Source organism: Lactuca virosa, chromosome 7, assembly GCF_052849685.1.
Source record: "Lactuca virosa cultivar CGN04683 chromosome 7, Lactuca_virosa_CGN04683_v6, whole genome shotgun sequence".
NCBI lineage: Eukaryota > Viridiplantae > Streptophyta > Magnoliopsida > Asterales > Asteraceae > Lactuca > Lactuca virosa.
In genome coordinates this window covers 218333459-218405547 of record NC_136432.1, presented here as the reverse complement: position 1 = coordinate 218405547, position 72089 = coordinate 218333459, and the positions used below count along the sequence as shown (strand labels likewise).

The following is a 72089-nucleotide window of genomic DNA, read 5'->3' as shown; positions in this document are numbered from 1 at the left end:
TAGCTTAAATGATGTGTACCATTATGCCTGGTTGCTATTTTTTCGGTTACACATCGTAGCAGTTTCCCAATCATGACGTCAACTATCATCATTAGGGTTTTGAATTTTCCGCTCCGTGTCGCTCCCTATATCTTCTACTCGTTTATTCAATTTTTTCTCTTTCTTTGTTGTTTTCTCATTCTTCATTTTTTTTCTCTGGATTCTGTTGGATTAGGTGTCAAAGTCCATAACTATTTTGGTATGTACTTGACCCGATTATGAGCATGGTCCTTTTGGGTTGCCTTCAATCATGCAACTTGATAGGAGGACAAGAGGAGAGAGAGTAGTATTTATTATATGAATAATAAATTGGTACTCAAAATGGTTTTATTAATATATTATGAGATTAATATATTATTTGGAAATCATATTATTAATTAGTAATTAATCAGAAATTAATTTGATATTAATTTTGGGATTAAAGGGACTAGTTATGCAAATCATTGATAGTTGCCTAATGGGCTGATGGACTCCATAGAGTGGAGTGGACGGAATCTATGGGGAAGCCCAATAAGATTGCGTCTAAAGAGCTCTAAGGAAGGAGTCTATGGGATGCTTAAGGCTTAAGCAGTCATATTAGGGTTTCCACCTAAAACCCTAGCAACCACAAGTATAAATAGACCCCATGACTAAGGGATTTTCGGCCAATGCTTCTAAGAGACCCTAAGGGTCAAAAATCTTCCCTCTCCTAAAGTCATCATGTTGCTTGAGTGTCTGTGACTCCATTAGAGGTGCAACACTTGAGGCACTAAGCTTTCAGAAGTCCAGATCAAGAAGGATTGTGATTGTTATTGCTATATAACAATCAAGGTAAGATTCCAAACCTTAATTACATATGAATTTCAAAATTAGTATGCTAGTTTTTTAGGGTTTATTGCTTTGGAATTCAATGTTGTATGTTTACTTAGAAAAACTTAGATCAAAGCAATTAGGGTTGCATGTACACCATAGGATTGACGTTATGCTCATAACCCATCAGTGGTATCAGAGCCTAGGTCGTTTTCTAGTGAATAGATGCAAAAGTGAACCACCAAAGATCAAAAAAATTGAAATTTTTGGCTTCTGACTGGCTGACTCGTCGAGTCCATGTATGGACTCGACGAGTAGGTCCTACTCGATGAGTTCCATAGTGGACTCGACGAGTTCAGGGGTCTGGTGCTGGGATTTTCGATTTTCTGGCCAGATTTTGTTGAGGATTACTTCCAAAACTCATTTTTCTTGCCTAAAATCGATTTTTTTATGTTTGGAATGGTTATCCTCATAAAAATTGATGGATTTGGTTAAATATGGATAATATAGGATTATTATAATTCAAATATTTGACCTAGTAAGTTTGAAAAGTTTCAATTTACACCCTTTAAGTTTTGTAGTTTAAATTTGAACTTAATAGTTTGAGTTTTTGAAATTTAAATAGTTAAACCTTAATGTTTTGAAAGGTTTCAAAACTTGTCCTCATGTTTTCGAATTTAAATTTAGATAAAAAGATTTTATTTTGAAATATTAAATTCTAAAACCCTAGTATTTTGAAAAGATCAAATTACACCCTTATGGTTTTATTAAATTAACAAAGTGTTTAATTAAATGTGATAGGTCATATTTTAGTGGTTTGGGCTAGGCATCCATCTTGTATAAGTCTTTGTAGGGGTTTGGGATTTTGTGTGGTATATGTAACTTTTGTACTTGTGTACGGCCATGGTCGCATGTACGGCCGTGGTCGTATGTACGACCATACTCCTGTGTGCGGCCGTACACGGGTGTTCGGCTAGTAGTCCTATATATAGAGCTTGTCAGTGTCAGTGATTAGGGTGACGTATGTGTGTATCCAAGGTGTACCTGACGTTTTTGTGATATTAACGTGTGCATGCTTGGCTTAATCTTTCCTCTACTCCATTCTTATTCTGATTGATTGCTATCTGTTTGATCTCTGGGGGAAATGACCATGTTTCTGGGGCTTCAGGTCAAACAAGACTCAACTGGAATCCTGATACATCAAGCCAAGTATGTTGAAGATATGCTAGAGAAGTTCGGGTTTCGAGACGCAAAACCTGCACTGACGCCAATGGCCGAGAGACCCTTGTTGACTCCGGATATTGACGGCGAATCCGTAGATCAGACTGACTACAGATCAATGATCGGATCGTTGATGTATCTAACTGCAAGCAGACCTGATATTATGTGTGCGGTTTGTCAATGTGCACGTTATCAGGCTAATCCTAAACTTTCACATCCTATTGCTGTCAAAAGAATTTTTTGGTATCTCAAAGGCAGCCCAAAATTGGGTCTTTGGTATCCGAAAAATTATGAATTTGATTTATATGCTTTTGCTGACAGTAATTACGGAGGCTATGAGCTTGACAGGAAATCAACCTCTAGAGGGTGTCAATTTCTTGGTGACCGGCTGGTGTCATGGCATTGCAAGAAACAACACACCGTCTCAACCTCAACAGCAGAAGCGGAATATGTCGCTGCTTCTGCCTGTTGTTCTCAAGTTATCTGGATCCAACATCAGCTATTGGATTACGGTTTGAATTATCTAGAAACCCCTATCTTTCGTGACAATGAGGTTGTAATTCAAATTGCTAAAAATCCAGTCCAACACTCGAAAACCAAGCACATCGATATCAAAGTGCATTTCATCAGAGATTGTTATGAGCGTTCGCTCATTCGGTTAGAACAGGTTCCCACAGCTAATAATGTGGCGGATTTGTTCACAAAATCGTTTAACAAAGTTCGATTCGATGTGCTTGTCGGATTTTTGAAAATGATACACTTTGAGGACTAATTTTTGTTTTAGGATAGTTTAAAATTTGTGCATTTTATTTTCATTCTCACCCATGCACAAATTTAGGGGGAGAAATAAACAAAAATCCAAAAATAGTGTTATTTCTATTTTAGTTTTGTCAAGAAAAATATGAAAATTCCAAAAATATTTTTTTTAATGAAGTTTGTTTGCAAGTGATGTTTTGGGTAGTGATATCAACACGTGTGATAACAAGCAATTTGAATCCATGTAACGTACCAAAGTTGAATTGTCTAGGCTCTATGTTCGATGCGCTGGTAGGCACGAGAGATTTAAATAGACTTGACTAGGCACAGATGAACTTAAGAAATCTAATGACTTGACAAATTTTGACCTAGATAGATCCGTTTAGCCTGACAATACGACGCTCAGATAGGTTGAACAAGGAGATATATATGGGAATCTGCGGATACTGTAACATCCAGATTTCCAGGTAGCAGAATTTAAATATTTGTTTTGAGATGAGAAGAGGGACTCGACGAGTTGACGCCTAAACTCGTCGAGTGGGATCGCGACTGATGACTCGGACTAATGAATGGACTCAATGAGTCGGAGAGTCGACTCGACGAGTCCACGCTGTGGACAGAAACCCTAAATCTTTGGGCCTGTGCCCTATTTAAAGGACCTTATGGCCTTCATTTGCGGCCACACACCCACTTGAGAAACCCTAACGAACCAGAGAGCATAGAGAGTGAGGAAATGAGCTAATTACATCACCATTAGTGCATTCTTGCAAGAAGGAAGGAGGGGATTCTAGCTAGGCTGATTAAGGAGCTCAGATCTACTATCACTTCTTCAAAGGTTGCTATTTGAGGTATGAATCCATACCTATTTTTGTGTATGTAGTAGATCTCATGAATCTGGGTTTCTTTACCCCTTCTTTAGTTGGAATATGGAGCATGTGGAGTCCCATTGAGGAATAGACTTTAGATCTGGATCTTGAGAGGTCCAGAGAGTCCCAATCATCCAGCTTTATGCAGTCCCATAAGAGTTTTGAGTCTAGGTTTCCATTTTAAGAGTTATTTCATTCAAGTAGAGCCATATGTGCGATGCATGAACATAAAGATGGGACCTTTACGTGACTTTTGGGTGTTAGAAGGTCAGATCTATAAGTTAGAGCAACATATCTGACCTCAGAAGGTCGTTTGAGCAATGCCATGGAGGAAACTCGCCGAGTCCATGAGAGGAATCGACGAGTCAGATCGGGTTGCTCCGCCATTCGTGATCAGTGGTAACCCGTCGAGTGAAAGGTTAACTCGACGAGTCAAGTGAGGCCTTAGGAGGATTCAGAGGACACGCATGGACTCGCCGAGTCACCTAAGTGCACTCGACGAGTCTGGTCAGAGTTGGACCGTTGACTGGAGTTGACTTTCGTTGACTTTTAGGGTTTGGTCAACAAGTGGACATTTGGACCATTGGAGGGGTAAAATGGTCTTTTCCCCTTCTGTAAGATTATAGGAAGGGATTAGTCTAGCCTTTGAGAATCGTTGTTAATTAGAGGTAAATTACTTTATGTGATTAGGCGGAGGCTAGATCAGTATTTCGAGTTCGAGACTTTCCGAGATTACCCGAGGTGAGTCTTCTCACTATACATTACCTAGAGTGGTATCCATGTGCATACCGGAGGGTCTTATGTGTTATGTGTTTACTTGAGATTATGTGTATTGTGATTTATGTATGTTATGTGATATTTAGACCGGACCGAAGGGTGCAACGATTTAGACCGGACCAGAGGGTCCAATGAGCTAGACCGGACCGGAGGGTCCAACGAGCTACGGGACTGGAGGGTCCCGCTGAGATACATTGACCAGAGGGTCTTACCGATTTGTAGTCTCGAGTGGCTTATGTGCTGTATGTGGTATTTTGGGGAAGTCACTAAGCATTATGCTTACTGTGTTATGTGATATGTGTTTCAAGTACTAGCGAGGATCGCAGGAAGGTGCCGGCATGATTTGTACACACTGATAGAGGATTTTGTATTTGATATTCTGGGATATGTTTTACCGTGATAACATTTGATACACTTGAGTTTTGAGATGATTTATATGAGATATGTTGTGTTTGAAAATTTACGTCGTTACAAGTTGGTATCAGAGCCTTGGTTTGAGGGATTCTGATGCACTTTCGGGCGTATCTGAACTCAAACTGAGGATTTGAGAAAATCCTTCGTAAAAGAAACAATTTTTCTAAAAAGGGTAAGAGATTTTGAGAAAAGCAAAAAGGAGCAGTGTGTACAATCAGCCAACGCCCGAACGGTGATTTCCCAAAATACCCTTACATTATGTGTTATGAGATATTATGTGATGTGCTATGCATGCTAGTGTAGGCTAGGTAAATCATATCTTAGGACTAGGGTGGCCTGATATGTGATGCCTTAGCCTAGGAGTTTATGCTGCTGTGAGTTGCTTTGAGTGCATGTAGGTAGTAGAGAGTAGCTTGTGAGAAGTCTGCTTGAGAGTAGGCTGAATTCAGGGGGTATAGAGTACTTGCGAATTGGGATCCTAGGAGGAAGACTTGGGGGTAGATACGGATACGGTGTGGAAGGTAGTATTGGGCCCGTACTACTGAAAGCACCGGATCGGTAACATCCCAGGTAAGAATCCTTAGGGTACTAATGAACAAGTAGGAACGGTTGATCGAGTGTGAGTAATCTTGGTCGAGTCTCTGATTATTTTATGACATGTTTCAAAGGCATCATGGTGGGGACGCGCCACAACCCAGGAGGCAGTGGTACCAGTGGTACTAGTGATGAGGAGATCCGTAGGATGATTCACGAGGAGGTGGTCGTAGCCATTCAAGCTGAGATACCGGAGATGTTTGGGTCTATCAAGACCACGCTGATTGAGACATTCGATGAGTGATATGCTGCTCTGACTGAGGCGGCTGCCGCTGCAGCTACTATAGCTGTCGCTGCCGCGAGGCCACAGGGGGGTGACTCGTTGCTGTACCGAGAGTTCAGCAACACGAAGCCACCAGAGTTTGACGGGACTTAGGATCCGATAGCCGCGATGAGGTGGATCTCTGACATTGAGGGATGCTTCTACACATGTTCATGTCCTGAGCATCCGAGGGTATGGTTCGCGTTGAACCAGCTTCGCTTGGGAGCGAAAGATTGGTGGAAGTTTGTGACGGCTGACTTTACTCCTGTAGAGATTACAACGGTGACCTGGGAGAGGTTCACCACCATGTTCCGAGATGAGTATGTCCCCCCTGTGGAGAGGGAACGTCTAGCCGAAGAGTTCTTGTCTCTCAAGCAGGGGACGGAGTCCATGACTGTGATTACACGGATGTTTCACGAGAGGGCGTTGTTTTGCCCTGAACATGTGTTTTCTGAGCAGGCACGCATGAGTCGATATCTGAGCATACTGAGGAGAGACATTCGTGAGTTCGTGGCGAACTCGACATACCGGACATTTGCCGAGCTCCAGGAAAATTCCTGAAAGAGGGAGATCGAGCTAGAGACTCAGGCCAGGGAGGAGGCCGAGTCTCAGAGGAGGGATAGGCGGCCGGCACAGTCTCAGCCAGCAGCCAAGCGGGCAAAGCCCGCTGATTCGAGATCTGGAGGACCGAAGAGCCGCACTTGTGGGAAGTGCGGCAAAGAGCCATGAGGGAGTGTGCAGAGCAGGGGTGTGCTACAAGTGTGGCAAGGAGGGGCATTTCGCGAGGGATTGCCCCAAGGGGTTTGCAGTTTGCTTCCACTGCAACCAGACTGGCCATCGGAAGGTCGAGTGGCCATAACTACTTCAGGGATCAGCTCAGGGATCTGCACCTGCTGCCCGGCCAGTAAAGGCTGAGGCACCGAAGGCTCGCGGGAGAGCCTTTCAGTTGACAGCGGAGGAGGTCCGCGCAGCGCCCGATGTCGTGGTTGGTATGTATTCTTTTTATTTACTTATGCTGAGTTCAAAATATTGTGCTTATATTGTGGTATGTTGAGGTACTTTCCTTGTGAATTTTGTACCTGCTTTGGTGTTATTTGACTCGGTTGCGAGTTGATCTTTCGTGTCATTAGCGTTTATTCAGCACATTAGTATCCAACGAGAGGCGTTGAGTCGACCTCTGTGAGTTTCTATAGCCGACGAGCGAGCGGCATATGCTACTGATGTGATTCGAGGATGTGTACTCGAGATTTTCGGTGTTGAGTTCCCGATAGATTTGGTACTGATTGCGATGGGGGATGTCTGTGTCATCGTGGGCATGGACTGGATGAGCCGATTTGGAGCTGTTATCGACTGCGAGCGTCAGTTGGTGACCATACGAGACCCTAGTGGGAGAGTACTTACGGTATATGGTGAGGGTACCCGCTCCGGGTCAGCATTTTGCTCGGCTGCCAGAGCGAGACAGAGTCTACAGCAGGGCTGTAGAGGGTCTGTAGCCTATGTGATGGATACACGAGTGACCGTAGAGAGGCTGAGTTCTGTTAGTGAGGTTCCGATAGTGCGAGAGTTTCCGTATGTTTTCCCCGAGGAGTTGTCGGGTGTGCCTCCCAAGAGGCAGGTGAAGTTTCGCATCGATTTGGTTCCGGGGGCGGCGCCTATTGCCAAGGCACCCTATCGCCTTGCGCCACCGGAGATGCAGGAGTTATCCTCGCAACTTCAGGAGCTGTTGCGGAAGGGATTCATCCGACCGAGTAGCTCGCCGTGGGGAGCGCCGATCCTTTTTTTCAAGAAAAAGGATGGTTCACACCGGATGTGCATTGATTACCGGGAGTTGAACAAGTTGACGGTCAAGAACCGTTATCCACTACCGAGGATCGACGATTTGTTCGATCAGTTGCAGGGAGCTTCTTGGTTCTCCAAGATAGACTTGAGGTCTGGATATCACCAGATGAGGGTGGGGATGAGGATATCCAGAAGACGGCATTTAGGACTCGTTATGGGCATTATGAGTTCGTGGTGATGCCTTTTGGGCTCACCAATGCACCAACAGCGTTCATGGATCTCATGAACCGAGTATGCAGGCCGATGTTGGATCGATCGGTGATTGTGTTCATCGATGATATTCTAGTGTATTCGAGATCCAGAGAGCAGCATGAGGATCATCTGATGGAGATCCTTGGAGTGTTGAGATCGGAGAGGCTTTATGCTAAATTCTCCAAGTGTGATTTCTGGTTACGAGAGGTCCAGTTCTTGGGACATCTCGTTAATCAGAATGGGATATTGGTCGATCCGGCCAAGATTGAGGCTGTCATGAGTTGGGAGGTGCCGAGATCCCCCACCGAGATCAGGAGTTTTCTGGGGTTGGCCGGCTACTATCGGAGATTTATCAGGGATTTCTCAAAGATTGCCGTTCCCCTCACCAGATTGACCCGGAAGGGCGTTGCTTTTACTTGGGGTCCCGAGCAGCAGACATCGTTTGAGACTCTTCGCCAGAGATTATGCGAAGCCCCGGTGTTAGCCCTTCCAGAGGGAAATGGAGGATTTCGTGGTGTATTGTGATGCGTCTATATCGGGGTTGGGTGCGGTGCTTATGCAGAGAGGGCACGTGATAGCATACGCATCGAGGCAGCTGAAGCCTCAAGAGACGAGGTATCCCACCCACGATTTGGAGTTGGGGGCAGTGGTGTTCGCCCTCAAGATATGGCGTCATTATTTGTACGGGGTTCGGTGTACCATATACACGGACCACAAGAGTTTGAAGTATCTGATGGATTAGCCCAACCTGAATATGCGCCAGAGGAGATGGTTGGATGTGGTAAAGGATTACGACTGTGAGATCCTGTACCACCCGGGCAAGGCTAACGTGGTAGCCGATGCTCTGAGCCGTAGGGCGGAGAGTGCCCCGATTCGAGATATATGCATGAGGATGACAGTGATGACTCCGGTATTGGATACCATCCGAGAGGCCCAGGCAGAAGCTGTGAGACTAGAGAACCACAAGAGAGAGCAGGTGGTTGGACAGGTATTCGAGTTTGTGACGGATAGCCGAGGGCTTATGACCTTTCATGGTCGGATTTGGGTGCCGTATACGGGCGGGGCACGTATCACTCTGATGGAGGAGGCACATAGATCAAGATTCTCGATCCATCCCGGGGCCACTAAGATGTATTTGGACCTGAAGAGAGATTACTGGTGGCCCTGTATGAAAAGGGATGTTGCATGGGTAGTAGAGAGGTGCTTGACCTGTCACCGGGTTAAGGCCGAGCACCAGCGACCGCATGGGAAATTGCAGCCATTAGAGGTTCCCCAATAGAAGTGGGAACAGATCTCTATGGATTTTATCACCAAATTGCAGAGGACCGCGAGAGGTGTTGATGCAATTTGGGTGATTGTGGATCGGCTGACGAAGAGCGCTCACTTCCTTGCTATCAGTGAGAGCTCTTCTGCAGAGAGGCTAACAGAGATATATGTGAGGGAGGTGGTGTCGCGGTATGGAGTGCCGATCTCGATTGTGTCAGACCGAGATGTACGTTTCACTTCCAAGTTTTGGAGGAAGTTCCATGAGGACTTGGGTACGAGATTGCACTTCAGTACTGCTTACCACCCACAGACGGATGGACAGAGTGAACGGACGATACAGACACTCGAAGACATGCTTCGGGCATGTGTTATGGACTTCGGTGGAAGTTGGGACACATACCTACCTTTGGCCGAGTTTTCTTACAACAACAGCCACCATTCGAGTATAGGTATGCCTCCCTTTGAGCTTTTATATGGGAGGAGGTGTCGAACTCCCATCTGTTGGGGAGAGGTAGGGCAGCGAGTGATGGGTAGAACTGAGATAGTGCTTAAGACGACCGAGCAGATACAGCAGGTCAGGCAGAGGTTGCTGACAGCCCAGAGCCGCCAGAAGAGTTATGTGGATAGGCGGCGATCCGAGCTCGAGTTCCAGGTTGGAGATTTCGTACTCCTGAAGGTATTTCCTTGGAAAGGAGTGATCCCATTCAGGAAGAGGGGCAAGTTGGGGCCCCGATTCATTGGTCCGTTCAGGGTGACCGCGAGAGCGGGTAAGGTAGCATACCGTTTAGAGCTACCTACGGAGTTGAGCCAGATTCATGATACCTTCCACGTATCCCAGTTAAGGAAGTGTGTAGCCGATGAGACGGCAGTAGTGCCACTAGAGGATATTCAGGTGGATGCGAGCCTGAATTACATTGAGAGGCAGATCACGATCTTGGATCGGAAGATCAAGGTCCCGAGGAACAAGGAGGTGCCTCTGGTTCAGGTCTAATGGCAACATCGGAGAGGGTCCGAGCTGACTTGGGAGCCGGAGACGGAGATGCGGGAGCAGCATCCAGAGTTGTTTGCAGAGTAAGACTTCGAGGGCGAAGTCTGATTCTAGTGGGGGAAAATTGTAACATCCGGATTTCCAGGTAGCATAATTTAAATATTTGTTTTGAGATGAGAAGAGGGACTCGACGAGTTGATGCCTAAACTCGTCGAGTGGGATCACGACTGATGACTCGGATTAATGAATGGACTCGACGAGTCGGAGAGTCAACTCGACGAGTCCGCGCTGTGGACAGAAAACCTAAATCTTTGGGCCTGTGCCATATTTAAAGGACCTTATGGCCTTCATTTGCGGCCACACACCCACTTGAGAAACCCTAACGAACCAGAGAGTGAGGGAAGGAGCTAATTACATCACCATTAGTGCATTCTTGCAAGAAGGAAGGAGGGGATTCAAGATAGGCTGATTAAGGAGCTCAGATCTACTATCACTTCTTCAAAGGTTGCTGTTTGAGGTATGAATCCATACCTATTTTTGTGTATGTAGTAGATCTCATGAATCTAGGGTTTCTTTACCCCTTCTTTAGTTGGAATATGGAGCATGTGGAGTCCCATTGAGGAATAGACTATAGATCTGGATCTTGAGAGGTCCAGAGAGTGCCAATCATCCAGCTTTATGCAGTCCTATAAGAGTTTTGAGTCTAGGTTTCCATTTTAAGAGTTATTTCATTCAAATAGAGCCATATGTGCGATGCAGGAACATAAAGATGGCACCTTTACGTGACTTTTGGGTGTTAGAAGGTCAGATTTATAAGTTAGAGAAACAGATCTGACCTCAGAAGGTCGTTTGAGCATTGCCATGGAGGAAACTCGCCGAGTTCATAAGAGGACTCGACGAGTCGGATCGGGTTGCTCCGCGATTCGTGATCAGTGGTAACCCGTCGAGTGAAAGGTTAACTCGACGAGTCGAGTGAGGCCTTAGCAGGATTCAGAGGACACGCATAGACTCGCCGAGTCACCCGAGTGCACTCGACGAGTCTGGTCAGAGTTGGACCGTTGACTGGAGTTGACTTTCGTTGACTTTTAGGGTTTGGTCAACAAGTAGACATTTGGACCATTGGAGGGATTAAATGGTCTTTTCCCATTCTGTGAGATTATAGGAAGGGATTAGTCTAGCCTTTGAGAATCGTTGTTAATTAGAGGTAAATTACTTTATGTGATTAGGCGGAGGCTAGATCAGTATTTCGAGTTCGAGACTTTTCGAGATTACCCGAGGTGAGTCTTCTCACTATACATTACCTAGAGTGGTATCCATGTGCAGACCGGAGGGTCTTATGTGTTATGTGTTTACTTGAGATTATGTGTATTGTGATTTATGTATGCTATGTGATATTTAGACCGGACCGAAGGGTGCAACGATTTAGACCGGACCAGAGGGTCCAATGAGCTAGACCGGACCGGAGGGTCCAACGAGCTACGAGACTGGAGGGTCCCGCTGAGACACATTGACCAGGGGTCTTACCGAGTTATAGCCTTGAGTGGCTTATGTGCTATATGTGGTATTTTGGGGAACTCACTAAGCATTATGCTTACCGTGTTATGTGATATGTGTTTCAGGTACTAGCGAGGATCGCGGGAAGGCGCCGACATGATTTGTACACACTGATAGAGGATTTTGTATTTGAGATTCTGGGATATGTTTTACCGTGATAACATTTGATACACTTGAGTTTTGAGATGATTTATATGAGATATGTTGTGTTTGAAAAATGAAAATTGTTTGAAATTTTACGTCGTTACAGATACACTAAATGATATATATCTAGAACTGTGGATTAACTTCTCCTTGATGTGCGGACGTTGTCCTTAATTCCGGTATTGACGGGGTGACCGGGGAATTCCGATAAATTATGTTTGTAGAAGGTTATTTTCTTGCTTTCTTTCTGTCAGTCATATGTTGCCTCCTCTGTGTGATCGAAAGATCCGAACTGGACTGCAACATATGCAATTCTATCTTTCTGCATCTCCTTCTATGCAATTCTTTCTGTCTGTTAGCCATATGGTGTCTCCTTTGCGTGATCGAAAGATTCGACGTGGTACACAACATATGCACCATTCTACTTCTCAATCCCTCTAAACTCTAGTTAGTCATATGTTTCACCCTCTGCGTGATTGGAAGAAATCCGACCTGTGTGTACATCATATGCATTCTAAATCTGTCTTCTCCCTTAATAATTGTCTGCTCACCTAAAGTAAGGAGTATCTCGGAATTCCTTGATTATTGGGGCATGTCAGGAAAAGGGAAACATGTTCTAGTACATCTAAAACTGAACAATTAATAGGTTATCTGTAGATCTCGCCGCTCAACTTAGGTGGACAACAATATCCTTGGTCGTCGTCAGATGAATGGTCCTTAGGAATTTTATCTAGGAACATAAGGTCTAAATGTCTTGTCACTTGTAGCATGTCCTAAATTTTGTCAAAATCTTTCGTGTTTAAGTGGACCACAATACCAGCGATTGACCAGATCTATTCATGAAGAAAGAGGTACCGACAAATGGATAATGGCTGTCTAATAACTTTGATCCCAAACTCACAAAATTTTTATCTGTTGTGGTGGAAAAATAGAAATTAGAATTAACTCATCTTAATTCTTATTTTTTAATTTTAATTTTTAATTTTAATTTTAATTTTATTTTATTTTTAATTTTAAAATTTTTATTTTTATTTTATTTTATTTCTATTTTATTTTGAGTCCTTAAAAAGTGTTGTTTTTAAAAATTAATTGTGTCATTGGGCTTGGAGTTTAAGCTAGTTGGATAGCAGCCCATTATGGTTGGACCGGGTATGAGACAGACTATATAAGCCTAAGTGTCCGGCCGATCACTCTTTTTCTCACTAATTAGAGTACGACCGTACACAGCTCTTAAACTCTCTCTCTGTTCAGCCTCAAAATCATCGGCTATTCAAAAAATTGATTGTTCCACTGTGTAGGTATCTCCTAGACGATCTCAGTAAATCTAATCTTGATAAAAAAAATGACTGAAAATCAAGGGTTTATTGAAGCAAAATGGGGTTTCGGCACCGATGAAGCGTGTACGGCCGAACAAGGGTGTACGGCCGTAGACCCGTGTACGGCCGGACACTTGTGTACGGTCGGACTCGCATGTACAGCCGGACACCCGTGTACGGCCGTAGACTCCGTGTGTGGCCGTAGACCCCCAACTTTGCCCTAAAATAATTTTTTTCTCACAACTGAAAGCTTAAATTAATTGTTAAACAGGAAACACTTGATATTCATTGATTAAATTTTGTGTTTTTCTCACTTAGCTTGGTTTGTTCAGATCAATATGGCAGGACTTAAGTTTGCTAAAGTTCACAACTTGGCCATCTTCTTGGTTGATCCTCCAGAAGTTCACTCTGATTTCAAGTCCATGATCCATGGATTGAGAAATTGATGTTTGTCTACTGCTCTCACCACCAGTCCTGTCATCTATCAGCAGTTGATAAAAGAGTTCTGGAGCAATGCTGTTGTTCTTAAAGATGAGAAGGAAAAAAAGTCACTTGAATCAACTGCCAAAGGAAAGAAGATCTTGGTGAATGAGCAAATTCTTCGTGAAGCTTTGCAGATTAATGATGAACCAGAATTTCCAAAGGAGATTGAAATGGATCAGACTCAAGAGACATTGGATAAAATGGTATACGAAGGGGTGTTCCCTCCTACTCTTAAGAAATTGCTGCCTCCGTACTGGAGATATTTAGCTCATGTATTTGTGAGCTGTATCTCTGGTCGGAAATCAGGAGCTGATGAAATCTCACTAGTCAACACTGGTGCAATTGCAGCTCTAGCTTAAAGAGTGGATTTCAACTACTCAAAGTTTATTTTGAATGAGATGATTGGGAACATCGAAGGAAAGACAAGGGATAAGTTCCTTATGTATCCAAGATTTCTTCAGATAATCTTCAACTCCATGCACCCAGAGATTGAGAGAAGAGGAGAGACTTTGGAACTCAAGTCTGTTGGTCCCAGTGCTTTTGGCCTGTTGAGACAAAACCGTAAGGGAAAATTTACTTGAGGAAAGTATCCCTTGGTTAAGTTTGGGAACTTTGCTGAAGTAGGTGATGACTCTGATTCTGATGATCTTTCAAGCCCTACAGAGACTGAGGAAATTGTCATCTCGGCCTCGGAGCATGAGGACGACGAAAATCGTGTTCCTCCTATCGCAATTGTGGCAGAGGAACATGATCAACTGAAAAATGTGGAGGTTCGAAGTGATTATGATGTCTCTGTGAATGAAGACGAGGATGACTCTTTTGATGATATTGATCTCTCTGGTTTCAACAATGATGACATCCCTCTTAATTTTAATTTTGAGCATGACGACCTTGTTCCAAGTTCTGAGTTCCTCGACATGTTCTTTATCAATGTCAATGAAGTTGCTCAAACAACAAAAGAGACTAGGGTTACGGATGATGTTATTGAAACAATTCCTCCTACATCAAAACCGATGGATGATATTTCAAGTCAAATGGATGCAACTTCAGGGATTCCTCCCCTTGCTGGTGCCATTCCAACATCGATGCCATCGATGAGTGATCAGATACTAACACAAACCTCCCATCCTTCTGTGAAAAGAAGACTACTTGATCCGAGGCAGGGAGATTTTACCCAACAAGCACCTCCAGCTCAATCCACAATCACAACTACATCTGTTACCGCACCACCTGTACCAACCCAACAAGGACCAAGCTCTATACATGAAACCGGAGGATCTTCAGCTGTTCAAGGATATTCCCCTACAAGGCCTTCACTAGATGAAGCCTCTATCAGGCTAGCAAGGCACTTGGCACAACAACACAGTCCAGTACCTTCCTCACATGGAAAAGGAATATTTATTGAGGAAGGTCATTCAGGGGATGATGATCCTACTATGTCCAAGGTCAGAGAAGAAATCGGCATTCTAAATCAGAAAAACATTGAGAAGGATATTCTGATTAAACAACATGATATAAGAATTGTTGAACTTGAAGCTGACAATGCTCTTAAGTCGAAGCAAATCACTGACTTGCAGACTAATCTTGGATCCTTGACTGCATTCTACTTCAGCTTAAAAAACAAACTTTTTGAAGAGTTTGGTGATAGGTTTAATTCTTTATTTCAACAGCCTCCAAGCAATGTAGATGCCTCCAGTGCTGAAGCTCGGTCTCCCCCTCATGACAACCCTGCAGATCAATCCTCTCCCAGAACTACAAGGGTGGTTGATCGATTTGAAAAAGAACCTATTCAAGCTCCTAACATGGTTTCTTTAAAACGTGCCAAATTGGCAGCATCTGCTAAGAAACTACAATTGTTATTCAGAAAGAGTTCTGATCAGAATGATCCTGGAGATCAACCCAAAATCACTGTAACTGATCTTGAAGAAAAACGATTTGGACACAAGTACGGTGATAGATCAGGGGTTGCCTCCTGGACTTTTAATGACAGACTAAACATGTTGATCGTGAAGCGTAAAAGTTCAAGCGTGGAGTATTACAAAGACTTTCATGATTTCAGCTCATGGACAAGGGTTGACCTTTTTGAGCTTGCTAATGCTCCATTTACTAATCCATAAAATGATCCAAAAGCAACCCACTTCAAGCTCTTTCTTGAAAATCAAGTGAAGAAGGGATTTTCTGACATGAAGACTGCTGAATCCTTCATCAGAAGATTTCCTAATGTAATTGATCTGAAGACTAACAAGTCCTTCCAGACGGTAATGTGGCCACCTACCAATCAAGTGAGACAGATCCCCATTTTGCAAAATTTTTGCGATGGATCTCTGAGAAACATGCTATACTGGGTTTGTGATGAAACCACAGCTTCTGCTGTCATCAAATTCCCAGATGGTTGTTTCCGCTTATTTGACAAGAGAGATCTCCTACAATTTGTAAGGTGGGATATTCATCATCTGACACAACATCAAATCAAGGTTGCAGAAGATATTTTTGAAAGTGCTGCCAAAGAATACACTGCAATGGTTGCGGAGATCATCCAGAAGGAGATGTGGCTTTGTGCCATGGGGGGGGGGGGGGGTCAGATGTGCTTGTCATTGAGAAAAATTAAGTCTATGCTAGCCACAAACCAAGGGGGAGATTGATATGTCATATTTTAGTGGTTTGGGCTAGGCATCCATCTTGTATAAGTCTTTGTAGGGGTTTGGCCTTTTGTGTGATATATGTAACTTTTGTACTTGTGTACGGCCATGTTAGTGTGTACGGCCGTGGTTGTGTGCACGGCCGTACACGGGTGTTCGGCTAGTAGTCCTATATATAGAGCTTGTCAGTGTCAGTGATTAGGGTGACGTATGTGTGTGTATCTAAGGTGTACCTGACGTTTTTGTGATATTAACGTGTGCATGTTTGGCTTAATCTTTCTTGTACTCCATTCTTATTCTGATTGATTGCTATCTGTTTGATCACTGGTTTGGATCATTGAAATCGGGACTTACAAAAAGAGATAATTAATAAATCCATAATTATATGGTTTAAGTTAATCAAATTAAAAGTCTAATTTATTAATAGACTGAACCACATAGTATTTTAAAAGTGTAAAATACACCCTTATATAGAATTAAAAGTTTAATATTATATATATGTATGAGTAAACGTCAGTCTTACCGTTAGTAGGTCTCATTCACGAAGCTAGTCTATAAGGAGTGTTTAAGGAAGCGGTCTGTAAAATGACCGCCATTGGGTATCTACACTTACCCACCGCACTCTTAACTAGTGGAGGGTTGTTATCCGAATAGGTAGGATATGACACAACCTTCCATTATAAGTATAATGAAATATGAAGTAACTAAGCACTTTTATAAATTCCCAAATCTTAGTTACTTTAGGAAAAATGTGGAGTTGGTGCTAATCCATGAAATTGCACATTGCACCTTGTTGGTCGTTAGTGGAGCGTGTGTGGTTAACCGGCACACTAATATGGGACCAATGAAGGATGACAAAAGGTAGTTCGTAGATTATCATAGATCAATGGAGAGTGTTGATGGGTTTTGAGCATTTTAACACTCATATGGTGTACATGGAACCCTAGAAACCTTGGATCTATGTTTTCTCTAATATACATGCAAATTTGATTTTTCCAAGGTTCTCAACCTAACTAGCATGTTATGGGGTACTTGTAATATAAAAATTTAGTATAATAACATACCTTTTCTCGAGATTGATTGCTTGGAGCTTCAAGAGCCTAGCACCAATATTGTGGATGCCTCAAGTGGAATCACAAATCACTAAACCAACTTTGAAAACTTGAGAGAATAGAATGCACTTGTAGAAATCGGCCCACCTATGTTCTCTCACACACACACACACTAGTGCCAATTCATGTGCCAAAGACCTCTTTATATAGTATGGTGGATCAGGGTTACATCCATGTAAACCCTAATACCCATGACCTTTCATTTCCATAGGATCCATGGGTTAAAAGCTCCATGGACTATCCATGGACTTCCATGCAAGCTTAGCCCATCCTCAATGAACATTGGCCCATTCTATATATATAAGAGTCCATATTTAATTAGTCTCTTTTGATCACCAAATTAATTCCAAATTAATTATTGATGAATACTAATTAAATTTTATGATTTCATATTAATATATTATAACTTATAATATATTAATAAATCATAAATATACTATTCTCAAAAAATTATCCATACAAATTGTTTCGGTGAAGTGCAACCCAAATGGACCATGTTGGGTCGGGTCAAGTATATATCAAATATAGTTATGGACTTAGACACCTTATCCAACAGTCTCCCACTTGGATTAGTCTGATAATTATAATTGCAAGTATGACTTCAGGAACCGACCAACAATCGTAGCTCTTAAACTCTGTTGAACTATGAAGTGCCATTTTAGATAAGTGATCATATAATCCTTTGTTCAAGATATCAGCTGGACAAATACATGGAACAACGTCGTACTTATTGTCCAACAGTTTGTTTCCCGATTTTCGATTTGTTTGACATAAAACTAAACTGAACACATCAATTCGGTTCTGACCGGGCCCGACACATAGGTCAAAACAAAATCATCGAGGGGCCCAGATATCGCTTTTAATCCTCCAAGGACTAAAAGGAACAGATAAACTTCGACTCATATGCTTGTACTAACTACTTGTTGAATCATACACAAAGGCACGTTTTATAACATCAAGTTACTGATGCGTTTTCGTACAATCAATGTACAACCAACTCATAATCAATAACTCATATCTCTAGGTTTGAAGACTTATATGATATTACCGTCTCACGATCACTCGAGATAAATTCCATGAAGTGATACAAGTGAGCGTGGGTTTAATCCAATACTCAGAACTTATGATCACTCATGAATGTTACAACAACTCTTGCTATGTCTAACCATCTTAGACATCTACAAGCCCAATTCATGACGGTCTTGATTCATACCTACTTCCAAAGTATGATTGACTATGGAGAGTTTGAATAAAGTAATTATTCTGGAAGTCAAAACATGCAAAGTTGAAACAATAGTAAACGATTGACACAAGATAGTAACACTTTACTCATAAACAAATAACAACTTTTATTTAATCACCAAATGTCAATTACATTTTACAAGTTTTAGAAATATCTATCTAATAATTAAACTAATATCGTCCTTCAGCCCAATGCTCATCGCATGCTGCAAATGTTTAACACTAGTTAGTCCCTTCGTGAGGGGATCTGTTGGGTTATCTTCTAACGATACCCTCTTTGCCACGAGGAGTCCTTCTTCTATCTTGTGTCGTATGAAGTGATATTTTATGTCAATGTGTCTGGATCTGCCATGATCTCTTGGTTCCTTGGCTAAGGCCACCGCACTATTGTTGTCACAGAAAATCTCCATAGGCTCCTCTATAGCTGGTACAACTCCAAGGTCTCCAATGAAGTTCTTCAGCCATATCGCCTCCTTTGCCGCTTCACTTGCTTCTATGTACTCTGATTTTCAAGATGAATCAGCTACTGTCTCCTGCTTGGAACTTTTCCAAATAATTGCTCCTCCATTTAGGGTAAAGACCCACCCCGAGTGAGAGCGGAAATTATCCCTATCATTCTGGAAACTGGCGTCACTGTACCCTATCACTCTCAAGTCATCACTCCCACCGAAATTAAGGACCCAGTCCTTAGTCCTTCGTAGATACTTGAGAATATTCTTTACCTCAGTCCAGTGGGCTTTGCCAGGGTTCCCCTGATATCTTCTGACCATGCTCAAAGCAAAGGCCACATCAGGGCGGGTACAAGTCATAGCATACATGATCGAGCCAACAACGGAAACATATGGTAATCGACTCATCTCAGCTATCTCAGCCTCTGTACTCGGACTCTGAGTCTTACTCAGTCTGGCATTGTGCTGGATCGGTAAGTCACCTTTCTTGAAATTTTGCATGTTGAACCTTTTCAACACCTTGTCCAAGTAAGTGCTTTGACTAAGCCCAATTAGTCTTTTACTCATCTCTCTCAATATCCTTATCCCTAGGATATAGACAACTTCTCCAAGGTCCATCATAGCGAAACACTTCCCACGCCAAGACTTAATCTCCTGCAAAGTTGGGATGTCATTTCCTATGAGTAGTATGTCATCCACATAGAGTACCAAAAAGCTAATTATACTCCCACTAGCTCTGACAAATACACAGGACTCATCTTCGCTTCTCGAAAAACCAAACTCTTTAACTTTCTCATCAAAATAAAGATTCCAGCTGCGAGATGCTTGTTTCAATCCATAAATGGATTTCTCAAGCTTACACACTTTATCAGGGTGTTCTGCATTGACAAAACCCTCTGGCTGACTCATGTGAACATCCTCAGCCAACTTTCCATTAAGGAAAGCGGTTTTGACATCCATTTGCCATATTTCATAATCATGAAATGCAGAAATGGTTAGCATAACCCTAATCGGCTTAATCTTCGCTACTGGTGAGAAGGTTTCATCATAGTCAACTCCCTGAGTTTGAGTGAAGCCTTTCGCAACCATTCGCGCCTTATAAGTGTGTACTTTCCCATCCATGTTGGTCTTCTTCTTGAAGATCCATTTGCACCCGACTGTCTTACGACCCGGTACATTGTCAACCAAGTTCCAAACTCGATTGTCATACATGGACTGGATCTCGCTGTCCATAGCCTCTTTCCATTTAGCAGACTTGGGGCCTGCCATGGCTTCCCTATAGTTGTTAGGTTCATCCAGATTTACCAGTGTACTATCACTTATAAATGTATCACCTTCCGCAGTAATATGGAAACCATAATAATGCTCAGGTGGAATCCTAACTCCAGTGGAACGCCTCAGAGGTACAGACTCGAAAGTTGGTTCAACAGGAGTTTCCTCCTCAGGTTGATTGCTAGGGTTTGAGGTTCCTTCACCGCTTGACTCTTGAAGCTCTTCAAGGTCAAATTTCCTCCCACTGTTTCCTTGGCTTGTGAATTCTCTCTCACGAAAGACTCCTCTCCTTGCCACAAAGACCACATTCTCACTGGGTCTGTAGAAGAGGTAACCAAAGGATTTCTGTGGGTAGCCGATGAAAATACACCGCTCACTTCGAGGTTCGAGCTTATCATGAGTCTCGCGCCTCACGAAATCCTCGCAACCCCAAATCTTTATGTGGTCTAAAGTGGGTACTTTCCCAGTCCACATCTCGTGAGGTGTTTTGGCAACCTTTTTAGTAGGGACTAGATTAAGGATATGGGCGGCAGTCTCCAAGGCATACCCCCAAAATGAGATTGGTAGCGAAGCTCGAATCATCATGGAATGAACCATGTCCAACAAGGTTCGATTATGCCTCTCAGCCACACCATTCAGCTGTGGTGTCCTGGGAGGTGTCAATTGTGATACAATTCCACATTCCTTAAGATAGTCAAGGAACTCTATGCTAAGATACTCACCACCTCGATCGGATCGAAGCATCTTAATGTTTCTGCCCAACTGATTCTCCACTTCCTGTTTAAACTCTTTGAACTTGTCAAAGGTTTCTGACTTATGCTTGATTAAGTAGACATAACCATATCTACTATAATCATCATTAAAAGTCACATAGAAGCGGTTAGCATCCCTTGTGGCGGTTTTGAAAGGTCCACACACATCAGTCTGTATCAGATCCAACAAACCCTCACCCCTTGCACAAGTACCAGTGAAGGGTGACTTTGTCATTTTTCCAAGTAAACAAGACTCGCAACTATCATCCGACTTTAAGTCAAATCATTCCAAAACTCCAGCCTTCTAGAGTTGGCCTATATGCTTCTTGTTGACATGTCCAAGATGACAATGCAACAAGGATGCCTTATCCAAACTAGTGGAAGAATCAATATGTAACACATTATTTCCTAAGTTATCTATAACATTCACAGCTTCATATACACCATTGCAAGGTAATGCTTTATAATAAAACACATCATTATAAAAAACATTAATAGCACCACATTCATTATCAAATGAAAAACTATAACCTTGTTTGTACAAGCCATGAAAAGAAATAATATTTCTCGCCATTTCAACGAGTAACAGCATTTATTCAAATCTAATGTTAACCCACTACTTAGCAATAAAGAGTAAACTCCAATATTGGTGACAGGTGATGCTTTCCTATTCCCCATGATTAAGTTTATCTTCTCGTGCTCCACTTCCTCACTTCTTCTTAGTCCCTGCAAATCAGAAAAAATGTGAATTCCACACCCTGTATCAAGGACCCAATAATTAGTATGTGGTGAGTTATTAGACAATATAGTGTAAATACCTGCAAAGGAGGGTTTGATATTTCCATCTTTTATATCCTGCAAGTATTTGGGGCAGCTTCGCTTCCAGTGCCCCTTTTCATGGCAATAGAAACATTGTGCTTCTTTTGGGTTGGAAGTGGGAGTAGCAGAACCACCTTTGGTTCCACTTGAAGAGGAGCCTTCAAGAGACTTTCCCTTGGTACCCTTCGAAGGGGTCTTCCTCTTTTTCCATTTTCCATGCCCGATTTCCAAAACAGGGGCAGTGGTAGGAGTAGAAACAACATTTTTCCCTTTGAGGTTTCTTTCAGCAATCCTCAAAAGTCCCTGAAGCTTCCTCAAGGTGACCTCCTCCTTATTCATGTGATAGCTCATGCGGAACTGATCATAACAGGGAGGTAAGGAGTGCAGTATGATGTCAATAGCCAGCTCCTTATCAAAGTTCACATTCAGTTTGAGCAGACGTTCCACAAATCTTTGCATTTTTTGTAGGTGGGTCGTGATGGACTCTCCATACTTCATCTTAGTTGTTATCATGGAGGCAATTATTTCATACCTCTCTTGACGTGCACTCTGATGGTACCTTTCCATCAGATCCTGGTGCATCTCAAAAGGGTAGAAGTCCTCATAGGACTTTTGGAGTTCAGGTGCCATAGTGGCAAGCATGATACAATCCACCTTGGTGGCATCTTTCTCATGTGCCCTAAAATCAGCAACCTCCTGTGGAGTAGCAGACGACTCATCAAGTTCGTTAAGCTCCTTGTCAAGGACATATTCCTTGTCCTCATAGCGTGTGACCATTCTGATGTTCCTAATCCAGTTATTGAAATTAGTTCCATAAAAAATGACCCTCCCACAAAGGTTCATGAGGGAGAAGGAGTCGGTAGGGTTTGAGCCTGAAGCATTGTTGGAAGACATCTGAAATGGAAGAAAGACAAGTTTAAATTAGATAAAAATCCTTAATAAGACACCCAAATGTAATATTAAGGCTAGGACCCAACACAATATTTTATAACTTAGAAGAAGGATGTCATAATCCAAGTTATAAAATATTTGAAGGTAGGTGAATGACGATTCACCAATTTCCACCATGAAAAACGAAATAAATTATTCAGTTTTAATGAATTGAAATTCCTAGATTCTTTTGAGATTCATTGAACTTTTCAATGACATGTTTAAATCTCGATTGTACCCTTCAAGTTTGTGACTGGGATGCCGAGGATCACCAAACAAGGTGTGAATAACCATACAGATTAACTTGGTACCCTTAATTTTATCACCTAATCGATGTGCCGGCTAACCACACGCGCTACACAGATCTATGATACACATTAGGTTACCCTTTGCCACACTTACTAGTCCATATTAGTGTGCCAGTTAACCACACACGCTCCACTAACGACTTGGTAAGGTACAAAGTGTAATTTCATGGGTTAGCACCCAATTCACATTTTCTTAAAGTAACTAAGATTGGGAATTTATAAAAGGTTTAGTTACTTTATATTTGTCATTATACTTTTAATGAGAATTATAGTCCTTGTCCTACCCGTTCGGCTAACGACCCTCCACCAGTCAAGGAAGCAGTGGGTGAGAGTGGACACCCATTAAGCTGCCATTTTATAGGCAACAACCTTATACCCCTCTTATTGACCGACTTCATGAATGAGGCCTACTAACGGTAAAAATGAATTGATCTTATACATACATATATATTATTATTAACTTATAATATTACAAAGTATAAGGGTTGAATTTTAACTTTTAAAACTCTAGTGGTTGGAATTAAAGTGTGTGTGAGACTTTACAAATTCCAAAACTTGAGGGAAAGTTTTGAAACTATTCAAAAACTTTTCATTTCTATAACTTATGAGTTTTAATGGTTTTAAAGAAAAGACTTTTGGAATTCCATAACTTTAGGACAAGTTATGGAGTCCATTAATTGGCATTTAGATCAAGAATTACACTAACAAACAATTTGCAAATAATTCATATGGTCTACTAAAACTCATAAGCATGAACATTCATATCAACAAATTTCAAGAATCATATAAACATATATAAAACTTGAATCTTTGATAATAACCTTTGAAAATGGATTAGCATAATCATTACCACATCAAAAACAGATTTTATAAGACCAAAACAGTTTAGGGTAATGATTCCAGTCCATTTCCAGCAGCAAAACTCGAAAATCTGCACACAGGGCCTCCTACTCGACGAGTAGGATGAATATACACATGGAATCGTCGAGTCCCCCCATGGACTCGGCGACTTCACTGAATAGTGAGCAGAATTTCGACATGTTTCAGCAATTTGCATCAAGTATAATGAAAACAAGCCTAGGCTCTGATACCAGTGATGGGTTTTGAGCATTCTAACACTCCTCCGGTGTACATGCAACCCTAGAAACCTTGGTTCTGTGTTTTCTCTAATATACATGAAAATTTGATTGCTTGTAATATAAAACTTTAGTAGAATAATATACCTTTTCTTGGGGTTGATTGCTTGGAGCTTCAAGAGCCTAGCATCAATATTGTGGATGCCTCAAGTGGAATTACAAATCACCAAACCAAGTTTGAAAGCTTGAGAGAATAGAATGCACTTGTAGAAATCGGCCCACCTATGTTCTCTCACACATAGTGCCAATTCATGTGCCAAAGACCTCTTTATATAGTATGGTGGATTAGGGTTACATCCATGTAAACCCTAATACCCCTGACCTTTCATTTCCATAGGATCCATGGGTTAAAATCTCCATGGACTATCCATGGACTTCCATGCAAGCTTAGCCCATCCTCAATGAACATTGGCCCATTCTATATATATAAGAGTCCATATTTAATTAATCTCTTTTGATCACCAAATTAATTATTGATGAATACGAATTAAATTATATGATTTCATATTAATATATTATAACTTAAAATATATTAATAAATCATAAATATACTATTCTCAAAAGATTATCCATACAAATTGTTTCGGTGAAGTGCAACCCAAATGGACCATGCCGGGTCGGGTCAAGTACATACCAAATATAGTTATGGACTTAGACACCTTATCCAACACGTGTGTGGTTAACCGACACATTGATTAGGTGATGGACATCTTCGAGAGTACCAAGCTAATTTGCATGATTATTGACACCTTGTTTGTGATCCTCGACATCCCAGTCACAAACTTGAAGGGCATAATCGAGATTAAACATGCCATTGAAAAGTTCAATAAATCTCAAAAGATCTAGGAGTTTCAATTCATTTAAAACCTAATTTTCATTTTCGTTTTTCATGGTGGAAATTGGTAAATCGTCATTTACCTACCTTCAAATGTTCTGCAATTTGGATTATGGCACCCCTCTTCCAAATTGTAAAATATTGTGTTGGATCCTAGCCTCAATATTTCATTTGGGTGCTATATTGAGGATTTTATCAACTAACTTGAATTTCTCCCTTTTGTAGATGTCAAAATCTAACTATGGTCTTTCTAAATCATTTGGAAAAAGCGTTCCACTTGAAGATGATGTTCCACGATTGGATCATGTAAATGGATATCATGCTTCACTTCCTCCACCTCCTCCATTTATTCTCCCTGACCCACAAGTTCGAAGACTTGAAAAGTTCAAAGTCACTCAAGCCCTGTTGACTAGCAGACATGAAGATGGAAAGTCTGTGTGTGCACACGTCTTGAAGATGAAGTCACACATGGATAGATTGAGAATATTGGGTGTCGACATCTCCAGGAAGTTGGTTGTTGACTGGGTTCTTCAATCACTTCCTATGTCATATAGTAAGTTCATTAGAGAGTACTATATGATGGACCATGATGTGACCCTCATAGATTTGACTTATTTGCTGATTGCTACTGAATCAGAAATGATTTGGCGCACTGGTAAAGCAAAATTGACAAGCAAATCAACTTCCCAAGCTGCCATGAACATAGGCAATGACATGGATATCCCAGAAATGATTTCTTCTCCTAAGGGAAAGAAATTGGGTATGGTCAAAAGTTTTGATCATAAGAGAAAAACCAGTTCTAGAATAGTTCCATGTGCAAATGCCAAAGAGTCCATTTGTTTCTACTGCCAAGAGAAGGGACATTGGTTAAGAAGCTTCCCAATTTACCTGAGAAATCTGAAAGATGGGAGAGTCAAGATGTATGGCTCTGCTGTAGGTAAAATCCACTATCTGACTCTATTAAGTTCCTGTTTGTAGATTCTTAATACATGATGTGATAAGATTGCATTTTGATGTTTTGTAGGATCAAAGAAAAGAAAGGAAGCTTAAAGGAAGAGTGAGATGAGTCTGATCACGAAGAAATGGATTTCGATCGCATGATTCGAAGATCGGATTTTTGAGCTACTACTTTAGAGTTAGGATAGATTGCTTGGGAATATGTAATAGCATAGTTTTCATTTGAATTTGCATTGTAAGGACAAGTTTTTTCCGCACCTTTTATAAACAAAATAAATTTTGATTTTGTCTTATTTATATCTACTTGCAATGTTATTTGTGAAAATTGATGTTTATATGTTTCTATTTTAAGCAATTATAGTGGATGTGATTCTTAGTTATGTTATTTGTGGTGGTGTCATAATTTTTCTAAGTAAGGAAAGATTCCCATCAGCGAAAGTTTCAATTGGACAGAAGCTTGGAATCATATGATTTGAGTCATGTGATGTATGGAAATCTTGGTACTTTGAAAAAATTTAGACTAACTCCTTGTTCTCACAAGCATGAGAGTCAAGTGAAGGACTAAAGGATCTAGTACACAATGTTGTGCACTTGTCAGATCCACCACAAAGAACGATAAGACTATTCGTCATGATTTGCAAAAAGTTTAGTAAATGTGGTTATGCTTAAAAGTTTAAGTGTCATTCTGAGTCATTGAAAAGTTTTAATGAATAGCAGAACGAATAAGAAGAATCAATAAGGAAGAAAGATAAAAGTTTCTCCAATCTAAGAAGAAGTGAGAGTACTTTTGTATCGTGTTTTATGATCGTCTTAGTGATTATAGAACCATATTACAATCCATCATCTAAGGACACCTTAGTACACTAGTATGGCTAAGAAGAGGAATCGGGAATTGTTGAAATGGTTAAGTCAATAAGATGAATCATACTTCGTTCCAAAATCGAGTCTTAGAGTCATACTCCAAGATTGCGACTTGAGTGACATGATCTTTAGTAGGAGTGTTCTTACACTTGCACATTTTGGTAAGTTCTGATGTCTTGGATAAGACAAATACCAACCAATACCAATTGTATGTAGGTTTTGTCTTGATAAGGACACACACTAACTCTTGAGTATTTGTTTGTCAAGAAAACCAACGCGCCTTACCTTTCAGGTTCCGATTTGAAAGCTTTAGGTCCAACAGAGGTAAAATCCTTTGACAATGGTTCTTGATAAGAGAATCTTATATGTCAAGAGGTCAGTGGGAGTCTTAAGGATCTTGAATAGCTTCAAGAACTAATCAAGAGTAAACCTATGGTATATCACTAGCACACGACTTGAGGTTTGCAACCTATCGTGTTGACATAATTCTTATTCCCGTGCCATTCCAGACAAGTTAACTATGCATGTGGGTTCTACGAGTTCTCATTCGAATGCATAAGGCAAAGCACCTTGATCATTGAAAGTTCATTGATCAATGAGGGTGAGCTGCTCAAAGACCTGGAAGAAATGGTGGGACCCTTGATGGCAAGAAATAAAGAATGAACAAGTTTTGTCCATAAGAGTATGGATTTGTCATAAACATTATCTTATGATTATGGTTATGATAAATTCACATGGATAAGAGCACATACACCATAAAATCTAAGTGTCATAAGGTTTCTCTCCTTCATGAAAATGATTATGAGGAAACGCTTTCACTAAGAAGATTTTAAGGAGTCGGCTGTTGTGTAAATTGTGTTCTCAAATTCGATTATGATTACGACATCCCTCTTCATGGTTCGAATTGTGAGGTTTGGCAATTAGTCTAAGCATTTAGGACTTATTGCTATACGTTCTGAATTAGTTTAGACATACATATGAGCTATCTAAGTAAAGGTGTATGAGTTTGAGAAGCTTACATAAAGACTTATCAAAGCATATCGTATTAGAAATATGAACTTTGGAAGTCAATAAGTATTGATTTCTAGAAGTCCAACTGCTTTCTGAATACGTGTCGAAGCTAGTGGGAGCATAAATGTTATGCTGGTATGGATATAATTATCATGTTAGTGGGAGCATGATTATTATTTTAAATGTTGCAAGCTAGCAATATTAATTATAGAACACAAAAGTTTCACTTTGCAAAGTTGCAGGGGTTGAAAAGTTGTTTTGCTATAATTAAGGGAGAGAATATTATACTTCATTTCAAAATCTAAAAGATTGGATCGAGAAATTTTAATCAAATTTAGTCAAATGACATATATAGATGTTATGTTGAAAAGGTTCAACTTAAAAGAATTCTATATATGGCAATATTATAGCAAGAAACTGGTAAAGTATCACGTTTTTCATGAATCATGTCTCATATGCTTCTGGTATAGGATCGATTGCATATGCTGTAATATTCATCCGTTCTGATTTTCCAAATGCCTAGGGCATTAAGAGGGAAAAAGGACTAGAACCGGAAATGACTAAAATAATTAAACAACTATCAAGGACAATCTAAGGTTCGCCAAGGGTTGGTCCTTGTGGCAGTTGGAAGTATAGTAATGGATGGACCATATTGACCTTATTATGAATAGATAGGATTCTATTTAGAATGTGTTGTCATATGGAAAATATGGAAATGTTTCCATAAATGGGAGTTGGATATCAAGAATCTATGTCTAGATTAGAAACTTTTATGCAAGAAGGATGTTCAAAGGAATGTACTTTGAATGTGAGACTTCATATCTATGGAATTACCTTGTAACAATCTCCAATAGAGCACTTTGTAATATCATTGGCAAAGTCTTTGTGATTTTCTGCTATGACATTACAAAAAGGGTCATTGCATAAAATGTTAGAATCTAACATATTCTAATAGTTGAAATAATTTGGTATTCTTACACTTATGAAAAGAATTAGGAGTTGTGAAATGAGTATCGTTGGAAATATGTTCAATTGATCTATTTCACAAAGTATGGACCATAGGTAAACATAGTGTGTATGCTTGAAGCATGGGACAACTGTTGTTATAATTCAAGTAATTAGTTGATTACTCGAAATATTATACAATGAATAATGTATAATCAATATGGTGACTAAATAAAAGGTCTTTTATTTATACTCAAAAGGTTGAGATCACATTGGATTCGATTATTCTTGTGTTTCACTTTGCATGTTTTGACTTCCCGAATAATAAGATTATTCAAACCATCCACAGTCGATAAATACTCTGGAAGTAGGTATTGAAGCTAGACTATCATGAATCTGACTGTAGATTGTCTAAAGCGTTTAGACATAGAAAAAGTCTGATGCAGTGTTCATGAGTACTTCTGAAATAAGATTTGAGTATTGGATTAAACCCACGCTCACTTGAATCACTTAATGGATTTTATCACGAGTGATTAGTGAGACGATAATATATTATATTCTTGAAACAGAGACGTGTGAGTTGTAGTTTGCAAGTCAGTTGCACATTGATAATATGTAAACGCACCAGTAACTTGGTGTTATAAAACATATTGTTGTGTGTGATTTGATAAGTAGGTACAAGCGAGCATTTGAGTCAAAGTTTATCTGTTCCTTTTACCCAATGTGTGATAAAAGTGATATTTGTGGGTCCCTCGATGATTTAGTGATGACACCCTAAGCGCTTGGCCAAGCCTGGACTAAGTTGATGTGTTCAATTGTAGTCTGTTGTCGGTCGTCATAAATCGGAAATCGGGAAACAACATATGAACAGAGAGTATGATTAAAATCCATGTCTTAGTTTATACGATATCTACAGTAGAGGGATATATGATCCCTTATCTAAAGGACGTGTCAGAGTTCGACAACAGCTTTTTAAAGCTACGATTGCTGATCAGGTTCTGAAGTCGTACTTGCAAAATAGTTTTAGACTTATCCAAGTGGGAGACTGTTGGATTAGGTGTCTAAGCCCATAAATATTTTGGTATGTACTTGACCCGATTATGAGCATGGTCCTTTTGGGTTTCCTTCACTCATGCAAATTGATACGAGGACAAGAGGATAGAGAGTAGGATTTATTATATGAATAATAAATTGGTACTCAAAATGGTTTTATTAATATATTATGAGATTAATATATTATTTGGAAATCATATTATTAATTAGTAATTAATCAGAAATTAATTTGATATTAATTTTGGGATTAAAGGGACTGATTAATAATTGAGGGACTAGTTATGCAAATCATTGACAGTTGCATAAATGGGCTGATGGACTCCATAGCGTGGAGTGGATGAAATCTATGGGAAAGCCCAATAAGATTTCGTCCAAAGAGCTCTAAGGAAGGAGTCCATGGGCTGCTTAAGGCTTAAGCAGTCATATTAGGATTTCCACCTAAAACCCTAGCAGCCACAAGTATAAATAGACCCCATGACTAAGGGATTTTCGGCTAATGCTTCTAAGAGACCCTAAGGGCTGAAAATCTTCCCTCTCCTAAAGTCATCCTATTGCTTGAGTGTTTATGACTCCATTAGAGGTGCAACACTTGAGGAACTAAGCTTTTAGAAGTCCAGATCAAGAAGGATTGTGATTGTTATTGCTATATAACAATCAAGGTAAGATTCCAAACCCTAATTACATATGACTTTCGAAATTAGTATGCTAGTTTTTTAGGGTTTATTGCTTTGGAATTCAATGTTGTATTTTTACTTAGAAAAACCTAGATCAAAGCAATTAGGGTTGCATGTACACCATAGGATTGATGTTATGCTCACAACCCATCTGGTTTTGTTTTGATCTTCTCCTTTTCTGTTATGGATTCTCTAATCAGTGCTCTATCGATCCCCGATCAATTTGCTTCTCTTCAGTAGAAATATGGGTTCCAACCGAAGGACGACGTGACGTTTCCCAAAGGACAGGCAAGTTTCGTTAATCGCCCATATAAGGCTTACATCAACCAACTGGTGCCTAATGGGGTGAATAAGGTAGTCGCATTTGAGATGTTATGATGTGCTAACGGGATGGCCCTTGATTTGTGGGGTTTTCACCATTTATTTCACTTTGCATCTGACACCCATGGTGAGAGTTATACATTTGTTGTTCGTAAGCATAGCCATATCTTGGTGGTAGAGCTGTAGAATTCTCCAAAGAATTGGGCGAACCGTTACTATTGGGTCAATGCAGATCATGTGGGTTTTATGGAACGTATTGCGACTTCGATCTTAGATCATTATTTTAGCCTTAAGTATGATAAAGAGCATATGGCTAGGGTTCTTTGTTGTTTTCAAGTTGTGGCTGATGATTTTTTGGAGTGTGTGCTTGTCGGGGCTGGCATGGGTACATTGTGGAGGCTTTGTGGGAAGTTTTCGGAGTTCTACGTCATGGCGAAATGTATTTAGTTTTTGTTGTTTCTTTCGCCTTCTTCCTCTCTCCTCATTCCCTATTTTTCAAATACATTGATTTTTCTGTATTTGCTTTGTATGTGTTGAGAAGAGGGTGGATTTTATGGATGTGTTAGCGAAGAAGTGGGTACGAATTCTCCAGTATCGTGAGGTGGATCTTGAGGATAGGGTTTTTCCTTCATTCTCGTTTTGTAATGACGCCTTCATTACCCGAGACACGACTATTCAAGATGTTGAGCAGCGTGGCGCAGTTATCCAGCCTTCCCGGTCTTCTTTTATTGATCATGTCGGTTTGGAAGTTGGTGTGGAATCTTCGAGGGACAAGGGTGTTGAAGATAAGTTTGTGGAAGACACTAAAGAAGGAGTTCTTCCTCGGTTGAAGCAGGAGAACGAAGGTTTTGGTATTCAATTGGAGAGTATTGAGAGGAAATCAACTTAAAAGGATCGAGTTGTTAATGAGAAGTCATGCATGTTGGAGATCTTGGAATGTGATTTAGAGTGGGTTATGAGAGAGGGTTTATTCGAGATTGTTGACCATGTTTTGGATAGCCAAGAATTTGGTTATGGTGTGCATAAATTTCGTGATGAATTTTTGGTTGCATGGTAAGTTTTAAGGATGCATGAAGCTAAAGAGATGGTTGGAGGTGGAGGGAGCTTGGAGGATATGGTGGAAGATGATGTGGATCTTGAAGTGGTGGTTGATGAGGATTTCGATGCGTTTGTGTCATTGGGTTATGTCTCCGTGCTTGAGCAGGGGAAACTGGATGTGGTAAGGTTGAAGTGGTTGATGTAGTCGCATAGTGGTGCTGGACCCTCTTAAGGGTGTTATCTTGTTTGGATTGTTTTGTTTAGTAATATGATTATGCTTTTAGGTTTGTAGGTCGGTTTCGCCATGTGAACAACTTTCTTTCCTACACTTTTTTAAATACATTTGGGTGTGTTGCTTTGTTTTGGTGTTATCATGTGCTTTGACTTTGTTGATTATTTCTTCGTACGTTGACATATCTTTCCTTATTTTCTGGATGGATTGGAACCAGGAAAATTTTGAAGTTTGTTGTTTCCTGGCGTACATGATGGATTTAGGCCAGTCATAACCGTAGGCCTTAGGATTGTTTGTTGTTTCTTATCTGATATCTCAGGGCGTTAGTAATCAAATCCTAAGTAGTTCCAAGTGAAGCGTTTTGGAATCTTTTGTTTGTTTTGTGTGATAGTTATGTCGAGGCATTAGCCATCAAGACTCTAGGCAGGTCAAAGCTAGGGGCTTTGGAATTGTGTTCCTGTTTCACGTAATCGTTGGGTTGAGCCATTAGCCATCAAGACTCTAGGCAGGTCAAAGTCAGGGGCTTTGGAACCGTTTTCTTGTCTCACATAATAGTTGTGACAAGGAATTAGCCATCAAGACTCTATGGCAGGTCAAAGCCAGGGGTTGTGGAACTATTTTCCATTTTTAAAAACATGTGTTTTTATAATTGCATGCCTTATAATTTAAAAATGAAGAGAACGTTTGCATTGGATGCACATCAGAAGGAGAGGGTGATCAACCTATCCTTGGTTACATGCTTTTAAAATGGTAAACATCAAGAACAAAAAAGAGAAAATACGTAATGTTTCTTGATGGTGTGACGATTCTGTATGGGTTGATGTTTTTCAATAGTGGAAACATCTCATGTTCTGGATGTTCCAAGTGCTTGTAGGGTCCTCGTTTTTCCTGATCACTAGGTCATCTAACTTGAATGTTCATTCTTTTATCTATTTGTTGTAGTATTTCTTGACATTTTCTTTTGTACACTGTTTGGCGGAGTGTTGCCATTTCGCGTTTCTCTTCTATCAAGTCGAGGTTTATGCGGAGATATTCACCATTTTATGAGTTGTTGAAGGATGCTACATGGGTTCTGTCCAGTATTAACTCCTAGGGTAGGATAGCTTCCATGCCGTATGCTAGGCTGAAAGGAGTTTCTTACGTTCCAGTGCAGGGTGTGGTCCGGTATGACTACAACACAGTAGGTATTTTCTTCTACTCAATTGCTTTTCTTTTTTCCCAAGCGTTTTTTTTATTCTGGCCACTAAGGTCCTGTTGGATACTTCTATCTGGTCGTTAGCTTGCGGATTGGCTACTGAGGCGAATCATTTTTTTATGTTTCATTCCTCACACCATTATCTGAAAGTATTTTCAGTAAACTGTAGACCATTGTAGATGACTAATTTTCTTGGGGCTAAATCATGTGAGGTTGTTTTTCCACATGAACTTGATAATGTTTCGACCGTTGATCATTGCAAGGGGCTCCACTTCTTCCCATTTTGTGATGTAGTCCACAAACACAATTAAAAATTTGACTTTCCCCGATGCCTTTGGGAAAGGTCCTACGATTTATATTCCCCATTTATGGAATGGCCATGGACTAGAAATGTTGGTCATAGGGGATGTCTGTAGGTTTTGTACTAGTGCAGATGTTCAGTATTCTTTACACCACCTTGTGGTTTAGATGGCATCTTTGTAGACGTCGGGCCAGTAGATTCCAAGGCGCTTTTTTTCAGCGAGTTCCCTTGCCCCTTTGCAGGAGCCTGCTTCCCTGGTATCTGCTTCCACGAATTTTGATGCTCTTTTTTCTTTTGTTATGCATTTCAGCCACGATGTGAGTTAACTCTTATTATATAGTGTTCCATTTTGTCTTGTGTATTGCGGTGATTTGATCTTAATCCTCCTTACCTCTATCCTCTCGTCCAAAAGTATTCCTTGGAGCAGGTAATTAAAGTATGACATCATCCAGCTTGGTTGGTCCAACTCCATGGTGGCGACTTCTTTATCTCCAATGCTTCATGCAGAGAGGATTTCAACCAACACCTTCTTTGTTAGGTGATTGAATGATGTTAATGTCAGTTTTCTTTGTGTATTCACTCATTTGTTTTCTGATCTTAAATTTTTTATGAGGGTGAATCGTTGAAAAGTTCCAGCTAGTTTTTTCACTGCCTCAACGTATTTCTGCATTCTTCTGACTTGAACTTTGTATGAACCATTTATTTTTGTTTGTTGCTAGCAAAGATTCACTTAGTGCTTCTATGGTTTCCCCCCCCCCCCCCCATTTCCTTTGCCACTCACATTCCTTTCCATAAATCCTTATATTGTGCCTTTGATGTTAAATGTTTGGAAATCAAAACGAAAAGTGTATGTCACTTCCTCTCTAGTGGGACTTCTTAGTAAAAAAACCTATTCCTGATCCTTACTTGATGGAGGCGCCATCGGTGTGTACTGTCCAGCATTCTTCGGGCTCATTTGGTGGTGGATAGAAAAGCGAGACTTATGAGCCTCCTCCAACACAATCTGTCTGACCCCACCAGAAACATGAACCCATACCCGACCACAACGGGTCAACAAACCATGACTGTCCGACACAAATCTAGTGATCTCATCCCTGATCCTCTCAATCTTCCAACTCTCCTCTCGGACACCCTCAGCCTAAGCCTCCCTAATCAAACCCACAAGTGGAGAATCCACAAATATCCTCATACATGTCATCAGAACAGAAGATCCAGCCGACTTGCGGCTCAGGGCATCCACCACCACATTCGCTTTACCCGGATGGTAAAAGATCTCACAGTTATAATCCTTGATTATGTCCATCCACCTGCGCTGCCTCATGTTCAGGTTCGGCCGATCCATAATATGACTCAAACTCTTGTGATCCGTGTAGATGGTGCAACGGACCCCATAAATTAAGGTAATGCCTCCAAATCTTGAGAGCGAAAACCACTGCTCCCAACTCAAGATCATGCGTGGGATCTCTCGTCTCATGCGGGTTCAGCTGCCATGAAGCATAAGCTATCACTCGTCCTCTCTGCATGAGGACTGCTCCCAAGCCAGTGATGGATGCATCACAAAAAACAACAAAATCCCTCAATCCCCTCTAGGAGGGTCAATACTGGAGCTTCGCAAAGTCTCTGCCGAAGGGTCTCAAATGTTGACTGCTGCTCAAGGCCCCACCGGAAATCCACCCCATTCCTCGTTAGACGAGTGAGGGGTACTGCAATCTTGGAGAAATTATGAATAAATCTTTGGTAGTACCCTGCCAGAACAAGAAAACTCCTAATATCCGAGGGAGATTTCAGAACCTCCCACTGCATGACCGCCTCAATTTTATCCGGATCGACCAAAATCTGATCCTGGTTAACGAGGTGTCCAAGGAACTGAACCTCTCGCAACCAAAACTCGCACTTCGAGAACGTAGCATAAAGTCGTTCTCGCCTCAAAACCCCCAGAAGCTCGCGAAGATGCTGCTCTCTGGTCTTGGAATACACCAAGATATCATCAATGAATACAATAACTGAGCGATCGAGCATCGTCATGCATACCCGATTCATCAAATCCATAAATATTACCGGCACATTGGTGAGCCCAAACCGCATCACCACGAACTCGTAATGCCCATAACGAGTTCGGAACGCGGTCTTCTCTACGTCCTCCTCCCTCACCTTGACCTGATGGTACCAAGAGCTCAGGTCTATCTTGGAGAACCAAGATGTTCCCTGCAACTGATTAAATAGATCATCAATTCAGCTCCCTATAATCGATGCACATCCGGTGCGAACCACCCTTCTTCTTGATAAAAAGAAATCGGTTCTTCCCACGGATAACAGCTCGGACGGATGAATTGCTTGCCTAGCAGCTCCTGCAGCTGAGATGACAGCGCCTGCATCTCAGGCGGTGCCAATCGGTACGACGCCTTAGCAATATGGGATCAACAACTGACACCTGATCCCCAACCCGTCTATCCACCACATAAGCTAAATAACATGCACACCCCGACTAAACATCCTACCTAGCCCTGGCTGCCGAACAAAATCCTGAACCCAACCTGGTTCCCTCTCTATAAATAACCAGTTCTCCCCCACTTGGGGTTCTAACTACCACCCGCTGGCCCTCGCAGTCGATCATGGCACCGAAACGGCTCAGCCAGTCCATACCCATGATCACACAGACATCCCCCATAGGAATCAGAATCAAACCGATCGGAAAGGACACCCCAAAGATCTCTAGAACGCAACCCTGATAAATAGAAGAAGTAGAAACCCCATGTTCGTTGGCGATAGAAACTCGCAAAGGACACTCCAACTTCCCCATGGGCAAAACAAAATCCCTACTGAAGGACCGAGAAACAAAAGACCGACTCGCACCCGAGTCAAACAACACTAAAGCAGGAAAGGCGTTCACTAGGAACGTACCTAACAGAGGTACAAACATATGAGCATAAAACAAACATAGTCAATAAGATAAGGCATAGAAACATACCAGTCACAACATCTGGTGCAGTCATGGCCTCCTCGACAGTGAGCTGGAAAGCGCAACCTCGAGTCCTCGGGTGCTCCACCCTACCCTGAATCCCGTCAGTGATCATCAAAGTAGCTGGCGCGGGAGGCTGCGCTGGCTTGGCGGCGACCAACAGATAGTTGACCTTCACATGGCCAACCTTCTCACAATGATAGCAAATCCTCATACTCGGAACTGGGGCGGACTAGCGGCAGTCCCTCTTATAATGCCCTTCCTTGCCACATTTGTGGCACCCACTATTAGATCAACATGCTCCAACATGAACCTTTCCGCACTTCCCACAAATGCGGCCACGCTGACCTCTAGACCTAGAATCTGAGGCCTTGAACTGCTTCGGCGCCGACTGCGACTGTGTCGGGGCCTGCCTCTGCTCTCTCAGCTGAAACTCTATCTCAAGCTCACGCTGTCCGGCGGCCTCCTGTAACTCCAACAAGGTATCACACCGCTTAGTAGAAAAAAATTGTCTAATGTCCATCTTGATCATGCTCAGATAAAGGGTCATCTAAGCCTGCTCTGAAGCAAACTCAGGGCAAAACATCGCCCTCTCAGTAAACATCCGGGTGATCCCTGCTTCAGGTCTAAAAACTCCTGAGCCAAACTCTCCCACTCGACCTGAGAGATGTAGCGAGTACGAAACATATCTCTGAACTGATCCCAAGATACTGCATCCCTCTGTCCATCAGAGTACGATCCCGTAACAAGTCTCCACCAATCCTTCGCTCTGGACCTCAGAAGGTCCAGAGCGCACTTAACCTTCTGGTTAGCAGGGCAAGAACACGTGAAGAAACACCCCTCCACATCAGATAGCCACCTCATGGCCACAATTGGCTCCTGGACTCCATCGAAAGTTGGGTGCTTCGTATTATCGAAGTCCCGATACTAAAAGGCCCGCCCCGTCCAAACACCTGCAGCCGCCACGACTGCGGAGGCTGCAGCAACAGCCATCTCAGCAATGGTTGCATAGCGATCATCAAAGAACTGCATCATCATGGTCTTGATAAACCCGAACATCTTCGGAATCTGATCCCGGACGATGGCCACAACCTCCTCGTGGAGGATCCTCCTGATCCCGACATCCAAGTCATCTGATCTCATCTGACTGTCAGTCCCTGATCCTGACCCGGATCCAATCTCAACTCGCCTCGTAGTCACCATACTGAAAATACACCAGGAAGATATAAGATAATCCACATAAATAACGGGGAACCAACTCCCAATGAAGCCCTAGGGGTTGTGACTTCCTTGCTACGCATACAGGTCCTGTGCTTTCAGTAGTACGGGCCCATACTACCTTCCACACATAACCGTGTTTGTCTCAAGGATCATCACCACGCCCTAACAATACTCATAAGAATAGACGAACACTCAATCCTCACTCCTAGAGGAAAGGCTAAACATCTCACTACTGGCCGACTGAACCCTCACAACTCATCCATGAAACATCCACCAACCCTGCAGCATTCGTGTATGCTAGCCATACATAAGACTGGAACCTATAGATATTTGAATATCTGATCCTACCCTAAGCCCTTCATCAAACAAGAAAAGGAAATAAGGCCAAACCAAAGATTCTCAGGCTATAAGACCTTAGTTATATATAACCATGTTGCATACACTAAGAAACTACAGTAACGATGTCAATTTCATAAAAGAAAAGTCCCTAGGCTATCAGGCATCATATAATCAAACAATTCTATCATGCAATTACTGAAGATCCCTAGCCTATCACTAGCATGCTATTTTAACATATCACAATATCAAATAATAGCATGGTATTTTGGGGTCTACTTACTGGCTCCGGCTGATCGTACACATCGCATCCTCTTTTAGTATTTTGAAAACCGTTTGAAAACCATTTTGAAAATCTTTTCCTTAGTTTGAGACTGGATTCACACTAGTGTTCCTCCAATTCACATAAACCAAGGCTCTGATACCAACTTGTAACATGCTATAAATTTTGAAAAATTTAAAACTTTTACATAAATCCAAAAACCATCATTTATTACATATTGTTTTCAAAATAGGTTTCACATCAGAGTTTTCCCATAAATTCCGAACACAAAATACGAGGAGGTGCACGATCAAGCCTTCACCTTTCCGCGATCATCTGAGGTACCTGAAACATTACCAAAAACTGTAAGCCTAGAGTTTAGTGAGTTTTTCCCAAAATACCACCACATAACATAACAGACAACATCAAGCATAAATGAGCCTTCAGCCTGACTGGACCGCCTTGCAGGGCCTTCAGCCTATCTGAACCGCTCCCAAGCCTTCGGCATGACTGGACCGCCTCGCAGGGCCTATAACCTATCCAGACCAGTCCCCGGGCCTTCGGCCTGACTGGACCGCCTCATAGGCCTTCAGTCTATCCGGACCGCCCTGGGTCTGTTGGCCTACAACACAAAGCAGGAACGCCTCAACCCAACCACACACACACATGTCGACATATACATAACTTATAACTACATAGTCAATTAACAGGCAAGCACAAATCATATAGATCAATAAGCATAGCATCATCCTATCTACCAGGATACAAATCTAACAAATCATAACAACATAGCAACATCCTATCTACCAGGATAACCATCCAAAAAGGGCCGACATTGGTGCCTTCGATCCATAAGTACAGTGAGGAGAACTCACCTCACAAGCAGTGCTGAACCGGCAAAAATCCAACTCCAAAACACAGCTCCAGACTCAAAAACCTACAACCATCATGTAACCATTTCTATCAAAACCCTGAAATACCCAAAATGCCCTCAAAGTCAAACTTGGTCAACCATGGTCAAAGTCAAAGTCAACAGTCAAGGTCAACAGTCCATATTAACCCAACTCGTCGAGTGCATATACCAACTCGTCGAGTTACTATAGTACTCAGGGAAGCGGGAAAACCCGAGCCAACTCGCCAAGTTGTCAGGACAACTCGTCGAGGTTTCCCAGCTTAACTCATTCCGACCTTTTTCATCCATTCTAATGCCTCAAACTATAGATCTGATTCCCAAGAGTTGAAATACCACATAAAGTTGCTAACTTTACGTCCATGCATGCCACAAAGAGGCTCCAAGACTCAAGAAAGGCTTAATAAGGGACCTAAAACATGAAGGAGGCCTAGAACTTGATAAAGCTTGCAACTTTAAGTCCAATGAGGCCATAAGGCGTCCAGATATGAAGTGATAACTTCATGACATACTCAACCCATGAACAATCCAAAAGATGAGACAAAAATGACAATAAACTTCCAAGAAGGAGATCTAAGCAATGGATAAGCAAGTTTTCTCCTTTTTACCTCAAAAGAGTAGCTAAACTTAAGGAGATACTGGATCTAAAGCTTCCCCCCCCTCTTGAAGTTAGGCACCACCAACTTCAAGCTCTTCAAAAGAACACCAATAATACACTCTTCAAGCTCACACACACTTAAAAATGGGAGAGAAAGCACGGGACTAGGGTTTCTGGACAGGGGAGACGCATAAGGAGGCCACCCAAAGGGTATAAGGCCTTTAAATAGGGTGCAACACCCTAAAAATTAGGGTTTCTTAATCAGCCACCAATTCGTCGAGTTTTCCCTCACCAACTCGACAAGTTGACCCAAAAATATACGCGGACCAAAAGTCTTCAACACGTCAATTTGAGGCCATCAACTGGACAAGTTCTAAGGAGAATTTGACTTTTAAGGAATAAAATTTGTACCTGGAATTTGGGATGTTATAGTGGAAGGCAAGGCTTTCAACCTTGCCTAAAAAACGAAGACCCTAGGATTAGGAAACCCTAGATTTCGACTCCAAGGTGCCCAAAGGAAAGGGTTTGAAAACCCTTAGGGGTTTTCCGAAAAAAACAGGGTTCTTAAACCATAATTTGCGAAAATTAAAGGCCTTAGGATTTAATAGCCATAAACCCTAATTTTGTCTAGTTAAATCAATTGTACCAAATCTAATTGAAAAAAAAACCATACACTCTGATACCAATGATGGGTTTTATACATAGCAAACAATCCTATGTGTGCATGTAACCCTAATTTGAGGATCTATGTTTTCACTATTAAATATACAAGCATTGAACACAAAAACAAGAAACCCTAGAAGGCATGCATAATTTTCGAAATTAGATATAAAATAGATTTAAGAAACATACCTTTGTTGTTATATTGTAATAACAATGGATTCCTCGAAGATATTTAACTTTGAGAGCAATTGTCACAAGTGTAACACATCTAATGGCTCACAAACATACTAAGCAAGAGGATGATATGAGAGAGAAGGAGGAGGCTATGATTTTCGACTTGTCTTAGAGTTTTGGAAGCCTAACACAGCCGAAATCCATAAGGGGTTTTTTCCCTTTATATAGTTGTTGGTTGCTTAGGGCCAAAGCTAGGGTTAAGATAAGGAAACCCTAATCCCTTTGCTTAAGGCCTAAGCAGCTCATGGATCCTCATCCTTAAGGCCGTGAACGAAATTTATAGGGCCTTCCATAGAGAATTTCGTCCATCCCTCTTAGGATGGTCCAAGAGCCAAATTCCACAACTATCAATAAATCGCAAAACAGCTCATGCACTATTAATTAATTCCTTTAATCCCAAAATTAATTCCAAATTAATTTCTGATTAAATATTAATTAATGATATGATTTCTAATTAGCATATTATTTCCATAATACATTAATAAATCATTTATTTCAATTTATTATTCCAAATAATAAATTCTTCCTCTTTCTCAATTAATTATCCTGTCGAGTTGCTAGTATGAAGGCAACCCAAAACGATTGTGCTACTATTAATTCAAGTATACACCAATTATAGTTATGAGCTTAGACACATAATCCAACAAGCGCGTTACGCAGGAATAAAACTATGGGTGATTAAAATTTTGACATATATATAACCTTGATAACAATAATATAATTAAATTATCGATACATATATGATATTATAAATAAATATATCCTTGTGGTTATATTATAGTTGACAGTTTCTTACACATTCTAATTATTTTAAATATATGATAAAATAGATACATATTAAAACCACATCATCCTAATAGTTGCTACCATAATTTTCATGTGAAAATAAAAATAAATCGATTTCTTGATTTTTAGCAAATTTTAACCCTTATCATATAGATATTTTATGGGATCATATCAATTCATCGGAATGTATGTGTAGTTTGTGTGTGGATTTGCAGTTTAAATTTAGTTGTAATATTTAATATTATATTTAAGAAGGTTATTTTTAAATAAAAGTAACTATCTAATAATTATAGACAATTTAAAGGTTGTTAGTCCTTACACATATTTGAATAAATAATTAAAATTTATAGACTTTAACTTTGAACTTTTTTTTTTGTTATTAAATGAGTTTTCTCTCGAAAACATGATATATTATTTATATAATATAGTATTGTTTTTTGAGTAACCACAGTATAAACATATATGTGAATTCATTTAATCAAATTGTACTTATTAGAACTATAAAAATAGTTAATTATAGTATCTAGTAGAAATTTGAAGAGTTATGAATGTCTCCATTTTTATTAGCTACTTAATTGATATATATATATATATATATATATATATATATATATATATATATATATATATATAACCTGTTCAATTACACATCAATTAATAATTAATAATAACACCATAAGCATGAAGTAATTGAAAACTATTGTATTAATTTGTAGTAATTAATAAAATGAAGAAAAAAACAAGTTAATATGATAAAAGAAAATAATTTATTTTCAACCATGTTTGTTTAAATGATTATATATACATATTATTGTGGGTAGGCTTGTGAAGTAACTTGATCTAGCCGGCTACGTTCATCGGTTGGTCAAAGCTGGTCAAAGATGGTGCTGGCTGGCTAATATTTATTGCTCATTTTTGGTGGTTAACGGTTGGTCAGTGGCTTTTTCCTTTTTTTGTCTTCTGATGTTTGATCCGGATGTTGTGGGATTCATCTGTGCCACCGCTATTAACTACAATATCTTTAATCCATGTATCACCCCACCTCCTTGGTCATCGTCCTTCTCCTCCAATCAACTATTAACTACAATATCTTTGATCCGGAAAATGGTATATGTTTGTATGCGACTTGCGATCGCAGAAAGAAAAGAGATAGAAAATGTAGACATAGAGTATGTCGTATTTTGCAGGAGGAGTCATCGCCTTCACCAAAATACCTTGTGTCTACATCTAAAATTGATGTCTTTCGTTTATCAGTGATGCAAATTACCACATCGATAAGTTTTTCCTCTTCAATTAATCATAAAAATAGTTTATCCTCTTTGATTATGATTATAACTTGTTGACAATCGTTCATTCAGATACTATTCAAAATCGAGTTTGCTTTGATTCTTTTGAAAATGCTTAAGACTTTTTTCTATGGTTTTTTTTTCCATTTTTTATCTCTTTCCCTTGAAAGTGTTTTCTTTGGCTCATTCCCTTTGTTTCCATAAACGATTCTGCATTTACAAGTATTTTAAAAGCATAAAATATAATTTAGAAAATGCAAAGAAGATGTTTGTATTTATGATTCAACGAGAAATAGTTTGTGGTTTGTGGAAGTGGTTTAAAGAATTACATGTATCAGGTAAAAATGCTTACTCTTTTATTCTTAATTCAACCTCCTTTTTCCTAATTTTTTAAACTATTATATGTGGGATAGATAACACTCAAGATATAATGTTAATAAGATTTGAGAAAAAGAAATTGAAAGTTTGTTGTGGCCTTGAATAATTTGATAAACATTTCTATTCCTTCCTACTTTTATCTATATATAATTTTTCTTATATGTAATTTAGTTATGTTAAAGAATACTTGAATACTTTGTTTGTGTACAATCAAAGCTAAAAGAAATAATGGAACAATCTATTACCAAGTTACCTCTCTTAGATTGATCCTTGAGCTGTTGGCTAAATATGTATATGATGGATTCATTTGCTGTATGAGGGTTCAGGCACATTATCATTGACATTATTACAGGTTCTTCTATGAAAGAGCGTTGTCATTTCTTTTATTTGAACCTCTAATTCCTAATCATGGTACAACTCATCAACAATTCTTTATGAGCACACATATAGAGAATTTTCAAGCATTATTAGGCTTTAGTAAAATAGATTTGAACTTTTTCTTAGGAATTTTTTGATTTGTCACAAGTTTATGACAAAAGTAAGCAAGAATAGGCTATATGAAAATCTTTACTACAATTTATACATACCTGCCGTATCACCTATTTTTGATTTTTTACTTCACTTCACACCAATTGTTTTTTCATTCAGTTACATGTAGTGAGTTATGCTCCTAGGTACTCGGATCCATTTTTAGGGAGTGGTTGTTGGAAACACTAGCTCTCCTCCTCCAGTTGATGTGCTTATATCATGCAATCATTAATTTTAGTTCCATTAGTAAGGTAAAATTCATAATTTTTCAATTTTTTTGACTTCCTGTTCATATAAGTTATTATTACAATGCTTCTTCTATTTATTTGTTATAGGTTCCATTGGGGAATTTATAACCAACTAAGCAGCAAGAACATGAAGGTACCAATTCTTTCAAGAATGTCCAACATGCTGATTCAATTCCGAAAGAAGATGATAGATTCTACAAATGGGAATGGAATCACTATTTCCATGGAATGAAGGGATGATGGGAGTGGAGCTTCAAGCAGTGCATCTTCATGATTTTAGATATGTAGCGAGGCCACCACATTTATTTCTCAAACATTACTAATTGGTGACATTAAAGTTTGGAAACTTACAAGTCGATTTTCATATTAAAACTTTAAATTCTTGACCTTTTACCCTCTTGATGTCTTATTAGAATTCACAATTTTATTATGTGTGGTGTTGAATTTATACAGGTTGTGTGAAAAAACACAATACTTAATACATCATGATCCCCATATGGTTATAATCCGAGAAATAAGATGAAGGGGATGTCAAACTATATAGTCTCGATATAAAGTCAAAACTAAATCTACATTTTAATTTTATGCATCAGGACTTGCTATGGTGTCGCAAATTTCTCCATGTATAAGGACCAAAATTTGGGAAATAATAATGTACTTTCAATTATGTGAAAAAATTGCAATAAAGTCCTTACATATTGGCCTCATAATCGATTTTGTCATTATATCTTTTTTTATTCAATTAAGTCCCAAAAACCGATAATCGTATTCAATTTAACCCTTTTACCCGGTCAACAGGTCAGCAAACTTTCAAAAATTACATTTTTGGCCTAAATTTCAAAACTTAGTACAAATTTGGTTCAAAATTTACACCTTTGGCCCATATTTTAAATTTTATTACAAATTTGGTCCAAAATTTACCATTTTGGCCAAAGTTTTAGAATTTTATTATAAATTCATCCTAAATTTAGTTGTTCTTATAACTTTTTTTTCTCAAAATATGTTTCGGATATGTTTTTTTTATAAAATCATATTTATAAAAAAAATATATACAAACACCTATTTTTTATAAATACATTTGTATTCAAACACATATTTATAAAAAAAATATAAAAAAACACGTATTTCATAGTGTATATATATATATATAGACACACACACACACACACTAGCCGTCTACCCGTGCAATGCGACAGGCGACGAATAGCGGAAATTAAATTTATTTGAACGTATTATATTTCAAGGAGCACAAATCAAATACATATTGTTATTGGTCGGACTTTGATTGGTTTCAGTTTAACAATTAGTATGTTCATGTTTTAGGTTAAAAACAAGTATGTTGATGTTTTAGCTAAACAAATTATTTTCATTTTTTAGCTAATGAAATTTGTGTTGATTCTTTTTATGCGTAAAACAATGAGCATGTAATACCAGTCAAATTTAGGTCAAAAATAAATTGTTCAATAATCGTAATTGGGATGAACAAAGTGGTAGAGATTGTAACAAGGTTTCCAAAAATATAAAGAACACTGAAATCCGAGTTATAACGAAGAAGTTATGACCAATCAAAGATCTGCGACAAAACCGGCAAAACACTATTCAGTGTAAAAAAATGAATTTTTAATAAAAGGCTTTTTAGCCTTAAAAATCTAAATAAAAGTTGTAGAATATGTTAAACCGAGAACTTTCATAAAAAGAACGTCAAAATCTGACTTCGTGTGAGGAAGTTATGATTTTTCTAAGTTTCGGTTTAGAAGTAGACAACTAAAAATTCGAAATAAAAATTGATCGATATTTAGCCGACACAACCTAAACGAGAATTGAAGGTCTCGTCAAAAGTAGTACAACGGTAAAAAGACAGACGAAAACGGACTTCGAATAAGGAAGTTATGAATTTTTAACGGATTTCCTGTCCCGGTCTGTTAAAAATAATAATATTAAAAATAAAGTCAAAATTAGCCGACGAAGTCTAAACGAAAGTCGTAGAGTATAATTTTACCTACGCGTGCATATAAAAGCGTCGAAAACGGAGCTCGTATGCGAAAGTTATGAATTTCGCAAGTTTTGGGCTCAAAAATCGAAAAATCTTGAAAACGGGGAAATTTCGCATGGTCACCATTCGGCCACGTCACCTCGCATGCGAGGCTTCCCCGTGTCGGACACACGTCACCTTCTGATTCGACCGAAGCCGCGGTCCAATGGCCATCCGACATCCTTCGCATGAACAGTAACCGCCACACCCGGATCCGACACGCGCCTCGCCTCCCTGTCTCGAATCCGAACTTCGGCCTCGTGGCCTTCACTGCTGATGCCGCGTGTCTGGTGACTCACCTCTTCGGCCGAACCCTCGCACCTATATAAAGGGTGCGAGACTCTCCGGTTCGTTCACCATTTTTACCCCATTTTTCACATTTTTCACCCCTTTAACCTTTCTTACAACCCCCTGAAGCCCCGATATCATATCTAAAACTAGAAGCAAGTACTGAAGCCCCGAAATTCTCGAGAAGCTAACCTCTTTCCAGTCGAAGTGCTGCCCACGTAAAGCCCGGTTTTTAATCAAAAATTCGCGGTTTCTTCGAGAAAGATAATTTATAGAAACGAAACGCTGCCCAAATCACCACTTATCAAGTGAGTTCATACCCCTATAATATACCTTTTTAAATGGTTTTAAATGCTTTATAAGGGGGGGAATACAAGTTGAACACAATCATATTGTGTTAATAATTCATGTGATAACAATCGCATAAAAGTTCTTCTTATGCTTTTAAATATGGACTTTAAAATAAAGGATTACCAATTGTTTCCAGAATAAATTGAAGTCATATAAATTCTTCTAGAATAACGTTAAACTCTTTAAAATGTTTTTATAACTTTTTAAACTTATAATTGCCAAAATCATGTTTATATATGTATAAATATATAAATAAGATTTGAAGGGCTTAGGACTAATGAATTATCTTATTTCCTTTTCCTTGTTTGGATGTGGAATTAAGGTGGTGTTATTTGTCCGAATGTCGTTTCCTTCTTAATTATATATATATATATATATATATATATATATATATATATATATATATATATATATATTATACATATATGAATATATACATATATGAATATATATATATATATATATATATATATATATATATATATATATATATATATATATATATATATTATATATATATGAATACATATATGAATATAAAAGATTACTTCATTCGGTATCATTACGTTTGTATCATGCTGAACAAAGGTGTTCATCCATGAAAAATCAAGCTAATCAGATAGAACATATAAATTATAAGAGGTATGATTTATGGGTCAATTCTCAATATCAATCATCTTAAACTTATATATGGAAAAGTTTCATCATTACTGTTAAAAGCTTTTTCCACTATATTACTCGTAATCTCGTTGAAACAATAAATTTGTGAGACGCATCATGGTGTACTTATCTAAGTACGACCTTAAGTCCTGACTTATTAACCAAAATCTCCTGGAGGGAGAGCGTGAATTTGTGTATAGATCTATACGGGACTGACAATCCCGCACCTTAACTGTTCGCTACAGTTTGGCCGGCAGGCCTAGGGTGACAAATGTCATATCGTTTCCGACGCCTGAAGAACGTCGCAGCAGGCACATCAGTCATATTAGTATGGTTAATAGAACTCGCATGGAGAATACAACGATTAATTTACGTAGTAATATACTTCTTTTAAAACAATACGAAAAGATAATACATCATACCGGGTTTGCATTAACAGGGGTAGAAATACAACGTACCAGGGTTAGCAAATCACGGGGTATTAATACATCATACCGGGTTTGCATTAACAGGGGTACAAATACAACGTACCAGGGTTAGCAAATCACGGGATAATAATACATCATACCGGGTTTTCATTAACAGGGGTACAAATACAACGTACCAGGGTTAGCAATCACGGGGTGATAATACAAACTGAATTAGAAACAAACGAAAAATCTATTTTTCTAAATAAGTATACGAGGTCTAAATTACTTTGTCAAGAACAAGATTAATATCAATGTTTTACTATAGAACGGATATAACTAAGAATACTTTACAAATGGAATGGTTTATGGGATTAAACTACTTTTACAAATGGAACAGTTTTATGGGGATTTAAAACTACTATTCAGAAACGGTTTTATGGGGATTTAAAACTACTATTCAGAAACGGTTTTATGGGGACTTAAAACTACTATTCAGAAATGGTATTATGGGGATTTAAAACTACTTACCAGATGGAACTTAGTCATTCACTCTCATTAGACTAGTATAACATAAAGGACCTTTAGTGGCTAGTTCTATAATTCCTTAGTTTATACATCAGAGTCATATATAAGTAATATCCGATTGACAGTGAAATGTGTGACTTCCGCCTTACTTCCTGTTCCTTGTTTGGTTGTGGGCTTAGGGCAGATTCACCCATTTAATTTTCCATTCGATATTAGGTTATATATAACTAGTATAAATTAAGTAATTGAAGAGGGAATCATTTAGGTTATCATTTTATCACATTAGGAAATATAGGATTTTCTGGAGGAACCAACGAACATTTCTAAAAGAACTTAGAGTATACTTTATAGAACTAAAGTACTTATGAACTCACCAGCTTAAATGTTGATCTACTCTTTCAAAATAACTTGTATTCTCAGGAATCCAGTAGACAGGTACACTCCCGAAGCTTTTAAGAAGACTATCTAGTACCGTACTGTGACTCTTGTCTTCTATTGTACCTACTTTGATGTTTGAATATGTAATGTTTAAACACTTATGTAAAGCTTATACTTATTAATGCAATGGTTGCTTGTACTTTGATTTCTATATTGCACGTGTTGTGACACTTACATGACGTCCTCCGCCCCCGAACGTTTCCGCCGTTCTGGTTTGGGGGTGTGACAGATTGGTATCAGAGCATTGTTTATAGTGAACTCAATATATCAATCATAAAAGATATACAACTATAAACCCATTGGGCTCAAAGCACTCTGACCAAGCGTTATACTTTAAAAATATAACAATATTTTATAAAAGTATATGTACATGCAGAATATATATACTAGAATGAGTATCACAAGAAAAACAAGACAAAAGTATTTGGATATTGGACATTACAGTTAAACCTGGATAGTTATGTAATCATATATGGGATCAATATAGCCTGATCAACTATATTCATTTGAGATATGACCAACATGTTTTTGGGAGTGATTGTAGTGTTGCAACAAGTCTAAAACTTACATAGGTACCAGAAGAATTCTAGAACCAAACATAAAGGTTAAAATACTATATGAGTATTTTAGGATGCTATAACAAGAAAACTAAAAACTTATCAACTTCTTATCCCTAGAAGTCCAAGAATCAAACATATAATTAAAATACCATGGAAGTATTTTAGATACCATAAATAAACTTTTGGGAAATTTTAAAAGATCTTTTCTAGTAAGTCTATAATTACTAAGTGGATACATTAAGGTTATATATAGTTGAGATTTTATAGACTTAGAATATGTGATTTTCACTCTACTTCCTTTTCCTTGTTTGGATGTGGTTTTGGAGTAGGATTACTTATTCGAAGTTCTATTTGATCTGGATTATATATAATCGGTACACACTATGTGATTATAGAAGGACCAGAAAGGATCACCTACGTAAAAGTTTAAATTTTCTCATAGATTCTTTAGATATTCCCATTCTCGTATAAACCCCTTAGATAGATGTAGTCACTCCAGCAATCAATAGAAGATTCAAGGAGGATCCAACAGAATTTCATTAGGAGAATTCTGAGAAAGAAACAGATGAGAAGTAAAGAAACTATAGAAATCATTTAGTGCCCTTACCCTAATAAGGACACCAATGGGAGGTTCGCATGAACTTCCGAGATTCAAAATCTTCATTACAAAGTAATGGGGATCAGTGTCAGAATCGGAAGTAAGACAGCTCAGGAATTTGATATACCTACGGAGGAGAAGGACATCCTATAGATACCAAGAGAGAACAAATCATTACCGCCCAGAATAGAACAGAGAACAGAGGAAAACCACGCGTGATTCATGTGAAGTGTTTGAGCGCCTTTTCATCTAAGTAATAACTAGTAAATCGATTCAACCTAGTGAGTTAGTATTTACATTACTCACATTAGGTTTTGAGCTTATCTTCTTTTCCTGTCATGGCTAATAACAATAAATCGGATCACAAAATCTCAATTGATAGTGATTACTTCTCAAATTCATAAGTCTATTTTATGTAGACTTTAGTATGAATTGTTTTCAAATCATTTCGAAAGTTGGAAAACGATATCCACCAATCGAAAGTAACTTAGTTCGGATGACACTCGGTTCATAACCATGCTAGAAACTTATTTCTGCTCCTTACCAGGACTGCATCATAGGGATGCAGGTCGAATCATTGAGAACAGTATAACAAAACGAAAGATTTATATGTAGATACAAATGATTAGAATACATCTAGAGCCAACGATAGTCGCTCACAAGCTCATTTTCTTATCATGTAATAGAATCATGCCTCCGAAGAAACGTAACCAACCCACCAGCAAAACACCAACCCTTCAAATAGATGCGGCTACGTTTCAAGCTGCATACACAGCAGCTGTAGCAGCTGTCATGGCACACCTTAATGCTAACAACGCAAATGTTAGTGGTAATGCTATCGGCAACCCCGATCGTGGTGATGACTAAGTACAACAATGAGTACCTATTTGTAAGGACACTTCGAACCTTAAGCTTAATATCCTGAAACAAAAGTTCGAGAACAAGAAAGGGAGTTGTTCAACTCAAGAACTTAACAGAGGGCAACGAACTGGGGCAGTCAATACCCCCATCAGCCCTGTCATTCCAGCACCGACCACGCCGTACTTAGGAAACCTCCCACACTGCAGCATGTGCAACTACCATCATCATGGAGTTTGCCGAGAGCTGCATTGCAATAGATGCAACCTGAAGGGGCACACCACCCGCATCTGTAGAACTCCAGTTGAGTTCATCACTTCAACTACCAATGTTGGAACCATTCCAATATGTCACCTTTGTGGTGAAATATGACATTACAAGAGGTATTGTCCAACATAGAAGAACGACGGGGGATCAGGAGGAGTTTGACCCCAATGCATGGGAAGGCATCAAAGAACCCTGCTATATTTTGGTACGCTTCCAAACCCCAATAATTATCTATAATTATGATTACTCTCCCGTTCAAATTAAATCACAGCATTCATATAAAATTTGAAACCCTAACAGGTAAGCTATGATGACTTAGTGTATACATAAGTGTCATTTATAATTAAGATTTGTAGACTTAGAGTGAGTAATCCCGCCTCATTTAATGTTCCTTGTTTGGTTGTGGATGTAAGCCAGGGTTGCTCAGTCAAAGGTCTTACTAATCTTAATTATACATGACTTGTATACACCAAACAATTATAGAGAGACCTAGTAAGGATCGTGTCATGAGAGTTCATAATTTCAAATTATCAGAACCCTCGTATTGGTAGTAGCCGCCAATTTCGGATCAAAAAGAGGTTCGTAGCGATAATAACAGAATAAAACCAGAAGCGCTGAAAACTTATGTACATAGGATAGTTCATCATCCTAGTAATCACTCCTCCCAGAACGACTTAATGTCTGTTTCGTCAAGAAGTTTTGACGTTTTCATCTGACATGGTTTGGCTTGGTCCTTACCATGCAAAATTCTTAGGCTGTGTAAAAGAACTTTTTCCTTAATCAGCCGTAAGATGAAATTCTTCCAATCCATAACACAAACCCTTATGTCATCTCTCATTTCAAAACTTCAGAAGTACCCATGCGAAGGTACCACGCCCTTCTAGCCTACTCAGTAGATAGAAAACTTGAAACGAAAAGCACCGAAGTAGTCTTAGAAGTCAGCAACCACCGAAGTACCCTAATAGATCTCATAGGAAAATCATTGTACCGCAGGTCAAGTTCAAGAATAGAGACTAAGAACTCATTAGGTTAATCTATCGCTGCTAAGTATATACGCGAGAGTGGTATATAATTTAGACTTAACAAGATTTAGGACGTGTAATTCCACCCTATCTCCTATTCCTTGTTTGGTTGTGGACCTGGGGCAGAGTCACCCATCCGAACGTTTTGTGAAATCTAAATTATATACGACTTGTATACACGAGGTGATGGTGGATGAGCCAAGTATGAGTCTTATCATGAACTTCAGAGCAAAAGCCTTCATCATATATTCTACCAGGAGGAATTCAACGTGAGACCACGACAGTGGGTCGAGCTACTAAATGACTACGAAATTCGAAATTCGTTATCATCCCGACAAAGCCAATATAGTAGTTGACACCCTAAGTCGGAAAGAGTACTCGGGTCGTAGAGCCAATCATTGACGATGATAACCCATTCAAATCTGTCCACACAAAGTAAGGAGGTTCAATAGGAAGCCTTGAAACCTGAAAATGTGGCAGGTGAAACCTTGGGAAGAATGGATAAGAACTTGGACAAATATGTCAAAACTGTATGCTTCATGCCATTAAAAGAAACACGGAAGATAAAGAAACTAACTATTAAGTGTGCCCAAGAGATTAGCTAGACTGGACGGTGTTCCAAAATCTGTTATCCTTGCTCGAGATAGTAGAATCATCTCCCAGTTCAGGCAGTCACTTCAGAAATCTCTGAGAACTAGGCTAAACATAAGAATAGCCTACTAATCCACATACCGGCAGACAGAATGAGAGAACTATTCAACCATTAGAAGTCATGCTAAGAACGTATGTGATCGACCTTGGTAAAGTATGGGATACCCATTTATCAATTAGTCAAGTCCTTTATCATGTTAGCATTTAAGTTGCTCCATTCGAAACCTTCTGTGGTCGCAAGTGCAGATCCTATCTGCACTGGACTAAATTAGGTGACACGCAACTAGCTAGAGGTCCAATTTCCACACAGCACCTTCGCTGATCCGTAATTCATCCGAGAAACTACCGAAAATAAAATACGAATCATGAAGTGACATAAAGCTTCCAGAGTTAATCAGAGAAGCTATGACTTCAACAAAAGAAAACCCTTGGAATTCCAGGTTGATGACCTTGTCATATGAAAGTCTCACCCCGGAAGGGCAAGATACACTTCAGAAAGCGTGGAATACTAAATCCAAGGTACATAGGACCATTCGAGATTCTTGCCAGAATCGGTCTTGTAGCTTATAAACTTAAACTACCACAAAAAGAACTTAATAAGGTTCATCCCACCTTTCACATATCTAATCTAAATAGGTGTCTATCCGATGAAACACTTGTTATTTCACTCGGTGAAATCAAGTTAAATAAAAGTCTACACTTTGTAGAAGAACCAATAGAACTCGTGGATAGGGAAATCAAAAGTACCAAGCAAACCGGGGGACCTAAATTCACTTGGAAAAGGGAAGATTATATCAAACGAAAATATTCACATATTTTCCCTAGTCCATGAGTATCACTTTAGACTTAATTTCGGGACGAAATTCCCTATAACAGGGGGGGATAATGTAACACCAGTCAAATTTAGGTCAAAAATAATTTGTTCAATAATCGTAATTGTGATGAACAAAGTGGTAGAGATTGTAACAAGGTTTCCAAAAATATAAAGAACACTGAAATCCGAGTTATAACGAAGAAGTTATGACCAATCGAAGATCCGCGACAAAACCGGCAAAACACTGTTCAGTGTAAAAAGTGAATTTTTAATAAAAGGCTTTTTATCCTTAACAATCTAAATGAAAGTTGTAGAATATGTTAAACCGAGAACTTTCATAAAAAGAACGTCAAAATCCGACTTCGTATGACGGAGTTATGATTTTTCTAAGTTTCGGTTTAGCAGTAGACAACTAAAAATTCGAAATAAAAATCGATCGATATTTAGCCGAGACAACATAAACGAGAATCGATGGTCTCGTAAAAAGTAGTACAACGGTAAAAAGACAGACGAAAACGGACTTCGAATAAGGAAGTTATGAATTTTTAACGGATTTCATGTCCCGGTCTGTTAAAAATAATAATATTAAAAATAAAATCAAAATTAGCCGACGAAGTCTAAATGAAAGTCGTAGAGTATAAATTTACCTACACGTGAATATAAAGAACGTCGAAAACGTAGCTCGTATGCGAAAGTTATGAATTTCGCAAGTTTTGGGTAGAAAAATCGAAAAATCTTGAAAACCGGGAAATTCCGCATGGTCACCATTCAGCCACGTCACCTCGCATGCGAGGCTTCCCCGTGTTCGACACGCGTCGCCTTCTAATTCGACTGAAGTCGTGGTCCAATGGCCATCCGACATCCTTCGCATGAACAGTAACCGCCACACCCGGATCCGACACGCGCCTCGCCTCCCTGTCTCGCATCCGAACTTCGGCCTCGTGGCCTTTGCTGCTGATGCCGCGTGTCCGGTGACTCAACTCTTCGGCCGAACCCTCGCACATATATAAAGGGTGTGAGACTCTCCGGTTCCTTCACCATTTTTACCCCAAATTTCACCATTTTTCACATTTTTCACCTCTTTAAACTTTCTTACAACCCCCCAAAACCCCGATATCATATCTAAAACCCGAAGCAAGTCCCGAAGCCCCAAAACTCTCGAGAAGCTAACCTCTTTTCAGTCGAAGTGCTGCCCGCGTAAAGCCTAGTTTTTAATCAAAAACTCGCGGTTTCTTCGAGAAAGATCATTTATAGAAACGAAACGCTGCCTAAATCACCACTTATCAAGTGAGTTCATGAAGGGTTTTGAGCATTCTAACACTCCTAAGGTGTACATGCAACCCTAAATACCTTGGATCTATGTTTTCTCTATTATAAATGCAAATAGCATTTTTCCAAGGTATTGTTCTAACTAGCATAATATAAAGTACATGTAATATAAAATCTAGTAGAATTACATACCTCTTTGTTGTAGCTTGATTCCATGAAGCTTAAGAGCCTAGTGCCCCAAGTGTGACACCTCAAATGGTTCACATAACATCAAATACACTTAGAATAACTTGAGTGAAATGAGACACTTCATGAAATAGGCTAGCCCTCACCATTCCTTCATAGTCTCTCATGGTGGCTGATTTTGGGAAGAATAAGATGCTTATATAGTGTGTCACAATTAGGGTTAAACCATGTAAACCCTAATTGTCAGTGATTTTCATTTCCATGATCCGTGGGTACAAAAACACCATGGAGCATCCTATGGGTTTTAGCCCAACTTGATAATCCATGGAGCATTAGCCCATTATACAAGTATGGATGATTTACACAATCAACCCATATATTTAATTAGTCTCCTTTTGATCACTTAATTAATTCCAAATTAATTCTTGATCAATACTAATTAAATAATCTTATTAATATATTAGAACTTGTAATATATTAAAAAACCTTAAGTGTTATTTCTCTCATTTTAGTCTATCCAAATGCATGATGCCATGCAACCCAAATGGACCATGCCAATCGGGTCAAGTACATACCAAATATAGTTATAGACTTAGACACTAATCCAACAGTCTCCCACTTGGATAAGTCTAAAACTATTATTGCGTATGACTTCAAAACCCGACTAGCAATCGTAGCTCTTAAAAGCTGCTGCTGTCGAACTCTGAACAAATCAATGACGCGTCCATTAGATAAGGGATCATATATTCCTCCATTCTAGATATCATATGGACTAAGACATGGATTAAAATCATTCTCTCTGTCCATTTGTTGTTTCCCGATTTCCGATTTATGACGACCGACTAATTGAACAAATCAAATCAATCATGGCTTGGCCAAGCACTTCAGGGTGTCATCACTAAATCATCGAGGGGCCCACAGATATCGCTTTTATCCCTTTAAGGGTAAAAGGAATGGATAAACTTCGACTCATATGGCTTGTTCTACTACTTGTTGAATCATACACAAAGGCACGTTTTATAGCATCGAGTTACCAATGTGTTTTCGTGCAATCAATGTATAACCAACTCATAGTAACAACTCATATCTCTAGGTTTGAAGAATATAAGATATTATCGTCTCATGATCACTCGTGATAAAATCCATGAAGTGATTCAAATGAGCATGGGTTGAATCCAATACTCAGAACTTATGAGCACTCATGAATGTTGTAGCAAATCTTGCTATGTCCACTACCTTGGACATCTACAAACCAGCTTTCATGACAGTCTTGATTCATATCTACTTCCAACATATGACCGACTGTGGATGGTTTGAATAACTTAGTCATTCAGGAAGAACGACCTAGTTATTCTGGAAGTCAAAACATGCAAAGTGAAACACAAGAATAATCGAATCCAATATGGTCTCAGAACTTATGAATATAAATAAAACACCTTTTATTTATCACCATATTGATTACACATTATTCATTGCATACTGTTTCAAACTATCAACTTTATACTTGAATTAAAACAATAGTTGTCCCATGCTCCAAGCATGTACACTATGTTTTCTGAACACTAGTCATGCCATACACCAAGTATGCATACTATGTTTGTCTAAACATTAGTTATGCCATACACCAAGTACGGACACTAAGTTTGTCTATGATCTTTACTTTGTCAAATAGATCGATTGAACATAATTCCAATGATTCTCATTTCACAGTCCCAAATCCTTACCGCAAATGCAAGAATTCCAAATTCATTCCATTTACCGAAATATTGTTAGATTTTAAACTTATATGCATTGATCCTCTTGTAATGATTATGCACAAAGTCACAAAGGCTTGTCAATAGACATTACAGAGTATTCCAATGGAGATCAATTCCATGGAAACATCCTTCTTGCATTAAGTTTTTCTAATCTTACACAAATTGAATAACTTCCACCTATGGAAACATTTCCATATTCCCATTTTGACAATCACTTCTGAACAAGAGTTGCCTCTTTTCAGAACATGTCAAAATGGTCCTTTCCAAAAATTTACACTATACTTCCAACTGTCCCTGAGCAACCAATCTTTGGTAAACCTTAGATTGTTCTTGACAATTGCTTAATCAAATTAGTCATATCCAATTCTAGACTTTTCTCCTCTTAATGCCCAGAGCATTTGGAAAATTTAGAAAGGATGAATATTACAGCACATGCAATCGATCCTATATCTGAAGCATATGGGACTCGATTCATGATGTCTCACATAAAGACATGATACTAGACCAGTCTTTCTGCTATAATATTTCTATTTCTATTTGCCATGTTCTCATTATTCAGATTATGAAAAGGGATGCTGTAATCATAATCGAATTTTAGAACGCAAATAATGGACCCATATATAGAATTTCCTTATGTTGAGCCAATCCAACAAAAAATTTATATATATCCTTGACTGAAGATGATTAAAACCTCAATCTAAGCTTTTAGAATTGAAATGAAGTATAATTTCCTCTCCCTTAATTATAGCAAAACAACTTTTCAACCCCTGCAACTTCACGAATTGAAACTTTTGTTTTCTATAATTAACATTGCTATCTTTTAATACTAATAATAATTATCATGCTCCCACTAACATGATGATTATTAACATAACACTTATGCTCCCACTAGCTTTGACATGTACTCAAAAATCAGCTGAACTTCTAGAAATCAATACTTTATTGACTTTCTTACCAAAGTTCAGATTTCTGATATGAGATGTTTTGATAAGACTTTATCAAAATCACACACCTTTCCTTAGATAGCTCACATGTGTGTCTAAACAATTTTTAGAACTATGAAAAGGGATGCCGTAATCATAGTCTCAATTGTTTAGACCTTTGCCATTTCTCACAAGTCCATGTTAGTGTGCCGGTTAACCACACACGCTCCACTAACAACTTTGAGAATGCAAATATCACAACCGTTATCTACTTAAAATCTACTTAGTGAAAGTGTTTCCTCACCATCATTTTCATGAATCGGAGAGAAACCTTATGACACTTAGATTTTATGTTGTATGTGTTTTTATCCATGTGAATTTGTCAAAACCATAATCACAAGACAAGGATAATGACAAATCCAAACTCATATGGACTCAACTCAATCTTAATTTCTTGCCACCTGGCAGCACAAGGGCCTGCCATTACTTCCAAGTTGTTATGCAACCAATTGAGAACTCTCAGAACTCATATGCAAAGCCAACTTTAACTGGAATGGGCACATAAATAGAAATATGTCAACACGATAGGTTATAAACCTCACGTCGTGTGCTAGTGTCAAACTACAGGTTTTTTTCTTGATTAGATCTTGAAATCCTTTCAGGATCTTTAAGACTCCCACTGTCCTCTTGACATATAAGACTACCTTGCCAAATATTCAAGAGATAGTGCGGATTCTTTATCAAGACAAACACTTCACACAATTGGCCTTAGTTGGTCTTTGTTTTATCCAAAACATCACAACTTACCAATTTCAAATGTACAAGAGTAGAGCACATTTTACTCTTACATTTGACAAGTGTTAATAAACCTTCTTTAAGATGTGTCACTCAAGTTATAACTTGGAGTATGACTCTAAGACTTGTTTTGGAACGAAGTATGACTCATCTTCTTGATTTAACCATTTCAACAATTCATGACTCCTCTTCTTAGCCATAAGAATGCACTAAGATGTCCTTAGAAGACCAATTGTGATATGGTTCTTTAAACATTAAGATGATCACAAAACATGATACTAAAGTACTCTCCCATCTTTTCAGATTTGAGAAACTTTTATCTTTCTGCCTAATTTGATTCGTCTCATTCGTTTTGCCATACATCGAAACTTTTCCAATGTTTCAGAATTATACTTAAACTTGTAAGTATAATCATATTTACTAAACTTTAGTAAATCGTGACGAATAGTCTTATCGATTTTTTGTGGTGGACTTGACCAATGCACACGAATGTGTACTTGATCCCTTAGTCCTTCAGTTGACTCACATATACATGTGAACAAGGTATTAGTCTTAATTTTCCAAAGATAAAAATTCTCATTCACGATACTATACAACTTGCATGATTCCATGTTTCTATCCAACTGAAACTTGGTTGATGAGAATATTTCCTTATTTGGTAAATTATGACACTACCACAAACGACAAAATCAAATTCATTTTCCAATGTTGCTATCAATGGATCCATATAAACAACAATTTTTCACAAGTGCCATTGTAAGGATACTTAAAATAAATTAAATCAAAACTTTTCTTTTATTTTAAAACTTGCGGAAAAACTTATCCTTACGATGCAGATGCATATGAAAACTGTGTTGTTATTTATTCCTAAGCAATCTATCACAACTCTTAAGCAGTAGCTCAAAAATTCTGATCATCGAACCATGCGATTGAAATCCATCTTCGCGATCAGAATCAACTCACTCTTCTTTAAGCTTCCTCTCTTTTCTTTGATTCTTAAAACTTCAACATGTGACCCGGTCACATCATGTAATAAGAATCTCCAAATAGGAACTTAATAGAGTTAGATAGTGGACTTACCTGAAGTAGAGTCAAACTTTATGACCAACCTTATGATCTTTCAGGTAAATAGGACAGCTTTGCAACCAATGCCCCTTCCTTTGGCAATATAAGCATATGGACCTTTTGGGAATGGTACATGAGACTGTCTTCGACTTAGCCTTTCTCTTTACCATTTGGTCAACCGAGTTGACTATCGTTGATCCCTTTCCATTGGGAAGAGAAAACTTTTCTGGATTTTCAATGTTACCATTGTCAATGTCCATGGAAGTTTGGGAAGTTTATCTTCTAATCAAATTTGCTTTACCGGTGCTCTAAATCACTGCTGATTCAGCAGCACCTAGCAAATAGATAAGATCATTAAAGGTCATGTCATAGTTTGTTTCATAGTAGTCCCAAGGAAACTCACTATGTGACTTAGAAAGTGATTGGACATCCAACTTTCTTAAGACTTTGACACCCAACTCTCTCGCTTTGTCAATATGCGACTTCATCTCCAAGATGCAATCATACATAGACCTTGCTTGCCAATAGGGCTTGAGTGACCTTGAACTTGTGGGTTAGGGAGAATAATTGGAGGAGGTGGAGAAAGTGAAGTTCCAAGAGATTTGGGAAGATCATAGATGTCTGAACTAGACATCTTTTGGGGGATATTCAAGATAGTTGATCTAAAGTCCTTAATATAACACCCAATATGAAATATTAAGGCTAGGACCCAACACAATACTTTTATAACTTGGAAGAGGGATGTCGTAATCCAAGCTATAAAATATTTGAAGGTAGGCGAATGACGATTCACCAATTTCCACCATGAAAACGAAATAATTTAATTAGGTTTTACTTGGATTTGAAACTCCTAGATCTTTTGAGATTCATTGAACTGTTCAAAGGCATGTTTCAATCTCGATTGTTCCCTCTCAAATTTTGTGACTGGGATGCCGAGGATCACAAAACAAGGTGTGAATAACCATGCAAATATACTTGGTACCCTTAATATTTACCCCTCAATCGATGTGCCGGTTAACCACACGCGCTCCACCGATACTATGATAAACATTAAGTTACCCTTTTCCTACCTTGTTAAATCCAGGTTAATGTGCCGGTTACACACACGCGCTCCACTAACGACTTAAACAAAGTGCAAAGTGTAATTTCATGGGTTAGCACCAAATTCACATTTTCCTAAGTAACTAATATTGGGAATTTATAAAAGTTTAGTTACTTAGTATTTATCATTAATACTTTTAATGAAGGGAGAATTATAGTCCTTGTCCTACCCGTTCGACTAACGACCCTCCACGAGTTAAGGAAGCGGTGGGTGAGAGTGGACACCCATTAAACTGTCATTTTATAGGCAGTAACCTTATACCCCCCCCCCCCTTATAGACGGGCTTCGTGAATGAGGCCTACTAACGGTAAGACTGACTTGCTTTTATACATATATATATATTATTAACTTATAATACTATAAAGTATAAGGGTTGAATTTTAACTTTTAAAATTCTAAGGGCTTAACTTGGAATTAAAGTAGTCATAAGGGAAATCTTTACAAATTCCAAAACTTGAGGGCAAGTTTTGAAACTATTCAAAACTATTCAATTCCATAACTTATGTGTTTAAAGTAGTTTTAATTCAAAAAACTCTTCAAGTTCCATAACTTGAGGACAAGTTATGGAAGACTTTAAACTATTAAAAGAATATGACTTTTATTTATTCATAACCTATGGAAATATTTATGAGTTTTATGAATCTTAAATGTGACTTTTCATATAACTTGAGGACAAGTTACAAAAACACATTTTAGAACCAACTCTTAGATTAATTTGGATTGAAAACAACAATTTCACATAACTTTTCTATTAATCTAAGCAACTCATAAGAACAAGATAATTCAATAAACTTTTTCATGTAATTAGCCTAACCATTAAAATAATACAAAACATGAATCTATTGACAATTATCTTTGAAATTGGATTAGAATGAACATTACCACATCAAAAACAGGTTTATAGGTTCAAAAACAGCTTAGGGTAATGATTCTAGTCCAATTCCAGCCTTAAAAGTTGAAAATATGTTGTCAGGGGGTCGTACTCGTCGAGTGTATGAACCTAATCGACGAGTATGATGAGTTTCCGGATGGACATAGCGAGTCCATCAGTGGACTCGACGAGTCCAGTGCCCAGACAGCCCGAAAATCGATTTTTTTTCAGCATTTTTCAACACTTTGCATCAAGTATAATTGAAAACAAGCCTAGGCTCTGATACCACTGAAGGGTTTTGAGCATTCTAACACTCCTAAGGTGTACATGCAACCCTAAATACCTTGGATCTATGTTTTCTCTATTATACATGCAAATAGCATTTTTCCAAGGTATTGTTCTAACTAGCATAATATAAAGTGCATGTAATATAAAATCTAGTAGAATTACACACCTCTTTGTTGTAGCTTGACTCCATGAAGCTTAAGAGCCTAGTGCCCCAAGTGTGACACCTCAAATGGTTCACACAACATCAAATACACTTAGAATAACTTGAGAGAAATGAGACACTTCATGAAATCAGCTAGCCCTCACCATTCCTTCATAGTCTCTCATGGTGGCCGATTTTGGGAAGAATAAGATGTTTATATAGTGTGTCACAATTAGGGTTAAACCATGTAAACCCTAATTGTCATGGCGTTTCGTTTCCATGATCCATGGGTACAAAAACACCATGGAGCATCCTATGGGTTTTAGCCCAACTTGATAATCCATGGAGCATTAGCCCACTATACAAGTATGGATGATTTACACAATCAACCCATATATTTAATTAGTCTCCTTTTGATCACTTAATTAATTCCAAATTAATTCTTGATCAATACTAATTAAATAATCTTATTAATATATTAGAACTTGTAATATATTAAAAAACCTGAAGTGTTATTTCTCTCATTTTAGTCTATCCAAATGCATGATGCCATGCAACCCAAATGGACCATGCCAATCGGGTCAAGTACATACCAAATATAGTTATTGACTTCAATACCCCTATAATATACCTTTTTAAATGGTTTTAAATGCTTTACAAGGGGGGGAATACAAGTTGAACACAATCATATTGTGTTAATAATTCGTGTGATATCAATCCCATAAAAGTTCTTCTTATGCTTTGAAATATGGACTTTAAAATAAAGGATTACCAATTGTTTCCAGAATAAATTGAAGTCATATAAATTCTTCTAGAATAACGTTAAACTCTATTAAATGTTTTTATAACTCTTTAAACTTATAATTGCCAAAATCATGTTTATATATGTATAAATATATAAATAAGATTTGAAGGGCTTAGGACTAATGAATTATCTTATTTTCTTTTCCTTGTTTGGATTTGGAATTAAGGTGGTATTATTTGTCCGAATGTCGTTTCCTTCTTAATTATATATATATATATATATATATATATATATATATATATATATATATATATATATATATATATATATATATATATATATATATATATATATATATATATATATATATTATACATATATGAATATAAAATATTACTTCATTCGGTATCATTAGCTTTGTATCAAGCTGAACAAAGGTGTTCATCTATGAAAAATCAGGCGAATCAGATAGAACATATAAATTATAAGAGGTATGATTTATGGGTCAATTCTCAATATCAATCATCTTAAACTTATATATGGAAAAGTTTCATCATTACTGTTAAAAGGATTTTTCCACTGTATTACTCGTAATCTCGTTGAAACAATAAATTTGTGAGACGCTTCATGGTGTACTTATCTAAGTACGACCTTAAGTCCTGACTTATTAACCAGAATCTCCTGGAGGGAGAGCGTGAATTTGTGTATAGATCTATACGGGACTGACAATCCCGCACCTTAACTGTTCGATACAGTTTGGCCGGCAGGCCTAGGGTGACAAATGTCATATCATTTCCGACGCCTGAAGAACGTCGCAGCAAGCACATCAGTCATATTAGTATGGTTAATAGAACTCGCATGGAGAATACAACGATTAATTTACGTAGTAATATACTTCTTTTAAAACAATAAGAAAAGATAATACATCATACCGGGTTTGCATTAACAGGGGTACAAATACAACGTACCAAGGTTAGCAAATCACGGGGTAATAATACATCATACCGGGTTTGCATTAACAGGGGTACAAATATAACGTACCAGGGTTAGCAATCATGGGGTGATAATATAAACTGAATTAGAAACAAACGAGAAATCTATTTTTCTAAATAAGTATACGAGATCTAAATTACTTTGTCAAGAACAGGATTAATATCAATGTTTTACTATAGAACGGATATAACTAAGAATACTTTACAAATGGAACGGTTTATGGGATTAAAATACTTTTTACAAATGGAACGGTTTTATGGGGATTTAAAACTACTATTCAGAAACGGTTTTATGGGGATTTAAAACTACTATTCAGAAACGGTTTTATGGGGATTTAAAACTACTTACCAGATGGAACTTAGTCATTCACTCTCATTAGATTAGTATAACATAAAGGACCTTTAGTGGCTAATTCTATAATTCCTTAGTTTATACATCAGAGTCATATATAAGTAATATCCGATTAACAGTGAAAAGTGTGACTTCCGCCTTACTTCCTGTTCCTTGTTTAGATGTGGGCTTAGGGCAGATTCACCCATTTAACTGTCCATTCGATATTAGGTTATATATAACTAGTATAAACTAAGTAATTGCAGAGGGAACTATTGAGGTTATCATTTTATCACATCAGGAAATATAGGATTTTCTGGAGGAACCAGCAAACATGACTAAATCGATTATCAGGACAATATGTAAGGACTTTATTGCTGTTTTCTCTTTAATTATCTTTGTACATTGAAAACCTATTTTATAGCATTGTACTTTCTATTCGTTTTACTGACATGCTAAACAAAACGATGCATGCAACAAACCAATGAAAAAAAAAACGGTCACGTGCGAACCACAAGCTTTTTTTACTAGTTTGTATTAAAGTAGTATAAAAGAAATATTTTTTCTTTCATCATATGCATTTGAAACACTCAAACTCTTCATATTTCTCTATAATATATATATATATATATATATATATATATATATATATATATATATATATATATATATTATTTTACTTTTGTTAGTAAATATCAAATGTTGTCATATTAATAGTAGATTTTTTAAATTATCAATATAAATACTTAAAATGTTAATTTAAATATAATTTTAAATCTAAAATATAAATATCTTACTATACAATAAAAGAAGTATGTTTTTCCTTTCACCATGGGCATTTGAAACCCCTAGACTCTTGATATATATATATATATATATATATATATATATATATATATATATATATATATATATATATATATATGATTAATAGTATGTGAAATATGATCTTGTTAATGGTAGATTTTTTGAATTATCAATATACATATTTAAAATGTTAATTTAGATATCATGTTAAATGCAAAATATAAATCTATATATCAAATAAACATAAAAGTATTCAAATATTAATTTTTAAATGATTTTTTAAATATAAAACTAAATTGATATGTCAATTTAACTAAAAATATCCAAAACAAATTTTGTTTATATTAATTGAATTATTTTTCAAATAAATGGTTTTTAAATCATAACCATTAATAGTAATAATAGTTAAAAATAACATAACCTTATAAATTATATTATGTTACCTTACAAAAAGATATCAAATTAGTAATTTCTAAATTAGTTAATCATAACGTTAAACGTAACATTAAATTGAAAATTATATTTAGTTTTACTCATACGTCAGTTGCGAGTAGCGACCATTAAACGCTATGATATTAATAGATGTTATAAGATGGTTTAAAATCATTAGAATTTTACATAACAAATTAGTTTAAGGAACTACTATTTGTAGTTACTTTTAATAACATGATTACTTTCAATATGCACTTGCCAAATTTTAACGGCGTAGTTTTAATCTGTGTAACGCAAATACATTCGCCTAGTATATTCATAAAATAAGTCGAAAACATAGTCTCTAAAATTGAGTTTTCTGGTTAGCGAAATACAAGAGAATCACCAGTATAAACTACATACCAGTTACGGATCACCGATTGAAAAGGCATTTCGCCCAGCCAGCATTAACGAAACCAACAAGATTAAATGAATTTGACTTAGTAATATTAACTCATCTTCTTGGACTATTTATAAGATACTTTAAAAGTCTGAATGAAAATTTTAAATGTGACTTGTGAGGCTTATGCATATATTGACTTAGAATGTGACCAACATATGAGAACTTAACTTTCCAGTTAACTTCTGAAAACTAGTGATATTTACTAAAAAATCTGAACTATCTAAATACAATTCATGCTTTATAACCAATTTTGCTTCAAGATGAGTTTTTACAGGTTTGCACCCCAAGCATAGCAAATTTGTGCAACAACTCTAAACTATACTTTCTTTGATTCAGTAAATTTCCATTATCAATCTTAATTACTTCAATACCCAAAGAATATTTTAATTCGCCTAAACCTTTAATCAAAATCCGAGACTTAAGAAAAGTTTTTATATTTTCCATTTCATGACTACAATTACGTGTTATAGTAATTTCATCAACATACACAAGTAACATAACCAGTATTATCAAAATTTCTAACAAATAATGAATAATCATTAATACTTTGTTTAAAACCAAATTTAGAAAGAGAGGAACACAACTTTTCATTCCACATTCTAGGGGCTTGTTTGAGCCCATAAAGAGATTTAATTAATTTGCAAACTCTATTATCATTTTTAGAATGATAACCCTCAGGTAAGCACATAAACAAATCTTCAGTAAAGTCATCATATAAAAAGCATTATTCATATCAAGTTGATATAAAGGCTAAGAATTATTAACGACTAAGGACACAACTATTCAAAATATAACTATCTTAGCAACAGGAGAAAAAGTTTCCTCATAGTCTAAACCCTATATTTGGTTATACGCTTTCGCGACCAATCTAGCTTTATACCTTTCAATTTCACCATTAGATCTATATTTAATTTTATAAACCCAACATCGTATAGATTTTCTATTTTTAGCTAAATATGTAATTTTCCACGTATTATTTCTGGAAAGTGCTTCCGTCTCTTCATTCATTGCTTTAACCCAGTTTTGATCCAAAACAGCTTCACTATAAGTTTTGGTTTCAAGTGTTTTGTTTAATTTATACAAAAAATATTTATTATCTTCACTTAGAAAAGAATAAATGACAACTTTTTCAATACCATATTTATGTTTTCCTTCAACTATATAATCACTAAACCTAATTGGTATACGGATGTCACGTCTAGATCTAGAGGTCCCCAATGAGTAACTTTCATAAATGACTATTTTCCTTATCCAAACTAGGAGAACTAGGAACAACATCACCATCAGAAGGCATATATGCCTTACCATTCTGGTTTCTGACATTAGTCTAATCCATATTTGCTCTACATTAATACCATCCTAATGATGAACTGCTCTCATGTCACATGGAATAGTTTTTACATTCATTAAATCTGAAGTACATGTCTCATCGTAGAAAAAAAGATCCCACATATTAGAACTAGAAGAATTATTTCCAATAGAAGAAGATGTGTGCTTTAATAGAAACACATACTCATAAAATTTTACATCCCTGGAAACAAAAATAAAGTTGGAGTCAAGACTAAGTAACTTGTACCCTTTCTTTTCATTTGAATAACCAAGAAAAAAACATTTTTTAGCTCTCTCAAAAAATTCTCAGTATTGTTCAACTTTGTAGCAAAACATAAACATCCAAAAACTCTAGGTCTATCAAAACTAGGAGAGGTGTTATACACAAGTTCATAAGGAGAAGATACATTCAAAAGAGAATTATGAGTCCTATTAATTAAAAACAGATGTTAAAACAACTTCTCCCGTATATTTTAAAGATAGACCAGATCGAAAAATGAACGACCTTGAAAGATTAAGAATATGTATGTGATTTCTCTCCACAACACCATTTTGTTGTGGAGTATGAACACAAGAAGTTTGATGAATAATTTCGTTACTTTTAAATAAGGATTTCATTTTATTGTTTAAAACTTCAGTACCATTATCTGACCTCACAGTTTTAATATTGATTTCAAATTGATTTAAAAGAATATTGAAGAAAGTTCAAACATAATGACACACTTCTTGTTTAGATTTCAACAAATAAACTGAAGTGGCACGCGTGAAATGATCCACAATAGTAAAAAAAATATTTATAACCTTTTGAAGTAGTTACTCTATAAGGACCCCATACATCTAAATCAAGATTTCACCTAATTTGGTTGTAAGATGTTGACTGTTAGAAAAAGAATCTCTTGGTTTTTATCCTTATGACAAATATCACAAGGAGGTAAAGTTTCAGTGTCAAATTTCAACTTGGTTTTTAAGGCATTAAGTTCTTGCTTGGACGGGTGACCTAACCTACTATGCCAAGTAATCTTAGAAACACGTCAAATAGAAGAATTAGCAACACTAAAAGTACTACATGAAGGTACAAAATCAATATAATAGAGACCCATAAACTCTTTACCACTCTCCGCCATCTCCTTTGACTATAAACCCCGAATTTTACAAGTATGTTCATTAAATACATCCTCATAGTTATTATCCTTACACACTTTATTAACAAATAAAAGGTTTACATTAAATTCAGGGACAAAAAAGACATCAAACATGGTTAAGGATGTAGAAATATTCTTATTTCCTGTTTTTTCAATTTTAGAAGAACTTCAATTTGGATGTTTAAATAGACGATTCAATTTAGATACATCCAGATTATCATGGAGTAACGATTCAGAAGCAATCATATGTTGATTGGCTCCCGAATCAACAATCTATTTACTATAATCAACATTAGAACTACATGAAGTGAATAGAGAAGTACCTATCATATTAGCACTAGAAGAGCCTTCATCACTTATTTGTTTATCATTGATTAAATGAAGAAATTTGTTGTATTGTTTCCTAGTCAGATAGTAACAATCAGACAATCAAGAAGGTTCAGAAGAAGAATTATATGAAGAACTGGGACAACTGCAAGACATAGAAGAGTTCACAGAGAAACTTCTATTTTCATTATTTTGATTATTTTGATTATTAGAATTATTCTTAGGATTAAAATCTTTGGGATACCTAATTATTTTGTAACATTTCTCAATTGTATGTCCATTAATGCCATAATTTTTACACTGAATATTTTGAATTATGTTCTTGTTGTTATTGTTAAATATGTTATTAAATCTACTAATGAGAGCAATGGCTTGAGATTGAGTTTGATGACATTCCTCACAAGACATAATAAGAAAAGTTACCTTAACCGAACGGTCAATAAGAAATATATGCTCTTAACCTGATTGCAACAGTCATCAAGCCCACTTAGAAATTGCAGAAGCTTCATAAGCTTGGAGTGATTATTAAGACTACTAGCAGCATCATAAGAACATTCAGTAAGGTTAGTAAGCCCATCAAACTCTTTCCAAAGTGCTTCAAGTATAATACTCTGGAGTAGAAGTACCATTTTGAGTTAAAGAGTTTATTTGATGATGGATATTAAATGTTACAGAACCATCAACTTTATTATAAGTTTCAAAAAGATCATTCCAAATGTCTTCTATAATTATCTGAGTGAGCATGATCTGTATAGATAGACTCATAAATGGACCCAAGAATCCATGAACAAACAACATCATTAGTACGTTCCCATTTTACGATTTCAGATTACTCAATAGTTCTCTTTTTTAGGGAACCATCAAAAAACCAAGTTTATTACGAGCCCTTAGACCTCTAATCATGGAACTACGTCACAACCTAAAGTCTTCATTTCCTATTAATTTGATTGTAACAAAAGTAGTGACAACATTATTAAAAGGATGAATTATATAGTGGATCATCAAAATCTACAAAATCACTTTAACACCAGAAGGTTTAGTCTAACCAATCAGTATGAACAATCAACATATAATAGATAACTACATAAATCACAAATAAGCAACAAAAAATGAAAACACAAACAACTATGAAGACAACAGAGTCCAGATGGACACCACAGTATGTTGAAGCCCAAGAAAAGTAACCACAATGTTGAAGAAAATAAACAAATAAATCAAACATATGAACAAGAACAAATAGATAATAACTAGTGTACTCAAGACAACCAGGATCTCCTATAGAGACAACTAGAAATGAGAGTAAAAGGGAACAAAGAATGGCTCACAAAGGTCCAATAGACACTTTTTGAAATATTTGATCTCTTGGTTTCGTTCCTTACTATAATTAATTGACGACAAAATTTGTTTTCTAGTAAGGTTAATGAGAACTTCTATAGAGATTAACCGATATTAACTTCCACAGTAACCGACAACCGAAACATAGATAAATGAAACAGAAACCATAGATCGACAACCACAATATTGATCTACAAGGAAACAACACAAAAACTTCGATCTGACATAATCGATATCAGATTAACAAGTTCTGTAGCAAAAATTGAAAAACAAATGTGGAAGAAAACAAACAGGAAGAGTACTCTAACCTTTGTTACGATGAAACAACAAAACACCATCATTCTGCTGAAAGATCGTTTAGAGCAACTTTGCCTCTGATACTATGAAAAGAAAACTTAAATAATATTTCCCAACTAGATCAGTCTGTTAGATTTTTTATCAAAATTAGTTTCAAAAACTCTTAAAATGTAAAACGAAAGAATTTAAATTTTTGAAAATAATAAACTAGTTACAACCCACCAAGGATCATCTTGCAAGTAATGGAAAGATAAAATAACAACCATAGAAGGGAAAAGATGATAACAACCTTTTTTTCCATTGACTTCTCTTAGGAGGCTTGTGCTTTGATAAAGAATGTGGAACCCTTGAGACACCAACAATGCATCAACTTGATGTAGAATGCTAGTTCTTTGTATTAAACTCTTAAGCTTTGAACCAAACCCAAGTATGGTTCAAAGAGAGCAAATTTCAAGTAATAGATCTTTAATAACTCAAAGCAAAAGAAGAGATGGAGAGAGTACAAGGAGCTTTCGGCAATTGGTGCAAGAAAGACGCACCAAAAGAAATCCCTATGCCTTGTTTAAAGTAGAATGAGTGTCCAAAAGTCCTTAAGCCCTTAAGCAGTTATGACACTAGACCAACATGACTCTGATGCATGCAAGACTTACTCATTACATTCGATTAAACAATTTGAAAACCCATACTCCCTCTAGCATCTTATATTTTTGGATTTTCCAAGAGAAAAAAGGATAGATTTATATATTTTAAAACCCAAGTATAAAAAATATAAACTTTAACTTTTTAGTAAAAGTCAAAAGGATTTATCTGGCCCAAAATTTTGTGCATAAAAGATTAATTCATACCATATTAATTATGTAATGTTACATGCTAATGAAAATTATTATTTCCTAAAAATAAATAATTTCTAATTGTTTATAAGAGTGTATTGAATATTTATTAAAATCAATTTCTAATAAATAATAAATTGTATCAAGTTTTTGTGAGTGTGACCATTAGGATCATATATTAATTAGTAACATAACTTTAATAGGACCCTTGAGCATACTAGATCTTTCAATCTCCCACTCACGCAAGACCCATATTAGACTAATATAGAAAGTGGTGAACATCTAGCAACATTTCACTGCCCCCATCAACATACGACTTTGTGCCATTCTATCAATGCCTAATTCCCAAAAGCTCAAAGATACAATTAGTGTATAAAATAAGTTTATCAATTATCCCCTTGTCACATACATCATGTTAAACATGAGATACTGATCGCAATCAATCTCATCTGGTGTTGAACTTTTGGTAAAGCGTCTTAGATGTCTAACTCTCAACACATAAGTGGAAAAAATCCCATATTGACTACATAATTCTCTTGCATAGTTCACACCATTCCTGAAAATGGCTTTTATAACTGCCCGATTAAGGATCACCATTTGACCATATCAAAGCACATCACTCCCTATACTTAAGTCTCAGGTGTGAAGAATACAAAGATAGTACCTTTTAAAATAGTATCATTCATGATAGCGATCCATGAGGTGATCTTGATGCCGGTCAGTTCAATACTAGTTCTCTGAAAAGTACCGATGAAACGTGGTTACAACCACTTGCCTACTTTCATGTGGTGACAGTTAACCAATCCAATTCATATTAGTGTTACTTCATCATTGCTCCCACAATTATAAACAACTATGAACTTTTATAATAATAAGATTATTCATTAATTAAAAATGTTAATATAGAACACAACAAATATTAATGTGATGATCATGTCCCAATATATCAAGATATTATTCAATAGTTGTTGTCACAATGTTCCAATATCCAAATACTAAATCCAAATCAAAATCCCATTTCTAGAATAATAAAGTCTTACAAATAAAGTGTGACCATTCATACTTAGCGCAAAAGATGGACTTTATTAATGGGTTCGACTAAACTTAATTCGTGTCAATTATGCGAATAATATCTTCTCCATATTTGACTTTACTCTAGGTATAGATAAATATATTGGAGAATATGATTGGTGTTCTTTCATTACATATAGTGTCTT

At 37.7% G+C, this 72089-nt stretch overlaps 1 long non-coding RNA gene across 1 annotated transcript; it reads left to right on the top strand.

Annotated features, from left to right (window-relative positions):
• Positions 1–42439: 42439 nt before the first annotated feature.
• Positions 42440–44387, top strand: LOC145123879 (uncharacterized). Its single transcript, XR_013715388.1, has 2 exons — positions 42440–43994; positions 44079–44387. It is a non-coding gene; the product is annotated as an uncharacterized LOC145123879 (long non-coding RNA).
• The last annotated feature ends 27702 nt before the right edge of the window (positions 44388–72089 follow it).